At 39.4% G+C, this 72,089-nt stretch overlaps 6 protein-coding genes across 7 annotated transcripts; 1 reads left to right on the plus strand and 5 right to left on the minus strand.

Annotated features, from left to right (window-relative positions):
• The first annotated feature begins 3,714 nt into the window (after positions 1-3,714).
• On the plus strand, positions 3,715-4,883 carry LOC125381994. Its single transcript, XM_048399404.1, has 2 exons — positions 3,715-4,115; positions 4,796-4,883. The coding sequence occupies exons 1-2, from the start codon at positions 3,787-3,789 to the stop codon at positions 4,818-4,820; spliced, it is 354 nt and encodes a 117-aa protein (XP_048255361.1). The 5' UTR covers positions 3,715-3,786; the 3' UTR covers positions 4,821-4,883.
• Positions 4,884-18,532: 13,649 nt separating this feature from the next.
• Positions 18,533-21,430, minus strand: LOC124143734. 2 transcript variants are annotated; one of them, XM_048400271.1, is made up of 5 exons: positions 21,251-21,430; positions 20,367-20,823; positions 19,926-20,090; positions 19,574-19,813; positions 18,533-19,458 (listed from the first exon to the last, which is right to left on the minus strand). In XM_048400271.1, exons 2-5 carry the CDS (start codon positions 20,814-20,816, stop codon positions 18,925-18,927), a joined length of 1,389 nt encoding a protein of 462 aa, XP_048256228.1. In that variant the 5' UTR covers positions 20,817-20,823; positions 21,251-21,430; the 3' UTR covers positions 18,533-18,924. The 2 variants fall into 2 exon arrangements, with proteins under 2 accessions (XP_048256228.1, XP_048256227.1); XM_048400270.1 differs by lacking the exon at positions 21,251-21,430 and having other exon boundaries at positions 20,367-20,855.
• A 3,002-nt stretch (positions 21,431-24,432) lies between these two features.
• On the minus strand, positions 24,433-27,271 carry LOC124141906. Its single transcript, XM_046510123.2, has 5 exons — positions 27,101-27,271; positions 26,297-26,753; positions 25,858-26,022; positions 25,506-25,745; positions 24,433-25,390 (listed from the first exon to the last, which is right to left on the minus strand). Exons 2-5 carry the CDS (start codon positions 26,744-26,746, stop codon positions 24,857-24,859), a joined length of 1,389 nt encoding a protein of 462 aa, XP_046366079.2. The 5' UTR covers positions 26,747-26,753; positions 27,101-27,271; the 3' UTR covers positions 24,433-24,856.
• A 4,161-nt stretch (positions 27,272-31,432) lies between these two features.
• Positions 31,433-34,616, minus strand: LOC124141948. The gene is made up of 5 exons (XM_046510142.2): positions 34,511-34,616; positions 33,687-34,143; positions 32,679-32,843; positions 32,327-32,566; positions 31,433-32,210 (listed from the first exon to the last, which is right to left on the minus strand). The coding sequence occupies exons 2-5, from the start codon at positions 34,134-34,136 to the stop codon at positions 31,677-31,679; spliced, it is 1,389 nt and encodes a 462-aa protein (XP_046366098.2). The 5' UTR covers positions 34,137-34,143; positions 34,511-34,616; the 3' UTR covers positions 31,433-31,676.
• A 3,960-nt stretch (positions 34,617-38,576) lies between these two features.
• On the minus strand, positions 38,577-41,004 carry LOC124141935. The gene is made up of 5 exons (XM_046510133.2): positions 40,878-41,004; positions 40,264-40,720; positions 39,875-40,039; positions 39,519-39,761; positions 38,577-39,403 (listed from the first exon to the last, which is right to left on the minus strand). Exons 2-5 carry the CDS (start codon positions 40,711-40,713, stop codon positions 38,873-38,875), a joined length of 1,389 nt encoding a protein of 462 aa, XP_046366089.2. The 5' UTR covers positions 40,714-40,720; positions 40,878-41,004; the 3' UTR covers positions 38,577-38,872.
• Positions 41,005-54,418: 13,414 nt separating this feature from the next.
• On the minus strand, positions 54,419-60,064 carry LOC124143747 (angiopoietin-4-like). Its single transcript, XM_046512817.2, has 3 exons — positions 59,717-60,064; positions 57,841-57,952; positions 54,419-55,355 (listed from the first exon to the last, which is right to left on the minus strand). Exons 1-3 carry the CDS (start codon positions 60,032-60,034, stop codon positions 54,709-54,711), a joined length of 1,077 nt encoding a protein of 358 aa, XP_046368773.2. The 5' UTR covers positions 60,035-60,064; the 3' UTR covers positions 54,419-54,708.
• Between the last annotated feature and the right edge of the window lie 12,025 nt (positions 60,065-72,089).

Here is a 72,089-nt window from a genome sequence, read left to right on the forward strand (position 1 = left end):
TTATTCATGTAACGAGCAAAAGGCTTCTTGTTCTGAATATGTATCGGAAGGTGGGCAGGGATAAACACCAATTACAGAAATAAATATATTATATCCCCTTCATTATTTTTAACATTTTCGCACAACCTTCTCCCAACAATTGTGACGGAATGTTTGAAGAGGTCAAGTAAATGAAACGTAATAGTTAATTTTATATTTGATGTTCAGACAGACTCCGTCGCTACACTCATAAATAAAAGCGACAGCACCTTTTCCCTAATCAGAAGAAATATCTGCTGAAACATTTATACGATTCCGACAATGTCAATTGTTGTTATAGCAAAAGTTGTTTCATCAAGGTTAAAACATTCAAGGCCTCACCAAAAATTTAAAACAGTTTCATGGAAGACATTTCAGCAAACAAATGACGTCAAAACCACACCTTGAATTAAATTCGTCATTGTTGAAACACTCTGTGATGTTCAAGTGCTACAGCTGATTTGCTTGTCTCAACCTATGGTCTTTATGCAGCACTGTTTCTCCCTGTCGATGTGTCAAAGCATAATGGTTAACTCATCCGCTCGTGGTATAATGTTTAATTACAAGGTGATCTCATGACCATTTCAGTTCAGCGTTCCCTTATGGCGATTCCATTACATCGTATGTTGTTGTATACAAGTCTAGGTAGGGTGTATACCATCAGGGCTAGATGATGTTGTGTACAAGTCTAGGTAGGGTGTATGCCATCAGTGCTACATGTTGGTGTATACATGTCTAGGTAGGGTGTTTGCCATCAGGGCTACATGTTGTTGTATACAAGTCTAGGTAGGGTGTACATCATCAGTGTTACATGTTGTTGTGTACAGGTCTCGGTTGGGTGTATACCATCAGTGCTACATGTTGTTGTATACAAGTCTAGGTAGGGTGTACACCATCGGGGCTACATGATGTTGTGTACAAGTCTAGGTAGGGTGTATGCCATCAGTGCTACATGTTGGTGTATACATGTCTAGGTAGGGTGTACACCTTCAGTGTTACATGTTGTTGAATACAAGTCTAGGTAGGGTGTACACCATCAGTGTTACTGTTGTTGTATACAAGTCTAGGTAGTGTGTACACCATCAGTGTTACATGTTGTTGTATACAAGTCTAGGTAGGGTGTATGCCATCAGGGCTACATGTTGTTGTTTACAAGTCTAGGTAGGATGTATACCATCTGTGCTACATGTAGTTGTATATACGTCTAGGTAGGGTGTATACCATCAGTGCTACATGTTGTTGTAAACAGGCCTCGGTTGGGTGTACACCATCAGTGCTACAAGTTGTTGTATACAAGTCTAGGTAGGGTGTATGCCATCAGGACTACATGTTGTATACAAGTCCAGGTAGGGTGTATATCAGGGCTACATGTTGTTGTATACAAGTCTAGGTAGGGTGTATACCATCAGTGCGACATGTTGCTGTATATAAGTCTAGGTAGGGTGTATATCATCAGTGCTACATGTTGTTGTATAGAAGTCTAGGTAGGGTTTATGCCATCAGGGCTACATGTTGTTGTATACAAGTCTAGGTAGGGTGTTTGACATCAGGAGTGCATGTTGCTGTACACAAGTCTAGGTAAGGTGTATATCATAGCTACATGATGTTGTATACAAGTCTAGGTAGGGTGTATATCAGGGCTACATGTTGTTGTATACAAGTCTAGGTAGGGTGCATGCCTTCAGAGCTACATGTTGTTGTATACAGGTCTAGGTAGTGTGTATACCATCAGGGTTACACGATGTTGTATACAAGTCTTGGTTGGGTGTACACCATCAGTGCTACATGTTGTTGTATACAAGTCGAGGTAGGGTGTATGCCATCAGTGCTACATGTTGTTGTGTACAGGTCTCGGTTGGGTGTATACCATCAGTGCTACATGTTGTTGTATACAAATCTAGGTAGGGTGTACACCATCAGTGTTACATGTTGTTGTATACAAGTCTAGGTAGGGTGTACACCATCAATGTTACATGTTGTTGTATACAAGTCTAGGTAGGGTGTATGCCATCAGGGCTACATGTTGTTGTTTACAAGTCTAGGTAGGATGTATACCATATGTGCTACATGTAGTTGTATATAAGTCTAGGTAGGGTGTTTACCATCAGTGCTACATGTTGTTGTAAACAGGCCTCGGTTGGGTGTACACCATCAGTGCTACAAGTTGTTGTATACAAGTCTAGGTAGGGTGTATGCCATCAGGACTACATGTTGTATACAAGTCCAGGTAGGGTGTATATCAGGGCTACATGTTGTTTCATACAAGTCTAGGTAGGGTGTATACCATCAGGGCTTCATGTTGTTGTATACAAGTCTAGGTAGGGTGTATACCATCAGTGCGACATGTTGCTGTATATAAGTCTAGGTAGGGGGTATACCATCAGTGCTACATGTTGTTGTATAGAAGTCTTGGTAGGGTTTATGCCATCAGGGCTACATGTTGTATACAAGTCTAGGTAGGGTGTTTGCCATCAGGAGTGCATGTTGCTGTACACAAGTCTAGGTAAGGTGTATATCATAGCTACATGATGTTGTATACAAGTCTAGGTAGGGTGTATATCAGGGCTACATGTTGTTGTATACAAGTCTAGGTAGGGTGCATGCCTTCAGAGCTACATGTTGTTGTATACAGGTCTAGGTAGTGTGTATACCATCAGGGTTACACGATGCTGTATACAAGTCTGGGTAGGGAGTATACCATCAGTGGTACATGTTGTTGTATACAAGTCGAGGTAGGGTGTTTGCCATCAGAGCTACATGTAGTTGTATACAAGTCTAGGTAGGGTGTATACCATCAGTGCTACATGTCGTTGTATACAAGTCTAGGTAGGGTGTACACCATCAGTGCTACCTTTTGTTGTATACAAGTCTAGGAAGGGTGTACACCATCAGAGCTACATGTTGTTGTATATATATACGTTGTCTCCGCACGGTGTATCTCATCAAGGTAATACATTGTTTATGCGTATCTAGGTCATCAAGGTAACATGAAGTTGTCTTTGTCGACTCGTGTTGTGGAATGCAAGTTCTTGGGTCTTGAGACAATTCATATAAAACAAAATCGAACACATTATCGATCATAATACACTTAATGTTTATGTTGACGTCCATTTATGAACAAACATCGCCCTGGTCAAGAGCAAAAGTGCTTTTAGTTCTATACGTATTTTTTAACGAAAAGCCAAATCACTTGTATATAAATTCAATATTTTTCTTCTTATCAAAGTTTTGTCCATGTCACCGTTACAGTAGAACATATTCGTGAGCCTTCTGCGCAGGATCGGACCCTGCTTGTGCCTGACGTTTTTCGTCATTTTTGTTTTATCTGTAAATTATATGATAAAACAAATGTTCCATCAACACTCAGTCGGATTTAACTGACTTTTTAGAGGAATCATTGCACACCAACAGTGAGATGTACAATTTAAGACCAACATGGCTTTTGTTAATATTGAAGAATCACCGCGTTGACAATGGGCGTTTAAAGAAAATGAGAAGATATACACACATTGAGGAAAATATACTCGTTATAGTTATGCGCTGGGGTTTAATTTGGTTTCCAGTGTGTAGAAATGTGTCCAGTGGGGTTCCATATCAAGAGCATGGCGTGTTTCACGAGACGTCCGTGCTCGACATGTCCATCTACAGATTCCATTGTTTTAAGGGTTGTGATTTTTCAAAAGGATAGCCCATGTATTCTCTCTCAGTTGATTGATACTGAATACCCATAAGGCCGCGGGCACGGGCTTGTTGGCTTAATTGGTGTAAATGGGCCAGTGTATAACACGGATACTTCCCATGTTGCATCACGGTTGTCGTTCATCGCTTCGTTCTCATCGCTACATTTACTCGCTTTCCATCATGTTGAACGTTCTGCGGAGTTTTGTACAGCCTTCAGCCCAGGCGCCTCCGTCTCGACAGGCCACTCCAGAAGCAACTTCTCAGGTCCAACAGGACACTACTCCGGCATCCTCCAGGGTAACATCATCATCGTCGTCAACGCCTTTTGCCATCCGAATGGTGACCACGCCCTTCTTCACACCATCCAAGAGTAGGCAGGCAGCTGGGGCACGGCATCGGGGGCGACTCCAGTGGATGTAAGTAAACACATTAACTTCATAGAGTTCATCCTCTTCAACCAACGTCTCGATACCCGTTCTACTTGACATGCTTACTGCGTATGTCATTGATGCAGTCGTTCATGTCTGAATCTATGTATTTTTGTTACGCTTCTGAGTGAGCGGATTCCAGCAATATCACGGCGGGGAAGGATCTAACCTAAGTCGTTTTGCGTGTCCGGCGAACACTTTACTCGTTACGCTACCCCAGCGTTCCAAAGTCTGTGATTCAGTTTTCTTGTACCGTCATTGGTATGGTGTATGACATCAGGGCTACTGGGCAATATTTTGTTACGGTCACCATGTGTTATCCTATATATTGATTTGGTTTAACTCTTTGTTTTTGTAGCAATATACACATGACCATGTCCTATCCAGTTATTGTTTCATTTGCTTGTAAAATGTACCAACACATACACCAAAACGACGCGTTGAAAGTGAAATGAAAGTTTGATGTACTGTCATAGCACGGGTTTTTCTACAGTTCTGGTCATGAACACAACTATGACAGCTGTATCAACAACAACACCATGGCATAAACCGTCCCTTGATTGTTTCATTGTTAGCCACCACCACGCATGGTTGTCACTCTCCTTTCCCCGGCAGTATGTGTAAGTTCATTGTTTTGGCAATATTTGACATTTGTTTATGTTTGACAGGTTTCTGAATCCGCGGAATTGTTGAAACTCCGAGAGGAAAACCGGAAATTACAAGAGGATATCGGGGAACTAAAAGAAGAAAACCGGCCTCTGAAAGGAAATGTTAGTCAACCACAATGAATATGTTTAGGTTTAACGCCGCCTTCATCAGTCCTTTATGTTTGTGATTGCGTGGCACCACGATGTTGGAGGTGGACCCAAAGTGTCACAGGCCGTGGAGGCGTATCCTGCCTGCACCAGGATGGAACGGCGTCTTAAACTGCAAGACTATTACTGTAGCTATCAGATGTTCAAATGTATCCGTTCTCGGAACTTCAACACAGGACATTGATGAGATAACAAGATCGAATAGATCTATATTTAAAACGACTGATTTGTATATGCATAAAAAATTCCAATATAATACTACTCAAAAGAAGTAAAAGAACATCCGACTCATATGTCCACAGATAATCTGTCATGCCATGACTTTGGTGTTCTTGCACTTCTTATATGTAGTCAGGAGATGATCGTTTGAGAAAGTCGAAAGTGAGACGTTAGATGGTGTGACGTCGCATGCACGATTATTTCAGTCATTTGTTTTATATTCAGTTCATTACTACCTAGGCGTTGTGTTGTCTTCTGGAGCTATAGGTATGGATGTGTGTGGGAAGGGGGATATGCTGTTTTATAATATGGTAAAGATTAGTCTCCAGTTCATTACTACCTAGGCGTTGTGTAGTCTTCTAGAGCTATAGGTGTTGATACGTGTGGGAAAGGGGATATGCTGTTTTTATAATATGGTAAAGATCAATCTCCATGACAATAAAACATGTCCCATGGGTTCATAACAGCTGTGATTGCCGTCAATCTGATCCCTTGTGCATACATATATAACGCAATATAACACGCATGTCCTTTGTTTAGGTTGTCGCTGATGACATCGACGATGGCATCGTCATCCGCCTCGGCATCGCCATCCGCCTCAGCAACGTCTTCCGCATCGGCATCCGCATCCAAACCCACACCCACACCCACAACCGCACCTGCATCAACATCGGCAACAGCATGAACCACGGTTACATTGGCGACCCAGACGGTGCCATCAGTAAGTATGCTATTCAACTACTTAAACATTACTGGCAGTCATTAAAGATTCACTCATGTTGAACCTAAATCTCGCCATAAACCTGAATTGTTTGCTCTCAGCTCAAGTCAATGTTTTAAGGCTTCTTGACATAATACATTTTCTAAAATATTTCCCCTTGTGAGTAATCTGCTACCTCATGCTGGTTGCTCGTTTGTCACTGGTCCGGATGACAGGCAACCGGGATAGAGCTGGAATATTGCTGTCTGCGGCAACATTCACCCACTCACACAAGAACATTTATATATATGAATATATATAATAATGTAATAATAATAAAATAAAATAAGAAAGTTGCTTTTCCATTTTAAAATAGATAAAAAAAAATGTCTTTGCCAGAGAAAGTTGAATACAATATAATAATTTAAAGGTCAAGATAACTTCTTATAAATAATTAAGGGGAAAACGGATCTGACCGGTTTCACTTGAAACTGAAAATAGTTTTTTATTGCATAACTTGCCACACACTATCCCTTATCACAACTATTAAGTAATCTTATGCCATTAGCAGCTATTAATACAACATATAATTAAACGCAGTCATGAATGTTGTTCATTAATATATGACATGAATATTATGACTTTTCTCACTCAGAACCATACACGTGACGAGGCCAGGCAAAGAACAGAACGGAGAAACCAACGCCAGGTCAGGCGGAAAAGGCAACGACAACAGCGCCAAAAGCAAGGAGGGCAACAGTCATACGAGGAGTTGCTACGTCTTCTGGACGAAGCACAGAGGACTTCCGTGAGTTTCATATAGTCTTATCTTTTTTTCGAAACAAATGATATACCGAATTTGATTGAAACCCAGTACCCATTTATTGTGGGTCGTTGCTAATGTTGTAAGCCACAAGTAACATAGTTGACCTGAAGATGTAAGGTGCGTTTAACTGACACACGTCACAACTGCAACAGTCCAGCACTCACTTCAGGGAGAACATCACTATAGCTTGTGTCCTCTTTAGATTTGGTCTTGGACAGGAGAAGAGGGTCTATGCATTGTGTTTTCTTTCATTGTAGAGGGGCCGAGTGCCAAAACCAGCTGGAGTTCTCCAGATGGCGCTGGGAGGAGAGGAGAGTAAGTGGACCGTCATGTGTGTATGTCATCTTTGATCCAGTTCTCGCATTTAGAAAGGGAGGTAATCCATCACATCACCAACTCCCCCACCCAACATACTGCTGGAATATACTTAATACATATAAGTTACATTGTTCCCCGTTCAGTTTGCCCTAAATGTCAACTACTTCTACCAATAATATATTACCCCAGGAGATTCTCGGGGAAGGAAAGGCACTCCCAATACATCATGCTTTGAGTGCGGTTTAAAGCATAATATGAATTGGTACACAAGGCATGTGTGTTTATTCTAACAATTGAATGCTTTGAATAGCTTGTTAGCAGGACACGTGTTAATCTGCAGTCGTTTCACGTAGAATTGCGAAGTATTAACTAGACAGATGCTATTTTTTCTAAAATTAGTATTAATAAATAACTGCAACAGCTGTTATTTTATGAATGTTAACGAAACACTTTTCTGTTCACTCCAGGTGTCGTCACAAAGTATCAAGATGATTTCATCAGACAGGTGTTAGACAGTTGACAGTCATCCCCAGCCCTGTCCCCAGTTATGTTCAGCTTAAGGAATAATCCTCTGTCGCCCTTCTGTTGCCAGACATCCTCAGTCGTTCTACTCTGTTGACAGATATCCTTATTAGCCCTACTCTGCTACCAGCCACCCAACCAGCCTCGGTTACCCTACTGTTACCCTAGACAGCCTCAGTCGCAATACTCTGTTGCTATGCAGCCTCAGTTCCCCTAGGCCTACCGTTGCCAGCCAGCCTCAGACGCCCTACACTGTTGTCAGCCAACCAGCCCGAGTCGCCCTACTGTTGCCAGCCCGAGTCGCCCTACTCTGTTGCCAGCCAGCCTCAGACGCCCTACTGTTGCCAGCCCGAGTCGCCCTACTGTTGCCAGCCCGAGTCGCCCTACTGTTGTCAGCCAGCTAGCCTGAGTCGCCCTACCGTTGCCAGCCCGAGTCGCCCTACTGTTGTCAGCCAGAGTCGCCCTGCTGTTGTTTGCCAGCCCGAGTCGCCCTTCTCTGTTTCCAGCCCGAGTCGCCCTACTGTTGTCAGCCAGAGTCGCCCTGCTGTTGTCAGCCAGCTAGCCCGAGTCGCCCTACTGTTGCCAGCCCGAGTCGCCCTACTGTTGTCAGCCAGCTAGCCTGAGTCGCCCTACTGTTGTCAGCCAGCTAGCCTGAGTCGCCCTACTTTTGTCAGCCAGCTAGCCCGAGTCGCCATACTGTTGCCAGCCCGAGTCGCCCTACTGTTGCCAGCCAACCAGCCAGCCACAGCAACCACGTCAACTAGGCGTTTCTCGGCTGCATACGGTAAGTAGAACTTCATTTAATTTTAGTTCAAGATGTGAATGACGTTATTTCTATGTATATCTTTGTTGAACAAGTGTCAATAGTATCCGTTCGTCCATTATCGAAACTATTTTGCAACTCAAATGGAATTATGTACGTTTTAAAAGGCCACTGAATTATTCTGTTAATAAAAAAATACTCTTTCTTCTTCAGGTTTGGTACAGTCAATGTTACATTCCCTAACACCTGCCAATTACATCGCTTCATGTACAGGAATTATACTTCATTTCTATACCCATGTTCCGACTAAGGGCAGCCTACAGAGGTTATTTTTCTGTTGGAATGTTTGAACCAAGTGGACATGTACATGTTCATTGCTTCCTATAATGTACCAGATAACGAAGGTATCTCAGGACCGTATTTTGGCCGTGTGAACATACCTTCATGTTTAATTCAGTTTCACCTCAACATGTTGGTGCCTCAGTTTACAACGTAAACGTTCTACCTACACAGCAATACCTTGGAGTCAATAGTTTACTGTTAATAGCAGCCATTGTACTCGTGCTCGCCTTATGTCACTACTGCCCACTGGGGCAACGCAAATAGTGCTTATTTCGTATGTCACTATTGCTAACTGACCAGATACATCGCCCATAAGCGTTACGTAGTCATGGTTTTCTGGACAATCGTCCAATTACAACACCTGGGTGGTCATGTGTACTTCCTGATGACTCGGCGGCTTTAAGGTGTTGAGGGGTGTTTTATGTTTCATGGCTCATTCTCCTACCTGAAACACCCGCTAACACCTTCTAGTTGAACGGTTACTCGGTTGTATTCACAAACATCTTCTCGGGTAGTGGTATTTGGTTAGCGTCTAGACCGCCTCCGTGGTCTAATGGTAGAGCCTCCGCCCGGAGAGCGCAAGGTCCGGGGTTCGGTCCCCGGCCGCGTCATACCAAAAGACCGTAACAGATGGTACTTGTTGTTACCCTGTCTGGTGCTCAGCATTAAGGTGCTAAAACAAGGACTGGTCGGCTCGGAGTCAGTATACTGTGCCTGAGTGGGATATTCATGTTAAACTGCGCCATGGTATCTGTGTGCTAGCACTAAAAATCGGCATCAGTCCGGACAAGTACAAGCAGCCACACACACACATACACGTGCATGCACGTCGCTATATAAGTGCAATAATCTTGGACGCGACGTTAAACCCCATTTCACCTCACCTTACCTAGTTAGCGTCTTTAGACAGTGGCGTTTTCGAAAGGATTATAAAGCAGAAAGGTTTTACGTACTTTAACATGAGTAGCTCTTATCACACGAGTATTTCTTGTATAATATTATTTACCCTTGGCTATGGCATCAATTTATTTCAAATAGTTTTCTTGACACTTGAAATTAAAGACGGAGTATATTCCTAACCATGTTCGATGCCATTGGCATTATGAGGGGTAGCGTCGTTTGCCCGTCTGTGAATGACGTCATGATGTGCTATATGAGCAATACTACCGCAATGGACCTACTGCAATGGACCTACTGCAATGGACCTACTGCTGGATACATTGTATGCCTGAACTGGAGGATGGTCCTCGCCTGATGCCATCGCCCCTGATGTCACCACATACCACGTGATCTCACCACATACCACGTGATCTCAAGTCAACCACAGAGATGGATGCATCTTCAGCACAACAAATTCACAGGGTGAGTTTCAAACTATATACTTTATTTGATGTTTGAAAGGCATGTATCTTAATTAATATCTTAAATTTATTCGTAGAGACTGGGCATGCCATCTGTATTTTCTTTTCCAGAACATTCCTCTGGTCTACTCTATTCTAAATGAATATTCCTGGTGTATAGGAAATTAGATCTCATCACAATGTCTTCATGTACAGGTCGCATTACCACAGCCCGATGCCACTGCCATTTGACTGCATCAGAGACCACGTGATGGGTACACAGATTCAATGTCCATTTAGATGGATGTATTTTCAACACAATAAATTCATAAGGTGAGTTTCAAATTATATACTTTAGTTTCGTATATGAGATGTCAACATTATGAACAGCCTTTTGAAGGACGTTAATACGATGTACAAGCTTTACAAATATTTACCCGTATTTGAATAATGCCTCCCTGAATACAATCCGACCTCAGCCCCGTCGAACAAGTTTATTTATTTTTTTGTTTTTCTTGGATATTCTCACAATTCTCGATTATATCAACCTTTTCTCAGTGTCGATTGTCATATCTCGCCCACTCTTGGATGCGATCCTTCGGCCATCGCGCTTATCGACTTTGCCCAGTTATTGGAGACAACTGGATACTTCCCTATAAAAAAATAACTTCGTCCAATTTACGACGTCATCATGTTGCGAGGCCATGTTCGAATCTCCAGAAATGACTTCATGATAGAACAATAATTTATTGTGAAATAAATCACGCTTCGTTCTTCATTGTTCTTTGCGATATATCGTGTAGCTATCTTATTTTTGATGTTTGAAAATTATGCATCTTAGTTGTATCTCTGTCAGCTATTTTCGAAGAAAAAAGACATCTTACCTGTAGTTTCTATTCTATTCCATTCCATTCCATATGACTCAACATCTAATCACAATTTGTATGTGAACAGGTCCCATTACCGCAGCTGTAACCTACTCGTGACTCCCACACCTGACTCTCCTGTCAACTACACAAATGCTTATGGACAATGGTGAGTATCTGAATGCTGAGTTATGCAAACAATGAATCGATACAAACATCTGTAGAATATACAAGATTCTGTTGAAAATTGGAAAAGAACATCACTTTAATAACGTGAGACAACAGTTGTCAAAAACGTATATAGGCATAGCAGGATAGTATAACACACAAATTATTCTTCACCTTTATACTGTCTTGCTCAAATAATGAGCAAAATGTCCCCATGTATATAACAGAAACGTGACTGTATGTTCAAACATCCATCCTCTGAATTGATATCAAGCAAACTTTGTCCAACAGGCTTTTCCTCCAAGTCTCAAGGTCAAGCTCCCTACCTCCGTATATGTATACGAACCCTCAACGACCAGATTGGACTTGTCGTAATGGACTTCTTACTCCGCGATGTATCGGAACTCAAGGACTGGAGTGGACTAGTCTTCTTCCCCTTCCTTACTCCGCGTAATCTCAAGGACTGACCCGTGAAGATACGGAGTAAAATAGGTCTTCAGCAACCCATGCTTGCCTTATAAGGCGGCTATGCTTGCCATAAGAGGCGAGTAACGGGTGGTCAGGCTCGCTGACTTGGTTGCTCACTATGTCCATCACTGGATTGTCTGGTCCAGACTCGATTATTTTCAGACCGTCGTCATATAACTGGAATATTGCTGAGTGCGGCGTTAAACATCAAACAAAAATCTTAATCACTAGAGTTGGGCCTCTATGCTGACTGCATCAAGTCAGAATGTTGTACATATTGCATTGTATACATTCTCAAAGACTGGAGTGGACTAAGGACCAGGTTGCATCACACCTGTGTTGGGTTGTGTCCGTGAACACAGCACATCTATCAGTATTATCATTGTCAGTGCTGTTGTATAACTATGGTATATCACTGACACCCATCCTTGGTAACTGAATTTATTCTACAACCAGGTAGTGGGCCTTCTCTTTCGTCAATTCAAATCTAATGTTGGGTGGTATGGGTTGGATGGACAGTATTACATAACTTCATTACCACATCATAACTGCTAGGAAAATAATCAATGGATTCTGAAACATGTTTATATGACATTTTCTTTCGGTCTGTCAGGAGGGTGGCTATATACAGGTGTAGTTGAGCCATGCTACCCTGGATATGTTCAGCCAAGTGACATTCTAAATAAGCATATTTAAAAATTAAAGCAAACGTAAATATTTGAATTTAACTAATTGTTTTGAATTTCAATGCTTAGTTTTTTGTTGCTGTGGGTCAACGTTTGGTTCCGCCATGTTAGTGGTGTTTACAGTTCAGGAGAATGGATATATACAGATGTGGTTGAGCCATGCTGCTCTGGATGTATTCATTTGACAACCTTCCTAACAAGCCCAGGAGTTCTCCATAGTATCGGTACACACTGGGATACCCAGCCTAAGCCAACTTTGTAGACAAGCGAGCTTTTACAGGTCCGGGGCATATTCTACCGCTATCAGTGTAAATACCAAAACAAGTGATACTAATATTGATTATAGAGATGATTGTATTTCACATTAAAGCAATTCACATATGCTTTGTGTATTCCCAGTGTACTTTACAATATTACGTTTAGCCTCACAAAATCGTGAGGTTGTAGGGTTGCCTGGTGGTTAAAGTGTTTTCTCCTCCAAGCCTAATAGACCCGTAAAGATCCGATGTAGAATAGATCTTAAACCCATGCTTGTCGTAAGAGGCGACTAACGGGATCGGACGGTGAGGCTCGCTGACTTGATTGATGCATGTCATCCATCCCAATTGCGTGGATCGATGTTCAGGATGTCAATCACTGGATTGTCTGGTCCAGACTCGATTATTTACAGACCGCCGTCATATAGCTGGAGTATTGCTGATAGTGGCGTTAAACAACAAACCAACCAACCAAGCCTAAGACCACGGTTAAATCCCCACATCATGACGTCCTCCATGGTGTTCAGGTGGATTTATATACTGCTAAAAGCGGCCTTACCCACTCAGATGTATATTTTCTGTACAGTGCCTCCATCTCAACTTGATGATTGTATTCTCACCCTGTTAGTACAAATCTGATTGAGAGCAACGTTTAAGAAAACACGACTGTGTAAATATGTGTATTCATTGTCTTTGTTCATACTTATTGGAAATATTTTTAATAAAATCTTAAAATGAACAATATTGTGTTATGTTGTCACCGTAACAAGGGCAATTGGGAATATTAGTTTGAGGCAATGCAATTGGCTGATGCGTGTCAGGATGTGATCATGGGTTCGAATCCTTGATCGACCCTGATGACGATTTATGGTTTGTCGACACCATCGTAGCACTGCAAGGATACAATGCGGTACTATGTTCGACACAAGTCACGTTAACACGGTCCTCAGTCATATTTGCAGCAACTTATCAAGCTATCACTATATTTCATCAACAACCAGACCTGTTGGTCACGGGTGGAACGAGCATTCATTGTAACAGCCATCTGCATAATGCTTCCCCTGCGTCACAGGGCCATATGACACAGATGAATCAACTCAACTCGAAAGGTTGCATTGGAATCACGCACGCACGAATACGGTGTTAGCATTAGATTTCATGTCTCAGCGCAAACATCTTTCTGCTGATGCGAAAGGTTTCGTTGTTAAAATATTTGAATACTTTAGGTTGAAAGTGAAAGACGTTCGCCCTTCTTTGACATTTCAAAGTACAGGAAAAGAACAATTCATGCGTTACAGCTTTCCAAACAAACCGTAGTTAAGATTTTGAACTCTCATAAAAACACATGCTTCCCTGCACATCCCTTAAGTGGCATATCAAAACAGGATAGGAAATTAAAGTTAGATTCCTTTGATAAGAAAGTTGTCAGGGACGTGATCGGCGGTTAACACGAGAAAATGAATTTATTTCATCACGAAAACTAAAACAAATTCTCCTTACAGAGCATGGCTTAGATAGCTCAAAATGGACCATTTGTAAACTCCTTTCCAAATTTGGATATCAGTACAAAAAGACGAAAGGGTCGAAACTAGCAATGTGTGAACGACCAGATATCATTCGTTTGCGTATCAATTATTTGCGCACTATTAAAAAGAAACGAGAAGAAGGCTATGAGCCTGTCTATTTGGACGAATCCTGGGTTAACGCCTGTCACACAGCGGCTTACCAATGGTCTCACCCAGATACCAGAGAGCCACAGCGCAAGATCCCCCCTGGTAAAGGGGAGCGCCTGATTGTCCTCCATGCAGGCTCCCACAGAGGTTTCTTCCCTAGGTGTGATCTAGTGTTCAGATCCAGATCTACAGATGGCAGAGACTACCATACCGAGATGAATAGTCAGGTTTTCACTGCGTATGTTGAGGAGCAGCTCCTCTTAGCACTGCCTGATAAATCCTTGGTGGTTATGGTCAATGCTCCCTATTACAGTTGTCGAGATCCCATTAACAGTTGTCCAACCTCAAATTCCACCAAAGGTGAGATATGTCGGTGGTTGGACAACAACCGCATTGCTCGGCCCACAAAAGCAAAACAAACTGACTACTACCAACCGGTTCTTCAGAACAAACCCCCGCCCTCTTATTTGATAGGACAACATGTTGAGAGAACACGGTCACGAAGTGCTTAGACTTCCTCCTTACCTTTGTGACTTGAATCCAATCGAACTAATCTGGGGTGATTTGAAAAAATATTGTCGCACGGCAAAATAAGACCTTCAAGCTTGCCGACGTCAAGCAGATTGTCTTGAAAGGGATGGGAAAAATTCAGATGTACATGGGGCAAACTGTGTCCAACATGTTATCAAAGTTGAGGAAGAGTATTGGAAACAAGACTGTATCCGACCACATACTGTCCAGCCTGTTGTTGTTTATTTAGGTGACAGCAAAGACTCCGAATCTGATGACGAGGGCATTTCGTGGGACCAAGAATAATGCAATACATATACCCCTGTTTCACTGCGAGATGCAATAGCCCGAATTACCAAGGATATGAATTCTTACAGATTCGTACATATTCTTAATTACTTCTTAAGAATCTTAAATATATCTTATTTGAATCGATAACATTCTTGTAATACGTGGGATTCGTGAAAAAAATTGTTTATCAAAGAATTCCTAGGAATCGTCTACGAATTTCAGGTTCGTGCTTTGTAGTACATGTCGTTATCGGATCTTGTCCACTTTGTGCAATTCATGGCTCTGAATTTGATTCTCTTTCACCCGAAACAGCCCCGAAAGTCTCGAATCATCTACGAAAATATTAAAATATTTTCTTCGAAACCATAAAGCAATGATTTGACTAAATGAATAATTACGTATGATATGTTACACCTAATAACATGATGCATGAAATATAATAATGTGGCAAGGAGTGATACATTCAAGTCAATAACACTGACCTGAAAAAGAATGCAAAAATATTTGGATAAATATTATTAAATAACTGCTTGAGACGCCCAACGCTAACACCGTATTCGTGCGTGCGTGATTCCAATGCAACCTTTTGAGTTGAGTTGATTGGTTCAACTGTGTCATATGGCCCTGTGACGCAGGGGAAGCATAATGCAGATGGCTGTTACAATGAATGCTCGTTCCACCCGTGACGAACAGGTCTGGTTGATGAAATATAGTGATAGCTAAATAGTCTGGTTTATTATTCATGCACCGATTGTCATTAAATGAAATATCCAGTTATGTATGACTGTTTAATAATCTCATACCAACTTTGACTGGAGTAGGTCCAATAGTTTTTCAGATATTGTAGTAAACGTCGGTACCTTAAATTAACTTCCAGACTTATACGCTCGGTGACTGTTGATTGCATGTCATCGTACACCAACGGCCTGGATCGTTGCTCATTATAATTATCAATTTTTGGATTTTCCGGTCCATACTCGAGTATTTATTATTTATTCCCGCGCTACAAACTAAAAAAAGGCAATCACCTGGAAACAAACACTGCACAATGGACAGTAAACCCTCTTCATAATAAGGCGGGGCTTCTAAAAGAGTGAGTTAGTGAGTATGGTTTTACGCCGCTTTTAGCAATATTCCAGAAATATCACGGCGGGGGACACCAGAAATTGGCTTCACACTTTGTACCCATTCTAAAAGATATAAGCGATACCATTGATGTTTTTCGGCTTTTCAACTATGCTGAGAGTGAGTCACAGTGAATTACATGAAAGCCTGGATTATCAGTGTTGAAGGTACGTAATAACTCGGATTCCTCAAACCAATGATTTCGAGAATATATGTCGGCCCTAAATGACAACACACTATTTAGCAGAAACATATAATGGTATCACAACATTGAACACTTTCTCTATGATAGTTTTGTACTATGAGGCGTTTTTAATTACTTTGTGCGCGGATTCGCAAGCCATTTTTAACACATGTAAAAAAACCCATGATGTTTGTATCTTTGACAGTGTTTGTCAATGTATTTCAGGAATAGAAACAGTTGTTTTCATAATCATGACGTCAATGCTTCGCGGAACGCTTTACTCACACAGCAAACAATCGATAATCTTCTCAATAACAACACATAGGAATCTTGTAGATGTTTCTGTGGAATATATAATGTGAAATGATAGTGTGTATGTACTGTACTGGAATGCATCGTGCCTTCCTGTTGATTATCCTTTGATTTTGTAAACCATTATGATCAAACAAAGTGTGTGAATACACATTGCTGTGTTCCATCTGGGGAAATCTTTGTCGTATCAAACATTCCCTAAGAAGCGTTCCTGCATTGTATTTTCCAGAATATATGGCGGCCCTAAAGGAATTCGCTATTTTGCAAAAAAACATATATTGGTATCATAACAATGAACACTTTCACTGAGATATAATTCGATAAGAAGGCGTTTTTAACTACTTTGTTCACGGATTCGCAGACCATTTTTTAATACCCGTTAAACAACATGATGTTTGTGTCTTTGGCAATTTATTTCAGGAATAGAACAAGTTGTTTTAAAAATCAATATAGGAAGTGATGTAAATTTTTGTAAAATCAAGAGCCACTTTGCGTATTTTTTCTATTTCTACGAGACTGATAATACTTTTCAGAAAGCTCTTGTATAGAACAATTTTTCCTTACATCTAATATATATTTACGTTTATTTTCAGCAACGAGAAAATGTTTTAAAATATATCAATAAACCAAGTTATTTAAAATAACAACATTGATCAAGATTGGCCAGTTTCCTTGATATATACATCTGGAAAATAATTAAAGTATTACCTGTTTTATATTTTCATATATCCTTAACTTCCATTCATCTTTTGGAAATATCTACACATGACATTGATCTTATTTCATTTGAATGTTTAAGAAAACACCGATGCCTGCTATGCAGTGAGTTCACGAAAACGCCATATCGTAAGATGCAAAGAAGCTGATGCAGCTATTGAATGGGAAGTCAAATAGTTATTTTCACACAATCGTTACAAAACATGCAATTAGATTATCGATTTCAGTTTCTGTATTTCAGTATGGGTCTGTCGCGTTGTAGAAAATAAAGGGGTTGCGTACGAACTTTAATACCGGATGGGATTTTGAAACATGGCTCTTCTATATGGAAATATAGTAAGCAGTGTTTTCCATGATATATGTCAGAAACAAACTATTGCCCCGTTTCATAACATTAATCTAAGCATGAACATTTGCTGGTCTTTTAAAAGTTATAAAACGTATGATTAATAATAGTTATGTTGATTATACATCTTCCGACATGGAAAGGTGATTGTTAATTCAGGAAAAGCGTTCACCACTTGTGGAAAGTATCTCTCAAACACGTTGTTTACCTTCGTGTCTCCTCACACGCGAGTCTAGGACTCGGTTTCATTGAGTAGCGCAGTGTAGTGAAGCGAGTTTAGAAAGAATGTGTGACGTATTTACTTCGCGGATTGTTATGCTCAGTCAGAAGTTCCACTGTCAATGCAACAACATTACACGCCGATTTAATTTTCAAACCCAACATATTAGATGCAGAAAACGGTAATAGCAAATCACAGCAAATTTTGACTGAATTATGCGTGCTAAATGTGCGGTTACTTCACTGAACAAATTGAGATGAAACATGAATATATTTTAAGTATGTGAATTACGAACATACATATTTATGTCATAACGTTATTTCTTCACCTAATGCATGTATTCGGCCGCAGGTATTTACATTTGTAAGGTTATATAACTGCACATCATCTCAAGGTGAGAGGACAGCCCAGTGCATTTCAGTTCGTGGATGTTAGCATAAGTGTTTCATTATATCCGAGTTACAATATAGGAGTTTAAAATCATATGACGTGTGAATATGAATAAATTCACGTGAGTGCTCATAACTAGATCATATTATATATATGTGATTTTCTGTTTGTTTCTGGTTACTTTACATTCCAGCACGTCAGCTTAATGTGGAACTTCGTTGACTTTTAGTATTTGGTGAAACACACGAGCATGGTAACGGCACTGACAGATTCTAATTCACGACCAGACGATTTTCAAAGAAAATAAAGTATATGCAAGTCTTATTAGTTTGTTTTATTCATTCTTATTCAGTCTGATATGGAACATGTTAAAATGAGGTATGAATTGAAGGCCAATGAATTAGTTTTGTATACATTTTAATATAAACAATATATACAGCGTTTCACATAACAGGAAAATAACGTTTATCAGTCTCTGTCATTCGGTAGAAAACACACATTCTCAGTCACGCACTTTAATGACACATCATGCCCTCCCATTCACATAAAATATCTGGCAAGTTGTATGATATGAGATTCGATCTCGATGTTTTTCAAAGTTATATACTGATGAATTTGGCCTCTTATGTGCCAGTGTTTTCCAGAATGTCCTTTGATATATGGCATGTTAAACAAACCGTCCATATCTCCGTATCTGTTAGCATATATCACAGAATGTGCGTCAATGTTCAGAAACATTCTATACTTTGTCTGATGAAATTGTGCTGCCTTGTTTGAACACATGTCGAGCAGTAGATCGTGATCTCCTCAGACGTCTCCATGCGTAGTCATAGGACTTTATCATGGAGGCTGTTTTGACGTGGTATGATGCTCTTCTGTACACCACCCTCCGCATATAGACACTGCAGTCCTGAGACACAACATTGTTCACCTGAGCTCTGACAAGTTTGTTTCCAAGAAGCCGTGTTTCCCAATTAACATTTTCGGGAATATAGTGGCAGAACTTGCTGAAAACCACACACCTTCGTCCGTACCGGATGGACTGAACACCGATCTCATAGAGAGCTGGCTTATTGTTCTCAGACTTGAAGACTGTCTTCTTTCTGAATCCAGGGTTGGTACCCCGTCTTTTCTCCCATTGTGCATCCTGTTTGAGTGGGACGTCAGGGGAGATAACTTTGACCCACGGTGACCAGTCCATGTTTCTCAAGCTGAAGTTGTTCTCAAAGACTTCCTCTCTTCTCAGAAGAGGTGTCACAAACTTTGTTGATTTCTGGAATAATATAGTGTATTATGAGACTCCTTGACATGATCATAGCTTAACACAATGAAAACAAGAATTAAACAGTGTCATCGCGCATTTAAAAACAATTGAGAGAATATTTTACCTTGAACGATTTCTTTCTTGGCTTTCTGATGGATTTAGGTTTGGGCTTTCTGACTCTTTGAATGGATGTTATTTTCTTTAAGGTGGGAACCTTCACATCTTTCTTAGCGGCACTGATTGTAATCGTTGTCTTTGGTGGAGAAGGGGAGACAATTCCATCACGTAGGGATGTAAACATTCCTTCCATGTCTTTGCTGAGGGCACCATCAGCGCAACGGGCTCGAACCTCTTTCTCGTACACCTGATGAGGGCAAATAATCATTGATGAAAGGAGTTTTATAACAACGAATATCACACGATTAAAATGACAGGCTCTCTACGGATTTTAAAGTGGTGCAGTGATTTCAACTTACATGAAGAATCTCTGCCCCCTGTTCCCTGTAGCAGATGGCCATAAGGAAGTCAAAGATGTTTGTAAAGTTTTCCAATTTAAGATGCCGACCTCCTGTCTTGTTGGAAATGGTTTCGTAGAACGTCGTATTGTCCGTGTCGCACTGAACTCCATAGATTTTCACTCCCTGAAATTAATATTAATATATAGAATAAGTGAATAAACATCGTTGTGTCGAATTTACGATTGTTGTCGTGAAGTAAAAGCAAGGTCCCTGCACCTTTCTTATTTATTCATCATTTTCGGTTATGTCGAAGCCCAGATAACTTTACTCGGATAAATTTACGTAAGCCCCTTAAACGTCGACACAAAGGTGTTTGACCGTGGTGAGTGTTGTATTCTTATCATTTGATATATGTATGAAAATGACCACAACCTGGAAATTAATAGAAATTCAACATACCATTTCATCCAGAGTTTGTGTCTCCTTTCTCCAGTCTATTTTTAGTTTATTGGCTTTGAAATCTGGTTCGTGGGGCTTGTCGTCCCCGACGACGACGAGAACACGGTTAGATCCTGGTGTCCATGACAACTCCTCCCTAACTTGTCGGAGAACAAGCTCGTAACACTCGCCGTGGTCGTATGTGCCTCCTGTATCTTTAACGTTCATGACGAAGTCGCAGAGTTCTTTGACGTCAGTGGAGAAGTCGATCCACTTTGTGACATATGTGGATTTGGTACAGTAGTCACCGTGTGCGAAGACGGCGATTCTGACGGCGGGGATGTCAGCCTGGAGCCGCTGTATCATGTCCTGGAGTCGTCCTCTGACTTCAGCCAGACACTTGCTCATGGAGCCGGTTGTGTCAAAGGAGAAGACAATCTCCGGAAGTCCACCAGGAGGAAGCAAAGCCATATTGAATCTGTTGAAATATTCAAAACAACTGAAGTACATGTATACAAGAAGTTTCACTCTAAAAATTGATAGAAATTTAGAACAATTAACTCTAGCAGTGTAAATAATTAAAAAATGTTTTGAAAATCCGATTTTTTTCCTTTTTAATCTTAATTTTTATATTCTCAAAATTTCATAAAAGAATAGATTAACTTTTTAACAAGTCCATTAAGAAACAAGAATGTTTCTTAAAAATATTTGCACTGGTAATTTCCGTTATTATGCTATGATCATTTTTTATAGATATAAAAGAATGTGTTTCCATTATTAGTAAATATTTTTTCTTATCAAATAGATATAAATAGATAAGTTATTTGGCGACGATTTCCTCGATGTTATCAGAGGCGGTACTATATGTATATACACCATCACTGTTAACATGTTCCTCTAGTTACCCGTTTTGAATGGTGAGAGTAGTTATATAGTTCTTGTGCTATATTTCCACGCTGCTGTCAGACGTAGTTTATATCTATTCAAGTCTTTCAACTGTAGTGTATGCCAGTAGACTGATCTTACTCAGCAGCCCGCCAGCTTTTATACTGGCTGAGAGGCGACCAATGGGAGCTCGCTGAGACTTGTCTTGGCTGGCATGTTTGGACCTGTTCCGTGGTTGTGTTTAGACGAGCAGGCGATGTTCATGTCTATGCGTTTCAGTAGATGCCTCTGTTTGGAAAGAAACAAAATCAACTGCTTAATCAGTTGACGATAAATGTAATCGGGGAAATATTAAACATTTTAGACTTAGGGAAACGTGTTGTCATTGAATGTCTCATGTTCTGAATCGACGCGTGAAACATACATCCAGAAAAGCATGAACATACTCTCACAAATACATTGTTTATATCTATGCTCTTTACACTGTCTGTCGGAAGATATTTCGGTCGGAATCGGTATATACCCGCAATGTACAGAGTTTGTATATTGTAGATGACGTCATTGCTTCCTTGAATGCTTTACTCGCACAACAAACAATGGATTATATTCTCAGTAACTACACATAGGAATCTTGTTGATGTTTCTGAGGAATATACATTGTGAATTGACAGTGTGTATGTATGGTACTGGAAAATATCTCCCCTTCCAGTTGATTGTCCTTTGATTGTGTAAACCATTATGATCAAACAAAAGGTGTGAATATACATTGTTGTGTTCCATTTGGAGCATACTTTGTCGTATCAAACTTTCCCTCAGAAGCGTTCTTTTGTTTTATTTTTGAGAATATATGTCGGCCCTAAACGAATTCGCTATTTTGCAAAAAAACATATATTGGTATCATAACAATGAACACTTTCTCTGAGATATAATTCGATAAGAGTGAGTAAGTTGTATTTAACGCCGCTTTTAACAGTATTCCAGTTATATCACGGCGTGTCAGCTTAATGTGGGAGGAAAGCCCGAAGTGATTCAGGTCTCAATTCGATAAGAAGGCATTTTTAATTACTTTGTTCACGGATTCACGGACCATTTTTTAATACACGTGAAACAACATGATGTTGGTGTCTTTGGCAGTTTATTTCAGGAATAGAAAAAGTTGTTTTAAAATTCATTATAGGAAGTGATGTAAATTTTTGTAAAATCAAGAGCTACTTTCGTATTTTTTCTATTTCACGATACTTTTCAGAAAGCTCTTGTATACAATTTTTCCTTACATGTAATATATATTTACGTTTATTTTCAGCAACGAGAATACGTTTTAAAAATATATATCAATAAACCAATTTATTTAAAATAACAACATTGATCAGTTTTCATGACATACATAAATAATACTCTTGTGACCGGATTTGATATGAAGTATCAGCTGTACTACCGTGGCCAGTTTCCTTGATATATACATCTGGAAAATAATTTAAGTATTACCTGTTTTATATTTTCATATATCCTTAACTTCCATTCATCTTTTGGAAATATCTACACATGACATTGATCTTATTTTTTTTGAATGTTTAAGAAAACACCGATGCCTGCTATGCAGTGAGTTCACGAAAACGCCATATCGTAAGATGCAATGAAGCTGATGCAGCTATTGAATGGGAAGTCAAATAGTTATTTCCACACAACCGTTACAAAACATGCAATTAGATTATCGATTTCAGTTTCTGTATTTCAGTATGGGTCTGTCGCTTTGTAGAATATAAAGGGGTTGCGTACGAACATTAATACCGGATGCGATTTTGAAACATGGCTCTTCTATATGGAAATATAGTAAGCAGTGTTTTCCATGATATATGTCAGAAACAAACTATTGCCCCGTTTCATAACATTAATCTAAGCATGAACATTTTCTAGGCCTTTTAAAAGTTATAAAACGTATGATTAATAATAATTATGTTAATTATACATCTTCCGACATGGAAAGGTGATTGTTAATTCAGGAAAAGCGTTCACAACTTGAGGAACATATTTCTCAAACACGTTGTTTACCTTCGTTTCTCCTCACACGCGAGTCTAGGACTCGGTTCATTGAGTAGCGCAGTGTAGTGAAGCGAGTTTAGAAAGAATGTGTGACGTATTTACTTCGCGGATTGTTATGCTCAGTCAGCAGTTCTCCTGTCAATGCAACAACATTGTACACCGATTTAATTTTCAAATTCAATATATAAGTTGCGTAAAACAGGAATAGCAAATCACAGCAAATTTTGACTGAATTATGCGTGCTAAATGTGCGGTAAATATACTGTACGAATTGAGATGAATCATGAATATATTTTAAAGAATGTGAATTACGAACATACATAAGATGCAATTTGGTCCTATTATTTATGTCAAAGAGTTATTTTTCACCTAATGCATGTATTCGGGTATTTACATTTGTAAGGTTATATAACTGCACATCATCTCAAGGTGGGAGGACAGCCCAGTGCATTTCAGTTCGTGGATGTTAACATGAGTGTTTCATTATATGCTAGTTACAATGTAGGACTTTAAACTCATAAGACGTGTGAATATGAATAAATTCACGTGAATGTTCATAACTAGATCATATTATATATAATATATGATTTTCTGTTTGTTTCTGGTTACTTTACTTTCCAGCACGTCAGCTTAATGTAGAAAGTCGTTGACGTTTAGTATTTGGTGAAACACACGAGCATGGTTAATTCACGACCAGACGATGCTGACACGGACCTTAAATTAAAGCGAAAGAAACAGCCTATTTCAATATTCATAAGAAAACTGCTGAATAGTACTTGATCAATAATTTCATGGATCTATATTCTGTAGCCGAACATCACTGCACCTTTGAGCTAGAAATGGAGTAAGGTATTGACATGCGCTTCCAAGTCCCAATTATGTTGTCACTGAAATATCATGCTGGAAATCGTAACAAGAAGAACGGCTCTTCGTTTTGTTCCTTACGATGTCTTTACTCAAAGAGATATGGAAGTCGGGGATGGATAAGGGGTTGTGATATGAGTGAATGTTGCTATATGTCCATGTCAGGGCGCATTCAATGTAACTGAATCGAGACAAGGGAAAGTTGAGGTCTTCAGTGTGAAACAAACGCCACGTTTCGGGGGCAGGAGGACGCACTCTTGTAAGTAGACATTTTCAAAGAAAATAAAGTATATGCAAGTCTTATTAGTTTGTTTTATTCATTCCTATTTTGATATTGCACATGTTAACATGAAGTATATATTGTAGGTCAATGAATGATATAAATTTATATACATCGTAATATGAACAATCAAATATATACAGCGTTTCATATAACAGGAAAATAACGTTCATCTGTCCATCATTCGGTAGAACACACACATTCTAAGTCACGCACTTTAATGACACATCATGCCCTCTCATTCACATAAAATATCTGGCAAGTTGTATGATATGAGATTCGATCTCGATGTTTTTCAAAGTTATATACTGATGAATTTGGCCTCTTATGTGCCAGTATTTTCCAGAATGTCCTTTGATATATGGCATGTTAAGAAAAAACGTCCATATCTCCGTATCTGTAAGCATATATCACAGAATGTGCGTCAATGTTCAGAAACATTCTATACTTTGTCTGATGAAATTGTGCTGCCTTGTTTGAACACATGTCGAGCAGTAGATCGTGATCTCCTCAAACGCCTCCAAGCGTAGTCATAGGACTTTATCATGGAGGCTGTTTTGACGTGGTTTGATGCTCTTCTGTACACCACCCTCCGCACATAGACACTGCAGTCCTGAGACACAACGTTGTTCACCTGAGCTCTGACAAGTTTGTTTCCAAGAAGCCGTGTTTCCCAATTAACATTATCAGGAATATGGTGGCAGAACTTGCTGAATACCACACACCTTCGTCCGTACCGGATGGACTGAACACCGATCTCATAGAGAGCTGGCTTATTGTTCTCAGACTTGAAGATTGTCTTCTTTCTGAATCCAGGGTTGGCACCCCGTCTTTTCTCCCATTGTGCATCCTGTTTGAGTGGAACGTCAGGGGAGACAACTTTGACCCACGGTGACCAGTCCATGTTTCTCAAGCTGAAGTTGTTCTCAAAGACTTCCTCTCTTCTCAGAAGTGGTGTCACAAACTTTGTTGATTTCTGGAATAATATAATGTATTATGAGACTCCTTGACATGATCATAGCCTAACACAATGAAATCAAGAATTAAACACTGTGATCGCGCATTTAAAAACAATTGAGAGAATATTTTACCTTGAACGATTTCTTTCTTGGCTTTCTGATGGTTTTAGGTTTGGCCTTTCTGACTCTTTGGATGGATGTTATTTTCGTCAAGGTGGGAACCTTCACATCTTTCTTAGCGGCACTGATTGTAATCGCTGTCTTCGGTTGAGAAGGGGAGACAATTCCATCACGTAGGGATGTAAACATTCCTTCCATGTCTTTGCTGAGGGCACCATCAGCGCAACGGGCTCGAACCTCTTTCTCGTACACCTGATGAGGGCAAATAATCATTGATGAAAGGAGTTTTATTATGACGAATATCATAGAATTAAAATGACAGCCGCTCTACGGATTTTAAAGTGGTGCAGTTATTTCAACTTACATGAAGAATCTCTGCCCCCTGTTCCCTGTAGCAGATGGCCATAAGGAAGTCAAAGATGTTTGTAAAGTTTTCCAATTTAAGATGCCGACCTCCTGTCTTGTTGGAAATGGTTTCGTAGAACGTCGCATTGCCCAGGCCGCACTGAACTCCATAGATTTTCACTCCCTGAAATTAAAATTAATAAATAGAATAAGTGAACGAACATCGTTGTGTGGAATTTACGGTTGTTGTGGCGAAGCAAAAGCAAGGTCCCTGCGCATTCCTTCTTTATTCATCATTTTCGGTTGTGTCGAACCTCGGATAACGTTACTCGGATACATTTACGTGAGTCCCTTCAACGTCGACTCAAAGGTGGTTGACTGGTGAGTGTTGTATTCTTATCATTTGATTAATGTAGGAAAATGACCACAACCTGGAAATTAATAGGAATTCAACATACCATTTCATTCAGAGTTTGTGTCTCCTTTCTCCAGTCTATTTTTAGTTTATTGGCTTTGAAGTCTGGTTCGTGGGGCTTGTCGTCCCCGGCGACGACGAGAACACGGTTAGATCCTGGTGTCCATGACAACTCCTCCCCAACTTGTCGGAGAACAAGCTCGTAACACTCGCCGTTGTCGCCACAGCCTCCTGTATCTTCAACGTTCATGACGAAGTCGCAGAGTTCTTTGACGTCAGTGGAAAAGTCGATCCATTTTGTGACATATGTGGATTTAGTGCAGTAGTCACCGTGTGCGAAGACGGCGATTCTGACGGCGGGGATGTCAGCCTGGAGCCGCTGTATCATGTCCTGGAGTCGTCCTCTGACTTCAGCAAGACAGCTGCTCATGGAGCCGGTTGTGTCAAAGGAGAAGACAATCTCCGGAAGTCCACCAGGAGGAAGCAAAGCCATTTTTAACCTGTGGAAAATGAAAACACAACTATATGAAAACATACATACATGAAAGTATATTTGTAATATCGATTCAGTTTCATTATTAACCATTGCAGGGGAAAGTAATTTAATCAATTGTCTTGTTCATTGTAATGTTATCGTGAAATAAGACATTTGAAATTTTTCCTGTCAGTGTTTATTGAGAAATCACAATCTTGTTGTCTTTTCTAATTCAAAGTAATTTCCATTAGCATACATAACTATTTGTATTATATTTAGAAAACATGTCTTTACGTTACGTTACGTAAATTTATCAAATAATGGATCTTTTTCTTTAAAAATAGTTATTGTGGAATGTGTTCCACAAGTTACCTTTTTTGAATGATGACAGTAGATATTTAGTTGTTGTTTGTTATTTCCCCGGTGCTATTAAATGCCGTTTTAGATATACCAACGCTTTCCAACTGCTAGCGAGTGACTTGTGTGTAGACTGATCTTACTCAGCGAGCCGGTCAGCTTTTATAGTGGCCGAGGGGCGATCAACGGTATCTCGCCGAGACTTGTCGTGGTTGGCATGTTTCGACTTGCTCCGTGGTTGTGTTTTGGACATCAGACGATGTTCATGCCTCAGTGTTTCTTGTTCGTATTTCAAGCTAAACTGCTGTTTGAAAACGCGAACTAACTCAAATTATGAATGAGTTAAAGATAAAAGTGTTATCGGAGTTATTGACCATCTTTGATAGATGGCAAATTGGTCTAATTGATTAGGCGATATTCCGAACTAATACATGACACACACGTTCAGAAATACATTGTTTACGCCAAGCTCCTTACAGTGACTGCAGCTGCTATTTCGCCGTGCACAATGCGTGGAGTTTGTAAAATGAGTGGATGACGTCACTCCTTCGCGGAATAAACGTTTTATGCTCAGTGATAACGAATAGGAAAAGGTTTTATGTTGCTGTGAGATATAAATTGTTGTTGATGAATGTTTAGTATGCACGGGAAGGAATACATAATGCCTTCCTGTTTGGTCATCTTTAGACTTTATAAAGCATTAACTTGCTAATTGGAAGGAACGCATGTTTGATCCAACAAACTGTGTATAATTTTAAGCGTTGCTGTGTATACATATGCGATGCGTTGAAAAGTTCCTGTGTTACATTTTCGAGTCTATATGGCGGCTCATCAAGAATAGATCCTGTTTTGATGAGCTTCTTCGACGTAATTTAACAATACCACAAAAGAGAAAAAGTAATGCTGTAAGGCTTTTATTATTACTTTGTGTACTTATTCGACGACCAAACATTTTCTTCTGCGTACCTTATTTTAGTAATAAATAAACCTTAAAGACGGTGACTATAGGAAGAACTAACAATCACCTTTTCTTTGTTTTTTTCTTTATTTCATCATGGGCTCAATATCTTCCTGAAAACACTTAAAAGTATGATATTTTAATATTATTTCAACCACTGACCCTACGTTTTGAAAAAAATCCCTAAACCCAGTGACTCAAAGTAAGGGCGAAACGTGGTCTAGTTTTCATGAAATTAATGTTATTAGAAGTACTTTAGCTACATGCTTCCATATGAAATATCAGTTATTATTATGTAGTAAGTGTTGAAAAACTGTTTATTCCCATATACAAATTGATATTTCAGTCGAGTGACATATAACGCTTTATTCTGGAACTACTTCCTCAAAGACAATCATTACAGATTAAAATCATGAAATAAAATACATAATCACACACTCAGTGAAGTTTTAGTAAAATGTGACTCGGTTGAACCATAAACTACCCATTTTAGCTGTGTTGTATTACATTCAAAACGTGCTTAACGTCAGGTTAAATGTAATTAGGAGAACAGCCCGTCAATTAGCCCTGTTCGAGGATTTCCATTTTTCGGCACCTCTGATTACAGGTTTCTATCGAAACCCGTCTCTAATAAAATACACAAGGTAAGTCCTTAATTTGGCATCTTAGAAAAGTAATAAGGTTTGCTCTATCCCCATGTGTATTGTAATAATGAATAGTTTTGCCCTGAACTATTATAACGAAAGCGTCCTCGTGCTATAACTATGATTTCAGTCTGTCATGCAGACCCTCAAACAAATATATCCAATACAGCCAATGCAAGTCTTTAATGTTTGGTAAGTTTAGATTACTGAAATATCAATATCTGAAAATGAAGAAAGTCTGTTGGCTCTTTTTTATTATATATGTTTTTAATTTAACAACTGTTTCTTCTGCAAAATATGTTCATTTCAGAAACCAGATGTTAGATAATGGTTCAGAGCAAAACTTTAGTACACTACACATGGGGTGGAGAAAACTATAGTTCTTAAATGGAAAAGATTCAATTTGTTGTTACAAATATAATATTTTCTGGTTTAAAGATCATTTGAACGTATGATCAGTAGGTTTATATGAATCTTTCGACAGGATACCGTGTCTAGTGTCTAGTAAGGAACCGCCTCCGTGGTCTTGTGGTAGAGCGTCCGCCCGGAGAGTATACAAAAAGACGTTAAAAGATTGTACTTGTGGTTACCCTCTCTGGCGCTCGGCATTAAGGGGCTAAAGCAAGGACTGGTGGCTCGGAGTCAATATACTGTGTCTGAGTGGGGTATTCATGTTAAACTGCGGCATGGTATCTCAGTGAGCTAGCACTATAAATCGGCATCGGTCCGGACTAGTACAAGCAGCCACACACACATACACGTGCATGCACGTCGCTATATAAGTGCAATAATTTTGGACGTGACGTTAAACCCAATTTCACTTCACCTTTAGTAAGGAACCGCGTTCATGGCTTCAGGAGCAGTCTCTCAAACACATTGTTTACGTTTCTTTCTCCTCACACGTTCATCTAGGACTCGGTTTCATTGAGAAGCGTAGGGCAATGTAGCAAGTTGAAAAGGAATGTGTGACGTATTTACTTCGCGGATGGCTATGATCACCAAACATTTCTGCCTGATGGCGACATCTCTATTTTGGAGGTTCTTTGGTGAACTTTTCATGAATTAGTTATGAAATAATCATACACATTGATTTTAGTTTCAAAGTCGGAAATTTAGATGAAGAAAATTAGGAATACTATTATGAAGTAAATATTGACTGGATGAGAAACTCATTATATAAACTGTTTGAATTTATTCGCCATGATATATTAATGGTTATATGACAGCCGTCAACTTAAGGTGGTAATATACATATATCGCTATGGTGGATCAGTGGAGCACGGGTATGGTGCTGACGGTCTCTTTCCATTATGACGTATATACTGTTTCAATAAACATACTTCATGAATATGACTGCTAATTACTACCTAACGTTCCTATATTTGTTTTCAAGGTGAAGTTGGAAACGGAGTTGCAGTAGTCAAAATGGGAAAAAGACGAAAACGAATTCCTTGTACTGTCCATGTACAAGTCATCCGTGTCAAGTAACAAGTGTCATTCAATGTCATTCAATGTCATTAAGCAAGTGAAGGTCATGTTGTGCGCCTCACACTGCACTTGAAAAATATTGAGAGTAGCTCACACTATATGCTTAAACGTCACATAGACCATGGAATTGGTGTTGTGTAAGGAAGACCAGGTTCAGTTTTATGAAATGTTAATTTTTTTTTTTCAATAAGGTTTGAATTATCAAATATTTCCGAACCATATATTAAAATTGGGACAATCTTTGTGCCAAAATGCTTATCACATGCATGTATAACAAAGAGGTAAATTTATGTTTCGTGTCATCAATGATTTTCAGTGGTCCATTCATATAATTATTCCACAGCTATTTGCCCTTGATGCCAAGTGGAATTTATTTCGGCAGAACATATAGGCTGGTTATTCTCTTGCATTGACAATTTATATGTTTTAATAATGCAAACATAGCTTTGGTTGCATTTTTCACGATCATGTTTATTGTTATTGTGAGCTCTTTAACGTGTTTCTCGGTTAGGTATTCTCCGAGATTCTTGTGAAACATCAAAAATAATACCTGTCATTAGATATTGTTTATGCATAAATGGGCAGAGTACAGGTGCATGACCACTGGTAGGCTCATTTTACGGATCGGGTGATCAGGCTCGCTGACTTGGTTGATGCATGGATCTGCGTGGATCGATGCTAATGATATCAATCACTGGATTGTCTGGTCCAGATTCGATTATTTACAGACCGCCGCCATATAGCTGGAATATTGCCGAGTGCGGCGTTAAACAACAAATAAAACAAAACAAATATTATACGATGCGGTATGAGATAAGACATATGCGTGTTTTCTAGTCATGGGTTTTAACGTGGCTGACTTGAGTATTGCAGGATCTGAAGATGTTTCTCATATACACGCCTTTGTATCATATCATTGTTTATTCTTTGTGAAAGCATATGCAAGTTTCGGTAGTTTGTTTTATTTATTCCTGTTCTTACACAGAGGAAAGTGTTTTATGTACAGGTGAACGTGTACAATATTTCACACATAACCGGTCACTGACGTTTATCAGTCATTCGGGAGAACACACTTCTTCAGTCACGCAGGGGCGGTCGGGTAGCCTAGTGGTTAAAGCGTTCGCTCGTCACGCCGAAGACCCGGGTTCGATTCCCGACATGGGTGCAATGTGTGAAGCCCATTTCTGGTGTCCCCCGCCGTGATATTGCTGGAATATTGCTAAAAGCGGCGTAAAACCTCACTCACTCACTCACTCACTCAGTCACGCACTGTACATGTAATGACACATCATGCCCTCTCATTCACATAAATGTTCTGGCAAGTTCGTACAATATGAGATTCGACTTCGATGTCTTTCAAAGTCAAATGTACAATACTATTATTAATAATTACGAACATAGCACACTTTATCTCAGCAAATTCCGGAATGTCCTTTAATATATGGCATCTGTAGAAAACGTCCATAATTTCCGTTTCGCTTTTGATATGTTCAGAAACATTCTATACTTTGTCTGATGAAATTGTAGTGCCTTGTTTGACTACATGTCTAGCAGTAGAACGTGATCTCCTCAGACGCCTCCAAGCGTAGTCATAGGACTTTATCATGGAAGCTGTTTTGACGTGGTATGATGCTCTTCTGTACACCACCCTCCGCACATAGACACTGCAGTCCTGAGACACAACGTTGTTCACCTGAGCTCTGACAAGTTTGTTTCCAAGAAGCCGTGTTTCCCAATTAACATTATTGGGAATATAGTGGGAGAACTTGCTGAATACCACACACCTTCGTCCGTACCGGATGGTCTGAACTCCGATCTCATAGAGAGCTGGCTTATTGTTCTGAGACTTGAAGATTGTCTTCTTTCTGAATCCAGGGTTGGTACCCCGTCTTTTCTCCCATTGTGCATCCTGTTTGAGTGGGACGTCAGGGGAGATAACTTTGACCCACGGTGACCAGTCCATGTTTCTCAAGCTGAAGTTGTTCTCAAAGACTTCCTCTCTTCTCAGAAGTGGTGTCACAAACTTTGTTGGTTTCTGGAATAATTAAAGTGTATTATGAGACTCCTTGTACTGGTCATAGACTAACACAATGTAAACAAGAATTAAACAGTGTCATCGCGCATTTAAAAACAATTGAGAGAATATTTTACCTTGAACGATTTCTTTCTTGGATTTCTGATGGATTTAGGTTTGGGCTTTCTGACTCTTTGGATGGATGTTATTTTCTTTAAGGTGGGAACCTTCACATCTTTCTTAGCGGCACTGATTGTAATCGTTGTCTTTGGTGGAGAAGGGGAGACAATTCCATCACGTAGGGATGTAAACATTCCTTCCATGTCTTTGCTGAGGGCACCATCAGCGCAACGGGCTCGAACCTCTTTCTCGTATACCTGATGAGGGCAAATAATCATTGATGAAAGGAATCTTATAACAACGAATATCACAGAATCAAAATGACAGCCGCTCTACGGATTTTAAAGTGGTGCAGTTATTTCAACTTACATGAAGAATCTCTGCCCCCTGTTCCCTGTAGCAGATGGCCATAAGGAAGTCAAAGATGTTTGTAAAGTTTTCCAATTTAAGATGCCGACCTCCTGTCTTGTAGGAAATGGTTTCGTAGAACGTCGTATTTTCCGTGTCGCACTGAACTCCGTAGATTTTTACTCCCTGAAATTAATATTAACATTTATCATTTAACTTAAGCATTTATCCATGACATAAGCTTATGACATAAAAACATGTATGACATACCCCATTGACATAAGTATGCAAATTAGATATGCAAATTAGATAACCGGAAGAGTGAGCGGTTTGATTTGAAACTATATATTATAAGTGAAGTTACACCAGAGATATAATCAGATTACACAGAATCGTTGTTGTTACCGTTATTAAAGTTTCAATTATTCTGCAAAAGTCTGTTCAATTATTTTGTTTAAAATAATCCGAGGAACTTTTTTTCTCAGGGAATTGTTTATTTTGGTTTACATGGCTATGGAAAACATGTATCACTACGCACGATCTATACGTAAGATTTCGACAAGTTGCTGATGTTAATGTTTAATGCAATTATTCCTTAATTTGGAAGCAAAAATGATAAATAGAATTCATCACTCGTGTTTTTTAATATGGGAAATATCAACCTCGTCCCGTTAATCGGTATTTGCCTCGCCAAAGGCTCGGCAAATACCGATTAACTAAGACTCGGTGTGATATTTCCCATATTAAAAAACACTCGTGATGAATGCTCTATATAGAATAAGTGAATAAACATCATTGTGTCGAAGTTACGGTTGTTGTCGCGAAGTAAAAGCAAAGTCCCTGCACATTTCTTCTTTTTTCATTATTTTCGGTTGTGTCGAACCCCGGATAACTTTACTCGGATAAATTAACGTAAGCCCCTTCAACGTCGACACAAAGGTGTTTGACCGTGGTGAGTGTTGTGTTCTTATTATTTGATTTATGTCTGAAAATGACCACAACCTGGAAATTAATAGAAATCGAACAAACCATTTCATTCAGAGTTTGTGTCTCCGTTTTCCAGTCTATTTTTAGTTTATTGGCTTTGAAGTATGGTTCGTGGGGCTTGTCGTCTCCGACGACGACGAGAACACGGTTAGATCCTGGGGTCCATGACAACTCTTCCCTAACTTGTCGGAGAACAAGCTCGTAACACTCGCCGTGGTCGTATGTGCCTCCTGTATCTTCAACGTTCATGACGAAGTCGCAGAGCCCTTTGACGTCAGTGGAGAAGTCGATCCATTTTGTGACATATGTGGATTTAGTGCAGTAGTCACCGTGTGCGAAGACGGCGATTCTGACGGCAGGGATGTCAGCCTGGAGCCGCTGTATCATGTCCTGGAGTCGACCTCTGACTTCGGCGAGACAGTCGCACATGGAGGCAGTAGTGTCAAAGGAGAAGACAATCTCCGGAAGTCCACCAGGAGGAAGCAAAGCCATGTTGAATCTGTTTTAAAATTGTTCATTTTAATTAACATGTTTCTTTATGTTATTTTTCGTAAAGTAATTTCTTTATCTTTAATACATTTCCTTCACAAATTTGAAAGTTGTTTTCTTTGCAAAGCCCATTTTAATTTATATAGACATACGCCCCGTGAAGATCCGGGGCGTAAAAGGCACGTTTGCTTGTCGTAAGAGGCGACTAACGGGATCGGGTGGTCAGGCTCGGTGACTTGGTTGATGAATCGCAGTGTTTCATGGTTATGACTCGATTATTTACAGACCGCCCTCATATAGCTGGAATATTGCTGAGTGCGGCGTTAAACAAAAAAAAAAAGGAACATTAGACAAACAAGTACTGTTAATGTGATTACCTGTTTTTCTTTGATTAGTGACGGTAGTTCGTGAACTATGGTCATTCGCTGCTGTGAGATATGGTTTATGCAATAAAGTCTCTCAACTGCAGCTGCGTATGCTATGTGTGCTGAATGATCTTACTGGGCGAGCCCGCTAGCTTTTATACTGGCTGAAAGACGATCGATGCCGCCTCGCTCAGACTCGTTTAGACAAGTTTAGACATGCTCTGCGGTTGTGAAAATGTTCATGCCTCTGTGTTTCTCGACAGTGTTTCAACTTAGGCTTTGCTTATGAAAACAAAACGAACTAAAATTCGTGGATGAAAAAAATGTTGTCTTGTCTGTATCGAACATATTTGATTTGGGGAAAAGCGGGTCATACAGAACTGATATATGAAACATATGTTCAGAAACAGTTGAACGTACTCTCTCAAATACGCTGTTTATACCAGTGCTCCTTACACTGTCCGTCGGTAGATATTTTCGCCATGAGCGGTAGATATCTGCAGTGTACAAAGTTTGTATTTTGTGCATGACGTCATGCTTCGCGGAATGTTTTACTTGCTCAGCGAAATATGTGTCTGACTCAATGTTAGTATCAGGGCATAATTTATATATTTCTGATACATTTGTAGTCAGTTAGTTGTTCATTAATACATGTGTTGGACTAGAATAAATGGAACATTACATTATACATGACTGACGTACATGTAGTGTATCATTTGGTTATCTAAAACATTAACAAAATAACAAGGTACGTCTATATTTCGTTCATCTCTATTGTACCTATAGGTTATTGCTGTGGTTAGTTTAGTGAATAAGCCATCTTGTTACATATACGAGACAATACCTGAAAAATATATAACCACTTTCCACGAGATATATTGGTAAAAGACAATGGACAGTTCCCTTGTGTAATAATAATATTCGTAGTTTGATTAACGTGGGGCTCTTCATGATAGAATTGTATTGTGCACTTTAAAGTTCTTTGATAGGCATTTCGAAGTTTGAGTACCTTTACCAAGTAAGTATAAGAATTTATGGATGAACAACTTCTTTATTACAATTAAGAGCGACGTTTCGGTGTAGGTTCTAACACCGTTATCAAGCAAATGATATACCGAGTGTGGTTAGCAAGTATATATACAAGTAAAATTTTAGGAGGCAATGTTTATACAGTAGAGTAGATATTGTTATAGTGAAGTAGAGAAGCCTGTTATGTACACACAAGGGTAGTGACGACAATCATCGGTGAAGTCAAAAATAGGAATAACACATACATTAAAGCAGATATATTGACTGGATAAGAGAAATATGGTGATAAAATGATCGTACAAATTACAGGTATTCAAAGTGATTCATTTAGGTGTTTAAAAACGTAAAAACACATACATTAAAGCAGATATTGACTGGATAAGAGAAATATGGTGATAAAATGATCGTACAAATTACAGGTATTCAAAGTGATTCATTTAGGTGTTTAAGAACGCAATAACACATACATTAAAGCAGATATTGACTGGATAAGAGAAATATGGTGATAAAATGATCGTACAAATTACAGGTATTCAAAGTGATTCATTTAGGTGTTTAAAAACGTAATAACACATACATTAAAGCAGATATTGACTGGATAAGATAAAATATGGTGATAAAATGATCGTGCAAATTAAAGGTGTCAAAAGTGATTAATGTAGGTTTTTAAAATAGTAATAACACATACATTGAAGCAGATATTGACTGGATATGAGAAATATGCTGATAAAATGATCGTGCAAATTAAATGTATCCAAAGTGATTAATTTAGGTGTTTAAAGGTGAGGTGAGGTGAAATTGGGTTTAACGTCGCGTCCAAGATTATTGCACTTATATAGCGACGTGCGTGCACGTGTATTTGTGTGTGTGGCTGCTTGTACTAGTCCGGACTGATGCCGATTTATAGTGCTAGCTCACTGAGATACCATGCCGCAGTTTAACATGAATACCCCACTCAGACACAGTATACTGACTCCGAGCCGACCAGTCCTTGTTTTAGCCCCTTAATGCCGAGCGCCAGACAGGGTAACAACAAGTACAATCTTTTAACGTCTTTTTGTATGACGCGGCCGGGATCGAACCCTGGACCTTCCGCTCTCCGGGCGGACGCTCTACCACAAGACCACGGAGGCGGTCTAGGTGTTTAAAATAGTAATAACACAAACATTAAAGCATATATTGACTGGGTAAAAGAAATATCGTGATAAAATGATCGTGCATAAATAAGAGGAAGATACATAACTTACAAGAAGTGCGAATGCAGGTAATGCTTCTAATTACGAAGCATTAATAGATTCTCAGCCGATGACTGTTATTCAAATCGTTCAAACAGACTACATGTCTGTAAGTCTGTTTGTCTGTCAAATTGTTTCATGTATTTATAGTTACATGTGTGTGTGCAGCTATGTCATAAGCATGTGTTTATGAACCATTATCAATCATTTACGATACCAGGACTGGTGCTCGTGAAAAGGGTGAGCTCATCCTCTCCCACCGATGGCACCTGTCAAAAACACATGCACATGCACATGCAAGTCAAGTGTTCACCTGAACAAACACGGAAACATATGATACAAGTCAAAATATGAAAGTGCATCGGACATAATTTTGGTCAGTGGTGCGACAAATTTGAAAATGACCTCCACATACCTACCAGCATTTAGGAAGCCTCATTAAGGCATGAAACATGATCTGGTATCGTCCACATTAGTACTTTCGTATTTTAGTTTTACGATTAGTGTAAATATGTCAGATTCCTATCGTTGGTTTCACCTTGTTATATACACTTTTGAGTATGCTAATTGACCTTCCTAGCCTTGTCTGGTGATTACTTCAGAACTATATATCCGAGACGTATGGCTGTTTCAGAGAGGATAGTGAGTGAGAGCTGCTTTGAAGAGAAACTTACATCGACACTAGATCACGGAAGCGGTCCGAATACATGTAGGAACCTAAAAATAGTCGTTATGTTATTGTGTTGAGACATATCTAATACGCGAAGAATGATCAGTCGAATGTTAGACTATGTGATTGGTCTTTGTTTATGTTGTTGGACGTTATCGATTTTAACCCGATTCTTGTTGATTTCAGAAGTATCTTCAGCTACCCATATTATCGTTCCCTGTCAGGTGTTCCAACTCTAGCTCACGTGTCAAAATAATAATTTGTGTTACATTGATATTTGTAAAAGAAATGCTACATCGTATAAAAGTAGTAAATACTGTATAAGACTATCATCATGTGATGTTTCAGTTAAATAGGGTTCGAACTATATAAATAACATGAGGTAACATGTGCACATTACTTAATGTGCTAAAGTAATCACTGAATATGAGAAGCAAGCACTCCCTTAGTCTCTTTGCAAACAAACTGATAATTCTAAATCAGAATATCAGTTTTAAACAATCTCGGCCCTTGTGTGGCTTTTTCGAGTAAGACAACACGTAGGCACTGCAGTTGACAAATTATGATGGATTCGCATATTTGTTTTAATCATCAGGAAGTCTATATACCACATTATAACCGTTTACCTAACATAGCGAAAATAACAGTGAACAACTTGCCGGATATAAATGCACAGTTCACACAGTTCGCAGCGCATGTAAAGGGAGATAACTCGTAAACGACTATCCTGAGTGGCAATGTGAACCAAACTGCTACGGGCATGGACAGTAACACAAAGTGTTTGTATATCAGTATATATCTTTTTTTCCAACTACAACTATGCTCTCTTTCCGTCGTTCACCCGTCAGGTCACTGTTATTGTACAAAAGTTTCGATCGAGTTCAGGACTTATAAGGATTTAAGTTGTATCACTTGTATATCGCATATTTTTTGTTCCAAACTGTATTCTTTACAATTCGTTACTGTGTGTCAGCACGCACACACACACACACACACACACACACACACACACACACACACACACACACACACACACACACATTATATATATATATCGCTAAACATATTCTTTCACGTTGCATCATAAAGCTTCCCATTTCGTACACCTCAAAGTGTCTGCAAAAAAACCCCATTAACTAGCACATTTAAGTAAAAACGTTTATTCATATTTTCATAGTGAATCTCACTTAACCATTAACTGTAAACAATAAAAGAAATACAATCTTTCACTAATATTTAACATGCTCACAGTCAATCGGACGCGCTGTTTATCACTCACGCACTGTAAGACATGCAATGTTCTATCCTTCACATTAAGGAGCAGTATGACATGAGACGAGGTCATATGTCGATTAAGCCATATGAAGTCAAACTAAAAGCTCGCATATTATCTGTCACTTCTTAAACAGTGAAATAGTCAATGTGAGGGATCAGTGACTATTACATCTTGTCAGATGAAATCGTGCAAGTTTGTTTGTTAACATGTCGAGCACCTGAGCGTGATCTCAGACGCATCCAAGCGAAGTCATAGGACTTTATTAAAGCGGCTGTTTTAACGTGACTTGAGGCTCTTCTGTACACCACCCTCCGCACATGGACACTGCAGTCCTGCGACACAACATTGTTCACCTGAGCTCTGACAATTTTGTTTCCGAGAAGCCGCGTTTCCCAGTTGACATTATGAGGAATATGGCGACAGAACTTGCTGAATACTACAAACTTTCGTCCGTATCGGGTGGTCTGAACACCGATCTCATAGAGAGCTGGCTTATTGTTCTCAGACTTGAAGATTGTCTTCTTTCTGAATCCAGGGTTGGCACTCCGTCGCTTCTCCCATTGTGCATCATGTTTGAGTGGAACGTCAGAGGAGATAACCTTGACCCACGGTGACCAGTCCATGTTTCGTAAGCTGAAGTTGTTCTCAAAGACTTCCTCTCTTCTCAGAAGTGGTGTCACAAACTTTGTTGGTTTCTGGAATAATGTAAGTGTATTATGAGACTCCTTGTACTTGTCATATCCTAACACAATGTAAACAAGAACTAAACAGTGTCATCGCGATTTAAAAATATATAAGAGAATATTTTACCTTCACTGATTTCTTTCTTGGCTTCCTGGTCGATTTAGGTTTGGCCTTTCTGACTCTTTGGGTGGATGCAGGAGGTTTCTTTAACTTTGGACCCTTCACATCTTTTTTGGCGGCACCGATTGTAATTGTCGTCGTTGGTGGAGAAGGGGAGACAATTCCATCACGTAGGGATGTAAACATTCCTTCCATGTCTTTACTGATGGCACCATTACTGCAACGGGCTCGAACCTCTTTCTCGTACACCTGATAAGGGCAAAATTCATTGATGAAACGAATCTTATAACAACGAAATTCACACAACTAAAATGACAGCCGCTCTACAGAAGTTATAATGAGGTTAATTTATTTCAACCTACATGAAGGATATCTTCTCCATGTTCCCTGTAGCAGATGGCCATGAGGAAGTCAAAGATGTTTGTAAAGTTGTCCAATTTAAGATGCCGACCTCCTGTCTCGTTGGAAATGGTTTCGTAGAACGTCGTATTGTCCGTACCGCACTGAACTCCGTAGATTTTTATTCCCTGAAATTAACGTTAATAAATAGAAAAAGTGAATAAACACCGTTGTGTCGAATTTACAGCTGTTGTCTCGAAGTAAAATTCTCGGTCCCTGTACACTCCTTCTCGGGTGTGTCGAACCTCGGATAACTCGAAGCAATTATGTTGGTCTCCTCAACTTCGACACAACAGAGTTGGACTGTAATGGGAAAGGACACAACACAGAAATTAATAGGAATTCAACATACCATTTTATTCAGAGTTTGCGTCTCCATTCTCCAGTCTATTTTTAGTTTATTGGCTTTGAAGTTTGGTTCGTGGGGCTTGTCGTCCCCGACGACGACGAGAACACGGTTAGATCCTGGTGTCCATGACAATTCCTCCCCAACTTGTCGGAGAACAAGCTCGTAACACTCGCCGCTGTCGTAATCACCTCCTGTATCTTCAACGTTCATGACGAAGTCGCAGAGCTCTTTGACGTCAGTGGAAAAGTCGATCCACTTTGTGACATATGTGGATTTGGTACAGTAGTCACCGTGTGCGAAGACGGCGATTCTGATGGCGGGGATGTCAGCCTGCAGCCGCTGTATCATGTCCTGGAGCCGTCCTCTGACTTCGGCGAGACAGTCGCTCATGGAGCCGGTTGTGTCAAAGGAGAAGACAATCTCCGGAAGTCCACCAGGGGGAAGTAAAGCCATGTTGAATCTGCTTAACAGGCCGAAAGCTTGCATATTATTATTTCAATAATCAAGTATTTCGAGTACATTTATCTTAGGCAACGCTGTTTTCGGAATGCATTGTACAGTTATGTTATAAATTATCCCGTTTAATTGATCCTATGATTTGTATAATAACGAATTACCTTTTATATTGATATGTTGTACACACAGGGTAGTTTATGTCAGCTGACTGATCTTACTCAGCGAGTACCTTAGCTTTTATACTGACTGAGAGGCGATAGCGACGAGCCCGCGTTGGCTTGTTTCGGTCTGCAGGTTCAGACTCGCTCTGCGGTGGACTTTTGGATATTTGACGACATGTTCATGTCTCTGTGTTTTTGCCCGTGTTTCAATGGAGGCTTCTGTTAAAAACAAAGGAGCTCAAAGTGATTAATCAGTTTACGTATAACGTAGTCGGGGAGTTACTGCACCTATTTTATTTCAGGAAAAGTGGTCTTTTTGATTCGTGCTTGTTCAGAACTGAGGTATGAAACACATTCAGAAACGTTTGAGCATACACCTCAATACGTTGTTGATAGCAATGCTCCTTTCACTGTACTTTGGTAGATATTTAAGCCGTATATAGTTTGAGTCTGCAATGTGAGGAGTTTGAATAACTGGGCATGAGGTCATTTCTTCGCGGAATATCTTATCAAGCAAAATATTAATGTGACCCCAAATGAAAATAAAAAATATATTTTGAAGCCTCTGTTACATTTTTATGTTTCTTCATTCATATTTCGTCTGTGTTGAGGGAATTTCATCATACGTTACAATTATATTGTTATCATTAAATACAGCATTCGCGTTATGATTATTTCAAGTCCGTCTATCTGTCGGTGTTTCACCTCAGGCCCCTGTTTGAAGTTCCTGTGTGGCATGAGTCCGTGTTCCATGAAGGCATGAACATACTTCAACTTTGGCCTCTGTTTCAGAGATGATGGTTCAAACATGCTTTCAAATATATTGTCATCAATCAATCAATCAAGTTTATGTCGTAATTCAGGCCACATAGTACAGTTGTAAGATAAATAACATTTTAGGTCACATGTCCAGATCATATGCCATCTCAATATGATATATCAGCACTACTACACTGACCAGTTCCATGTGATATATTTGTTCAAAGGTTATTATTCCACATTGATCATTTCACTTTTGAAATAAATTGAAGCCCGCATCAAACACATCACCACCGAAATTTCTATTTCTTCCATTTGTAGCCACCACCAAAAATGGGTGAATACTCAGTTTATTTTCCCCCCGAGAGTGTCTCAGTAACATTATCTGACCAGTGGTCTAACCATGTATAAGCAGTATATTTCTGTTTATCTTACGCATATGGGTCTAAGCTACAAGAGGAAGACAGTTCATAAAAAGGTATTTTGCAATAGGTGTATACATTTTGCAGAAACACGCAGAGCATAAGAAATAAAGCAGGATCAATATTAATCATGATACCGTGTATACTGTACCGTGATTTATATACATGTGAATGAGACTGTTCAGTTAGGATAAGCGTTCTTGGCTTCTGAGACGTATCTCTCAAACACTCTTTGTTTACATTAAGTTCCCCACGCGTGTGTATAGGACTCGGTATCGCAGTGCAGTGTGACAAGTTTGGCAAGAATGTGTGACGTAATTACTTCGCGGAATGTGATCCAGTAATCAGTTGTGCCCGGTTGGTCACATGTCCACAGATAACGGGTGAAAGTCCACTTACTACATACCGATATGGTCTCTGGCTTACTTCCAAAGCCATTCTTATATCAATAGAAATAACAGATCTTACAGCAAATATTGACCTGAATAGATAAATGAGATTAATGGTGGCGACTTGTGTCCGAATATCATTTGCCTTTTTCACATACAAATAATTTTATGTTTAAATCAGTGGTGTTGAAATTTAAATACCAATCATCAGATAATACCCCCAAATACATTTCATCACCATTTGTGCATAATACAAAATACTTACATAAGAATATGTAGGATTAGTATTGTAGCATTTCGTATGAAATTCATATAATTAACCTGAGAATATCCTTCAATGCACACCACTCCCTACAGTCATGATAATATCCCGGCTAGAATAGGTCTTCAGCAACCCATGCTTGCCGTAAAAGGCGACTATGCTTGTCGTAAGAGACGACTAACGGGATCAGGTGGTAATTAAGACTCGCTGACTTGGTTGATGCATGTCATGGTATCCCAATTGCGAGGAACGATGCTCATGATGTCAATCACTGGATTGGCTGGTCCAGACTCGATTATTTACAGCCCGCCGTCATATAGCTGGAATATTGCTGAATGCGGCGTTAAACAACAAACAAACAATGAAATCAATCATGGTTTTAAAGATACACCGTGGGCCCCGTTCCTCAAAGCGATTTTAGCGCTGAGTTGATCGTAAGTCCCATACTTTAACATAGGGTTACGATCATCGTAGCGCTAAGATCGCTTTGAGGAACGGGGCCCTGGACATTAGTAGGCGTAATATGCTTGATGAACGTGTTAATTTTATTATGCGTGTTCATTTTCACAAATACACATGGATAATATTGCCAACGTGGATGTGAATATTGTGGAAAGGCTGATAATAAGAAAGCTTCCTCGATATCATTTATTCAGTATGTTTGTTCATTTTCAAGTAGTAAATGTACTGTGATATAGCAGTTTGACACTTGCGCCCGTGCAACAAGCGGGGCTGCTTTTACATGAAGATGCCATCTCCGTGTGGAAATACACGATCGCTAAGAGGGTTTATTGTTTACAAGTTCTCCGGTCTATATACAAGAATTGTTATACATGCATATCTACAACTGTATGCACACATGTGTCAATTCGGGGTCAATTTTTCTCTCTCAATGTAATTAATCACACACAAAGTATATACGTAAATGTATGTGACAATGAAGAAATAGATGTGTGGACACACACAGCAAATATCACAAACGTGAAGATAGATGACAATGAAGATTTAGGTGTCTGGACACACACAGCAAATACCACACACGTGAAGATAGATGACAATGAAGATTTAGGTGTCTGGACACACACAGCAAATATCATACACGTGAAGATAGATGACAATGAAGATTTAGATGTGTGGACACACACAGCAAATATCACAAACGTGAAGATAGATGACAATGAAGAAATAAATGTGTGGACACACACAGCAAATATCACAAACGTGAAGATAGATGACAATGAAGATTTAGATGTCTGGACACACACAGCAAATATCACAAACGTGAAGATAGATGACAATGAAGATTTAGGTGTCTGGACACACACAGCAAATATCATACACGTGAAGATAGATGACAATGAAGAAATAGATGTGTGGACACACACAGCAAATATCACAAACGTGAAGATAGATGACAATGAAGATTTAGATGTCTGGACACACACAGCAAATATCACAAACGTGAAGATAGATGACAATGAAGATTTAGGTGTCTGGACACACACAGCAAATATCATACACGTGAAGATAGATGACAATGAAGAAATAGATGTGTGGACACACACAGCAAATATCACAAACGTGAAGATAGATGACAATGAAGATTTAGATGTCTGGACACACACAGCAAATAGCATACACGTGAAGATAGGTGACAATGAAGATTTAGATGTCTGGACACACACAGCAAAGTTTTTGAAGAAGATTTACTGTTTATATCAAAAAGGGCTTTTACGATTCATTTCTATATTCTGTAAAGAGAATCTTTTTGTGGCATTGGGGGCCCAGTCGTCTAAGACGCCACGATTCGCTGTGCAGAGTTCCGTCCCAGGGCACACCAGACACCTATGATTACTGGTTCGAATCCCGGTTCGCCCCTGTTATGTTTCTAGGTATGTATCTTAAATTAGCGATATTATAGCCAAAAAATGAACGGTTAAAGCGCTTAGTCAGCGCTCAATGAATACTTCTACATGGTTTAAAGCTTTAAAAGATTACTTTTTTTGCGCCTAATACACAACTGGTGATAGGTTTCTTGGACATTTATTTACAATATTTCACTTGACCCAAGTTTGATTCAAGTCATCACCGGTTTGTTAGTCTGCTAACTTAACTTTAATGATATATGTATTCATGACATTAGTTTTATTTAAGCTATATCCGTATGCGTTTATCAATATAGTACCAACGGAGTTGTGATGGATCTGTGTGTATGCGGGAGTGTGTGAGTAATTGGTCAGTATATTTGTATCAATTTTGTTTAGGCATATGGTAGGGTGTTTCAGCGTCGTGTTGTTTTTATATCTATATCAGGCCTGCCTATGAAAAAAAGTCGAATTAGGGATTCCGACTAAATTATGAGCATGTATTTATTAATCATGTTCATTTGTTGTTTAACGCCGCACTCAGCTATATTCCAGCTATATGACGGCGGTCTAAATATTAGAGTCTGAACCAGACAATCCAGTGATTGATATCATGAACATCGATCTACACAATTGTGATACGATGACACGCATCAACTAAGTCAACAAGTCTGACATCCATTCCTGTTAGTCACCTCTTACGACAAGCATAGTCGCCTTTTAAGGCAAGCATGGGTTGCTGAAGATCTATTCGGCCCGGATCTTCACGGGTCTATTTATGAATCACCATCAAATAGTGATGATACCAGGTGTTCATGGAAAGGTGAACTTATCCTGCCCCAAGGCTGATACACATCACAAACACATGCAAAGGAAAGTCAAGTGTTCACTTGTAAACCTAGCGACCAGGCTAAATAGAGAGTGAAAGCATGAACAGAAAACGATGTACACTGCAACGCAGCGAAATTATAGGGCCTAGTCACCCGATGCTTCACGCCATGAGATCACAAACATCTTGATGTTGAGCTGTGACATGATCATGGTCAATATTCAAATCATGTATCGCTATGTATTGTTATACAATGATTGGAACTGTATTTTTATTTTTATACTGATTCTGTTGAGATTCAGTAGACGTTCCTTGTATTGTATTTGGACATTCTATTAATGTACTTAATGGTGAGTAAGTTATTATATTTAGATGCTCGAATTATCTATAAACTTCCGGAATAGCGTGGATGGATGTCAAGCGTTATAGAAACGTGTGGAATATTCTGTGATTTTTCTAGTGACACTGGACTGGTAAAGCACTGTTGGGAAAGTGTGGGAAGCTGGTTGGACTATATGAGTGGATCGGGCGCGGCCCTGTCTCATCTCACATTACATCAAGACCAGCTTTTGTGTGAAGATTCCATTTCACCCTGGAATTCTAGCCTGGTCTATCTCGGGAGCTTGACCACTGTTGCAGCGAGGTGATTATTATTCTTGTCATTGTCCTTTCCACTGCTCTCGCATATTATACTGACTACTATTGTACTACTACTCTCTTGTGTACTGCCATTTTAATTGCTGTGCAGTAATTTGCAGTTATTTGTAAACCTAGTAAATTTTGTGATTTTGTTGATTGTATACCAGATTTCTGAGTTAACATATTGTTTCAATTTGGGAATCGCCACGTAATAATATCAATTCTACATTATGATAAGGTAAATACTTTCCATTAGACACTTTTTTGTTTTTTTTACATTTTCTTTTTAATAATTCTCACACGATCTGTACAGTTCTTATATTTCCTCTGACGACATTATGCTGCCTTGTCTGTACACATATCGGGCGCGAGGGCGTGATCTCAGACGCTCCCAAGCATAGTCAAAGGACTTCATCATAGAAAGAGACTTATTGTGACTTGAAGCTCTTCTGTACACCACCCTCCACACAAAGACACTTTCCCAAGTAACATTCCCGGGGATATGGTGTCAAACGTGTTGAATACTACGACCCTTCGTCTGTATCGTTTGGCTTGAACAGCTATTTCATAGAGAGCTAGTTTATTGTTCTCAGAAATGAACATCCGTGTTTCTTTAGCAAAAGATGTTCTCAAAGACTTGCTGGAGTATCATGCAGGAAGACGAGGCACCATAGGTCTCCATGATCCCCAGCAGGCTTGAACAGGTTTTTCATAGAGAGCTAGTTTATTGTTCTCAGAAATGACATCCGTGTTTCTTTAGCAAAAGATGTTCTGAAAGACTTGCTGGGGTATCATGCAGGAAGACGAGGTACCATAGGTTTCTATGATCCCCAGCAGGCTTGAACAGCTATTTCATAGAGAGCTGTTTTATTGTTCTCAGAAATGAACATCCGTGTTTCTTTAGCAAAAGATGTTCTGAAAGACTTGCTGGGGTATCATGCAGGAAGACGAGGTACCATAGGTTTCTATGATCCCCAGCAGGCTTGAACAGCTATTTCATAGAGAGCTGTTTTATTGTTCTCAGAAATGAACATCCGTGTTTCTTTAGCAAAAGATGTTCTGAAAGACTTGCTGGAGTATCATGCAGGAAGACGAAGTACTGTAGGTCCCCATGATCCCCAGCAGGTGGCCTAGCTTTGGTTACTTGTGGCCTACAACCCGTGTTTTAAACTGTATTAATGTTATTGTTATGTTAGTTTGATCAAATGTGTTTTAAAACAAAATATACATTTGCATTCATAACTCAATTGTGAATACGTATATTAACTTGGTCTCGTCGCTATATGGCTGAAATAATGCCGATGCGACGAAAATTTAAACTCACTCACTCAAAGACTTCCGCTCTTCTCAGAAGAGGTGCCACAAACCTTTCTGGTTTCAGGAATTACAAACATATAACGAGAGTACAGATCTCCCAATGAACACCACACGTGACATTGCGAAAAGATAGCTATTTAATTTATGATTTATGAAACTTCCCTTCAATGATTTGGTTCTGGGCATCCTGTTTGATCTACGTTTAGACTTTTGGACTCCTCGGTTGGATGCTGTCTTCTTTAAGGTGGGAACCTTCACCCTCATCTTGGCAGGCTTAGCAACAGCAACATTCTTCCCATCCTTCCCGACTCCAGGAATGGATGTCGTCTTCTTAAAGATAGGTGGCTTATCACCTTTCTCAGCCGCACTTGCTGGCGTCTTCTTCTTTGGCGAGGAAGGGGAGGCTACTCCATCCAGTAGAGACGTAAACATGACTCGAACCGCTTTTTCGTAATCCTGATAAATAAAACAAATCTTACAGACAAGATAAACAAAATATTATTTTTGAAATCAAACATTGGAAATGACAATCCATGGATCAATTAACCCTGGACACATGTATTGAGATAACAATATAGTGGGTAATCGATAACTCAAATACGACAGGGGAGGCCAGATATGTCAAATTACACGAAGGGTATCTGCCCCGTGTTCCCTGTAGCAGATGGCCATGATGAAGTCAAAGATATTTGTATAGTTGTCCAATTTAAGATGTCGTCCTCCTGTCTCGATGCAAATTGTCTGGTAGAACGTCGTAGCCCAGTCGTCACACTCAACTCCATAAATTGTTATTCCCTGGATATAAAATCAGTGAATATCATGAGTACCTATATCTCTTCATATGATTTATGAAGAGGATTATAAAATGTTGCAGCCTTCTAAGTTGATCGAAATTACAGGGTAAAATTCAACTAACCATTTTATGGAGAGTTTTTGTCTCCTCTCCAGTCTATATTTCGTTTATTGGCTCTGAAGTTTCGTTCGTGGGGGTAGTCGTCTTCGACGACGACAAGACCTCGGTTGGATCTCTGTGTCAAAGACAACTCCTAACAAACCTTGTCTGAAAACAAGCTCGTAACATTCGGCCCCGTCATCAGTGCCCCCCTGTACCTTTCACGTTCATGACGAAGTCCCAGAGCTTTTTGACGTCAGTGGAGAAGTCGATTTTGTGACATATGTGGATTTGGTACAGTATTCACCGTGTGCGAAGACGGCGATTCTGATGGCGGGGATGTCAGCCTGGAGCCGCTGTATCATGTCCTGGAGCCGACCTCTGACTTCGGTCAGACAGTCGTTCATTGTCCCGGCTGTGTCAAAGGAAAACACAATCTCCATAAGTCCACTAGGAGGGACTAAGGCCATGTTGAATCTGAGGAACAATTTATTCCCACTAGGTTTAAAAATATTTAAATATGTTTAAGAAAACTGAAATTAGTTCCACCAACTTACAAAAAGTAAACATTCTTTCAATGATCCTAATATTGTTTATTAACGACGCATCTTATGTTAGAAAGAATACCGTTCATTAATATTTATCTCCAAAGTATACTAGATGCCCCTGTTGTATTGTACTACAGTCTCTCAACTGCTCTAGACCTTAGAGATCTTATAAATATACCCAGCGAGAGGGTAAGCGTTCATACTGGCTGAGAGGCGATCAGGCGAGCTCGCTGAGATTTGTCCTGGTCGACTTGCGTTGCGTTTAACTTTGGACATCTGTCGATGTTCATATAGCCTAATATCTCCATCTTCGTGTCCGTATTTCAAATAAGGCTTCTGTTCGATCTCCGTTCATGACATTGATCAGTGTTTACTGAACGACAAGAAGCGCGGTTAGATCCCTAGGGCCTCTGTCCATGACCAGCGATCTCCAGCTCGTCAGGAAACAAGTTCGTAACATTTGCCCTCATCATGACAGCAATATTTTATCAACAATAACGTGACGTATTTCACATTTCGACATAACACTAGTACTTGCAGTTCGTTATTGTCAGTCGGGTGGACAGCTTACCTTGATATCGCCAGATAGTCAGTCGGTGAAGAGGTCACCTACATTATCTCGACTTGCAAGTATTGAGTGAGTGAGTGAGTATGGTTTTACGCCGCTTTTAGCAATATTCCAGCAATATCACGGCGGGGGAAACCAGAAATGGCCTTCACACATTGTACCCATGTCGGGAATGGAACCCGGGTCTTCGGCGTGACGAGCGAACGCTTTAACCACTAGGCTACCCGACCGACCCTGCAGGTATTGAACTGTTTGTGGTTGCGTTTGGGCTCAGTCTCATGTCATTAAAGATATGTCTTGAGCTATTTAAAATTGATTTAAATCAGACACAAAACAAAATAAAATCAATATCTTGAGCAGATATATTTCTAAAAGTAGGTGTTCAGGAACAGTCTACTCTCTCAAAAACTCAGGCCAACCAACATAAGACAATACTCGTATCCCACTATGAACCAAATATATATATATGGGGTGAAATTAGTGAGGCCGAGATTGGGGAAGGGGGTAAAACTTTAGGTTCGTTTGGGTAGCATTTTTAACATATGAGTTCAAATTTTGGAGAGGCATTCACATATAGTTGTACACTTATGACGTTATTTGATACAAGTGTTCTGGTGGTCTCATTATATCCCAGCAACATCCTCAATACACTTTCAACATACGTGATTAATGTTATCCAAATGCACACGCACGCACATGAGCCCGCACGCACACATTACACTCGCCCCCCCGCCACACACACACACGCGCGCACGAACACACACACGCGCGCGAACGCAAGCACGCACGCACGCACGCACGCACGCAAGCACGCAAGCACGCACTCACAGGTCCACACTCGAAGTGTTTTGCACAGACGTATATATGCTTATTCCCACCATAACGTTTAGAGAATAAATTCTCTTATAAAGTTCTAGTTCTAGTGCGGTCTTTCTGCTTTGTAATCGACTTTGTATTCATCTCAACTTGTAATGAATCGTTTCTTTGATAAATCAAGAACATCATGATCTAAAGATACCAATATATAACATGATTAAGTAATACTGGGTGTATATTTGTAGTTGGCCAATCGGCTGCAGGTGACGGAGATGGTTGAAACACAACGAAATCCGTTCATGACTTCTTCAGATAGATCCCTCGAACGTGTCATGGTGTCCTCACACGGTTCTAGGACTCGGTTTGTTGGTGTAGTGCGGTCGCGAGTTTACCAAGAATGATTAACTTTCTCTCATGTGAGCGGCATTGTCTACCGGTAAACTGTCTTATTCTGAACTCACTGCCGTCATTGAACGTAAACGAACTACTTTCATTACCAATGATTCAAGTAGCACCTAATAATAAAAACTAAGAATAACACATTTCACGGAATATTGTCCGGATAAAAGATCGGAAATCGACTAATTATCAAATACTAAAAAGAATGAAATTACCGGTCTTCGGCGCGACGAGCGAACGCTTTAACCAATAGGCTACCCGACCGCCCCTTTTTTAATGAAGGCTACGGACCAAAAGAGAACCCATTAAAACAATTTACAACAGTCGGAAGCATAATTATTTTCTTCAAGCATTTCCTGGAACAACTTTTTTTAAAAACATCCCAGCATCCCTACCCACCCCAAATGGTCGGTACCAGAGAACCCCTTTTAACCCTCGCCTGCATTATAGTTTATTTTACCATCTCTACCTCCATGTGCAAACAGTAACACTGCAACCACAGCATCTTTTGTTTTCACTATCACTATAACTAATGAGGATCAACTGTTTACAATGCATGAGAGAGTATGTTTAATTTAACGTCGCTTTGAACAGCATATCTTGGTTCCATGGGAAAAGTATACTTCGGTAGACAATATCAATATTGTTCTCCTGTTCGACCTAGACTATGGTCTGTTCGAACATGGCGTGGTTCACATCGGGTAATAGTGACTTGATTTTATTCTAGTTCACGTGGGTACATCAGTGGAAGAAGCGAATTGTCTATTTGACAAGTATTGAACGATAATCGATACACCTGAAGTTTAAGTTAAACTGTTTTCCCCAAATTCCCGTGTTTTCATTTTGCCAATCCGAGCAGAAATTCTCGCTTCATATTTCAAATTTCACATAAATGTTCCCTTTTATTAAGTAATCTTGCGAGAATTATCTAGCGATTTGGCCTACATCATAGTGAGTGAGTATTGTTTTACGCCGCTTTTAGCAATATTCCAGCAATATCACGGCAGGGGACACAAGAAATTGGCTTCACACATTGTACCCATGTCGGGAAGCGAACCCGGGTCTTCGGCGTGACGAGCAAACGCAAACCGCCCCCATATTCCAATTAAACAAAACATATTGGTCTAGTTTCTTTTTCTATCTGTATATGTCTGTCTTTATTAATCGCTAATTCTACCCGCGTTTCAAGTGTGATAACCCAATATTACACGGTAACCCCCTGCTTCTGACTGTACTGAACTTGATCGCAAATTCTTCTGGCGGCGTTAGGGAGATAATGTTTTACTGTCTTGACTCAAATTTATAATGAATTCTACATGAGCTTCAAGCGACTAACGGGATCGGGTGGTCAGGCTCACTGACTTGGTTGAAGCATGTCATCGATCCCAATTGCGTGGATCGATGCACATGATATCAATCACATGACTGTCTGGTCCAGACTCGATTATTTACAGACCGCCGTCATATAGCTGGAATATTGCTGAGTGCGGCGTAAAACAACAAACCAACCAACCAACCAATATGTGGTTAATGGAGATAACTCAACACTGAATTGTAACTCATTGCTTGTTGACTTCACTCAAATAGATTGCCAGTTGTTTGAAGGAGAATACTTATTAAAGAAGGGTACCTCACTTGAGAATAGATTTCTAGCAGACATTTATACTAACAGCCATATAAAATGTCCCCGTTACATTGCCCTGATATGATCCACAAAGTTAGGGTTAAACAGCATAATATTACGCACTGCCATTCGAGGACACCTGATTTTCAGTGATACAATTATATACTTTTCACCACTATCTTGCCTTCTTCGTCCAATAGTATCAATTTCGGAAGATAATGGAGACACATGTGAAGATCCGGGTTAGAATTGGTCACCTGCTTGTCGTAAAAGGCGACTAACAGAAACGGGTGGTCAGGCTCGATGACTTGTTGATGCATGTCATCGTATCCCAATTGCGTGGATCGATGCTCATGATGTCAATCATTGGAGTGTCGGGTCTAGACTCCCTTAGTTACAGACATCCGTCCTAAAGCTGCAATATTGCGGCGTTGAAAACAACAACAGACAAAAGAAAGATTGTTCTCTGGCGTTGACGTTTTATATTTATTTGACTGAAGTCCCCGAGTTTCATCATAAGCTCAGTAGCATTTATTTATTATACTGATTCAACTACGAACGAAATGTCAAAACTGCCTCCCAAAAGTGCTGTTGCAAACGATAACGTTTCTTAAACGTGTTTTCTTTATTTATAAGCAGCTGAATCTCTGCACTTGTACACAGCAGACACAATTCGCAACTAACATTAACGTTTGTGTATGTGACAGGTGCTACCGAAAGGGCGAACACCTGGTATCATCACTTTTTGACAGTGATTCATAAACACATGCTAATCGCAATCCAACAACGAATTATCGGGTGGTCAGGCTCGATGACTTTGTTGATGCATGTGATCGTCCCAATTGCGTGGATCGATGCTCATGGTATTAATCACTGGATTGTCTGGTCCAGACTCGATTATTTACAAAAGATGTCAGTCCAACTAAGTTAAAGCTTTTGTTCATGTATTTAAAAAAAGTGAACCGTTACCGGATGTTTTTTTTTTATATTAAAGTGACATTGGCCTTTCATGTATCTTTACCACAAAGAGCAGACAAGGAGGATGCGCAATATCATTGTGTTGCCTTAAATCTGATATCTATCCATTTCTTTGTCTTCAAGGGAGGTGGCTGGAAGGTGATACGTCCACATCCTGACTGTACATTGATTCCTTGTCGAGGTCTAGAAAAGCAAATTACTACACCACATTTAAGACTACTATTATACTATAACCTTATCTATTAAATGTAAAGTTACGTAAGTTTAAAATAGCCCTTATTCGATTTCGTTGTGGCTCATATGATCTTTTTTATTGAAACAGGCAGATATGTAAGTATTGCAAGAGAACATTGACTTTGTAGGATTTGTAGCACTGAAGATGAACATCACTTTTAATGTGTATGTCCAGTGTATAATGATTTAAGAGTAAAATATCTAAATAACTATTTCAACCACAAGCCACTTGGTAACACGTCTTGCAAATTAATGACACGTGATTTTACAGAAACTATGAGAAATTTATCAATGTTCATTTATCATGCTATGAAAAATATATGAATTTGTAACACGCCCCAGACAATGTACTATAGGTCTTTGGCCTCATCTGTGCCATGAATCAAGATTGATTGACTGACAGGTATATTTTATAGGGCAAAAGCTTGTATATCTTGTCCGGAAGTCTAATGATGAAAGCATAGGTAATAGTCACTCATGCTTGTGATGTTATGACGTCACCTCTTGCACTAATCCGGCTATTTAACGTGTCTATAACTTCGGGTCATTTGAGAAATCCACACATTTATATGAATACTTGCCAAAATGTCTTGTCGGCGAAAAGACCACGACACATTTAAGAATATTTCCTCTTGCGAATTTATCCTTTATTTTCATTAGTTGTACACTTAAACATGCAGACAACGACGTATGTCATTCTGTAAAATTAACATAATTAAACGACTGCTCAGATTTGAGAACATACACATTAAACTTTATTTTCCACAGGTGGGACAGGATGCGCTCTTCGTGAACACTTGGTTCAAAAACACATGCTTAAGAGGATGTCGACCCGTGACGATCCGGGGTAGAATAGGTCTTCAGCAACCCATGCCTGCCGTAACAGGCGACTATGCCTGTCGTAAAAGGCGAAGGGATCGGGTGATCAGGCTCGCTGAGTTGTTTCATGCATGTCATCGTATCCCAATCGCGTGGGTCTATGCTCATGATATCAATCACTGTATTGTCTGATCCAGGCTCGATTATTTACAGACCGCAGTCAAATAGCTGGAATATTCCTGAGTGTTTGAAGTATTAAAGTATTAAATCCATTTTCGAAATCTCTTACTTTAAAGCAAAACCCAGTTGATTTATGTCCAATAACTGAACACAGTTCTGGTACACATAAGGACACGTCACTACGACTGCGTAACACATATGTCATTCAGTAAAATTAACATAATTAAAGTCTTTACAGATATGTGGGATTCATCAGGTAGTCTGCGTGACGTCGATTATTTCTATCCGGTGTCATATGCAGTGTAACGCCATGGACGACCCGGTCACCCCTCGTTCATCTCCCACCCAGAACAGCTCTTCGGGGTCTCCACTGACATTGACTGGAACTGGCTTCAGTCGGCCATTTGGGTTGCAACGTGTGCAGTCCTTGAACCACCATCCAGAGCCGTGAATTTGAGGACAGCTACCTGTTGGATTATCATCATTGTCTCTGTCATAAGTGCTGAATTTAGCCCCCTTCAGTTCTGTCATTGTGTCATTCAGCTTGTTTTTTGGGGATGTCGTGCTTGCATTATACTCGCTAAATGTCATTCTATAGCCATCAGTTTCATCAGTTAGTTTGAAGTTTTTAAAGTTGATTTGTCTCCATTTCGGACAGCATGGATAGGTGAGATGAACTATCAACTGACATATTACCCTGTCACTGATTGCTTTTATTTTTTCAAGGCCAAGCCAGTGGTCACGTGTGACCTCCCCAAAGCCTTCTCGATAGTCCCGCCATTTCCTGTTGAAGTTGATACCATAGTGCTGCTTCTGAAAGTAGGTTCTTCCTCCAAAAGTCATGTGGCAGAAGACTTCGAATGGTGGGGAAGAGGTATTAGGTTCGATGGTAAAGACACCCGTGCCTGTTGCTCCATTCCTGAACCCCTCGCTACAATCTGATAATGAAATAGTATTAGTAACACAATGACCATGTAGTTTAAGCATACAGTGAAACACCCTGACGAATTCTAGAGAAACGACTAACTGGTCATGTCACTTAATCTCAATTAATCATCATTTTAAAAATATAATGTTGAGCTTTACAAAGATTCAAAGAGAGTTGACAAACTGTAAGAATATTACAAATACAATAACTGCATATGTGTTTGCTTGCCATACTTTACTGCTCCGACGGTCAAATATCAGATAAGTGCATCCACAGTGTACAATGATTAATAGAGTGTCGGGTTGTGATTTCACATATGGAAGGACCGTTCAGTGTTTGTCTTTCCTTTATTTTCGTCGTAAAATTAACTTATTGAACCATACCATTAAACTTATACATACAGACGTTCACACATTGACATATATTCTCAAAACAAAGTAGGGGATCATGAAATATAATTGTTTTAATCGGTCGTCAGAAGAATATAAGTTTTGAAAAAAAGACGGCCCGAGATCGTTTTCGGAACCACAATCTAACGGCCCAACACACAAGAAATATTGCACGTGGACAGTACATTGGTAGTGGAGCTTTATTGATTTTGACACTTCAGTATCGCAATGAACCATTTGTATTGTAGATCTTTCAGATACCAAGAAATCGAACCCAAATAGCCAATCAAATCGCAGTTCACTTGCGCCAGGCCACCGGAGTGCAAGTTAATGACCAGACGATAAGAAATCGTGTTGTTCTACGTAAACAAATCGACACATTCAAGCTAGACACCGATAGGTACGGTGGGAATCGCCGATGGCCTGGTGTAATGTTTTCAGATGAGTTCAAATTTCCTCTGGACTTTCTAGATAGGTATTGACGTGTCTGGAGGCGCCCTAACGAACGTCATGAGAACGGCAACGTAAGTCAACATGACAGGTTTGGGGCTGGGGCTGTAATGATATGGGCCGGGATCTCCCTGGCTGCCAGAACGCCACTACATATTGTCCATGCAAGGGTCACTGGACAATACTACCGAAGCAGCATACTGACGCCAATAACCACCTTATCTGTTTTCGTATTAAATCTGTCCAAGATTGTCAGAAAATGTCCATAGTAGATTGAATGACAAGGGGGATGACTTCAACTTTCAATACACATACAGTCGGAATCGTACAATGGAGCAGATAGCTCCTGGTTATCGAAAGAGTTTGGTCGCTTTTATTTGCGATACATCTAACGCCTTATGTAAAGGGCTATGATGAAGGCAGGAGATATCCAATGTACAAATATAGTTCATGTTGATACAAAAAATATGTTATACAATTGCTGAAGGGGGATGACTTCAACTTTCAATACACATACAGTCGGAATCGTACAATGGAGCAGATAGCTCCTGGTTATCGAAAGAGTTTGGTCGCTTTTATTTGCGATACATCTAACGCCTTATGTAAAGGGCTATGATGAAGGCAGGAGATATCCAATGTACAAATATAGTTCATGTTGATACAAAAAATATGTTATACAATTGCTGAACATGATATTTTCAAGATATTTCACTTGGCATCACTTGTGACACAACAGCTTCAAATGTGAAGATATGGTTATGCCAGGATTGAACAAAACATTTATCCATTTTTGCATGTTTTATACTTAACATTGTTCATTCAATGATCCCTACCACTCTCTTTCTTGATAAAATAAGCAAACTTATCAGTTTGCAATCAAGTGTAATAAAAACGTCCACTTAATTCTGTGAACCCATTTCTGTCCAAAAACTATCCATACTGTGGCAGGTCTTGGTCAAAGGTATTTACCAAGTTCCACATGCTTTGTACGTAAGTATATACTAAGGAATGAAAAATGAAAACAATCCTTCACAAAACTCAGCTTTAAGTCACATGGACTATAGTCAAGCAAACTTTCGGTTTGCTCAAAACTTTTTTCTGTATATTGCAAAAGCACAAAGATGTAACTACAAGTATCAAGGCACATAATGCAAATTATTTTTAACAATTCAATCAAGTTTACCGTTATAAGGCCAGTAAAGTTTCCTTTGCTCAAAACCCATTTTTGTGTTTTGAAATCACAAACGTGGAGCATAAAAGTATCATGACATACAATTTAACTACTTGTAAAAATACATTTTACTGTCAATAAAACAGCAAAGTCTGCCATGTTAAAAAAAACAGAAATTGATGCTGTCTATGGGTGTGGCTTGATGGTACCTTGGTAATTAGTTATTATTGGTCTTTGAACTGACTGACTGACTGACTGTCTGATAATCCCCCTTTGCAACTATATATAAAATAATATCCTTTATTCTGAAACTCAAAACAAGTTAGTGCATCGTTGTTTAACACAAGTAACGTCCAAAGGGGTGGTAAACCTAACTCAATCCCCCCTATTAGTTTTGCATTTCTTTTCTCGATCCCTTGGGGGTATATATCTTGTCTTTGGAAAGCAAACATCAAGCGCTTATCTGCCTTTACATGAATACTTACCATACCAATACCGTTGGCAGTATCTTCCAGCAAAGCTGTAGGGACAAATACAAGAAACCTTTCTTGAATCGGACCAGTAGCCGCCGTTTTCACATGGTGGAGGTGGGTATGTCTGAAATATTGGAACTTGTCTCAGAACTACATTGGAGTCAAATGCAATCATGTTGGATAAGGAAGCGCTCATTTGGTAAATCAAACCATAGGTGCTATGGCAAGATATTTTCCCTTTAAACGTTTTTATTCTGAATATATGCGCCGAAAAACGCAATGCCTTCTTTGATAAACATCTAAGATACCACCGAGATGCCATACCTTCTCTGATAAATGCAAACAAAGTTACCAACGCTGAACGTCCGTTTCACATGCCTGGGGAGGGAATGTCAGACACAAGAGGAGTGTAGAATCTACTACACAGGTGAGCGTTATATGTTGTTATTGATGAAAAGTGTTACCAACGATAAACGGCCGTTTCACATGGTTGGGATAGGGGTATGTGTGTGGTGTTAGACACATGATGAATGCTGAGTATACTTCTCCGAAACACATATAATAACAGAGAATCTACTAAACAGGGGTATGTTATATGTTGTTATTGATGAAAATGTGCTTTATTCATATTATCATACCTTATTTCGTCCGTCTTACTTTTCATTTTGAAGACGACAACTTCAAAGAAAAATAATTTTCAGAATTCCAGGCCATTCACCAGGTCCAGCGAATTATCTGTTTTAGTAAAACAGAGTGCCACGTTATTTTGTGCATCTTCTGGACCACATTGACTTAAAACATAAACAGTCCCTCTCACTGAATTTCAAATGGTCATCTCAGTTTCCAATACCATAAATGTAGTTGACGTAGCTTGCTTTGGGACCGTTTTGGCTTGTTTGGGCGAGGTCCCGTTTCCTTCGCCACAATGGCCAAGATAGTTGGGGAATTAACTTGATAGAGCTGATTACTATGACCTTCAAGAGAGAGAAGGCTGCTGAGTCCCTTGGTGTTCTTATTCTAGGCAGAGTAAAGCATCTGCCACTGGACTCAGGCCTTCTGCAGCATGTGTTAGTTACCAAATCTTGAAACTGTAATCCAAATATGTCAAATGCCTGGTGTATTAATTGCGATTATTACTTAGTTAGGTAGTGCACTGACCACTTAATATTCTATATATTCCTACCTAGATAAAATCTACCAATTAGATGTTACAGCCTGGGGGAACTTATTATTGAAATATGGCCACTATAATTATGGATTAGTTGTAGTGATTTTAGAACTAATGACATATTCATTTAAGAGTCGATACCTTATTTTATAAATGACGAGTCGGAATTGTTTATCGTACAATAAACACTGCACGGAGAATAAACCGTTTTTTTCACTGCAGTGTTTTATTGTGCGATAAACCACGAGTCGTTTATTTCTTATGTGAGATGTCAAGACTCTTTATGATGATGAGGAATGTACAAAGTTTAGAAATATTTACCCTATTTTAATAATGATAACTCCCAACAGAATCCAACCTCGGCAATGTCCATTGTATGCACAGGTTGGTATTTTCCGCATATTTTCACATCAGTCACGTCGATTACCTGTACCTTTTTTACCAATGACGATTGTCATATCTCTCCCGCTTTTGAATGCGATCGTTCGTCCATCGCGTTTATCTGCACTGCCCCACTACATCTATGGGGAACAATTTACTAGACACTCCCCCCTCAAAAATAACGTCGTCCAATATATGACTTCATCAAGTTGCGAGCGCATGTTCGAATCTCCAGAAATGTCGCCATGATAGAGCAATTTTTTATCGTAAAAAAAACACACTTCGCTTTTGCGATTTCTCGCGTAGCTATCTTATATAATCAAATATAGCGTGACTTACCTTTCTGAAGGAGACATCTTTGATGACCATGTCCTGTAATCCGGACATCGTTATGAGGCTACAAGTACCGTTCTCCACTGACATGATGGTGGCCGCACAAGTATCAGACGAAGCACATTGTTTCAAACAGTCAAGAATAAAATCCCGATCCGCTGGAGATAATTTAACAGAAGGGGTGAACACTTTGGCGGTTGTCCCAGACGAGAGATGTGCGTTTAACATTAAGATACCAACAATTAACGTGAACGCAGTAGCGAGAGACATATTGCTGGCACAGTCACTCCACTCCAGTCTACATCTGATACTCATCAATCCCATCAATCCATCAAGACATCACATCATACCAACAGTGCATCGTCGTCCTTTGTCTGGGAATCTGAGAATATCCATCACAACAATTGTCAATTGTAAAGGGACGTCTTTAATGTTCAAGATGTTCATGAAATTTTAATGGAGAGACTTTATTGGTAACGATTATAATTTTTGATGTACTGATTGGAATGGCATAGAGAAGAATTCACAGTCAATGTGTAAATCAATTAATAATGTATTTCTAATCAAGGAAAGAAATCCAATTGTAAGACTTAAAGGTTACAAACTCGTATTTCATGATCGGTATTGCAAGCACACAAAGCTAGTCACGATAATGTGTAAATAGAAAGAGAATTGGAATTAATATAACTCATTTACTTGAATAAGGACAAATAATAGCGTCTATACACCTTTGGTTACGGGTGCTATACAAAACGCCCACGGCATGATGTTAGAGTTAACACACTGCGTCTTTGGAAATAAAAAGTTCTGCAGTGAACAAGTCCGACAACAAGATGAGGTAGATCTAAACGGTTTAACTTCCTGATGCAATTTTACGGTGACGAAACCTTCAAATGAGGTTATTCCAATGTAGAAAAAGTCCGTTCATTTGTGAATTAGGTATTGTGTACACCAATTTCCAGTCATCATCATTTGAAGAAGGTAGCTTGACTAGTATCCAGGTAAAGACCTACATGCAGTCGAAGCAAATGTTAAAGTGTGGGAATGAAAGTACAACGTATGCTTATTTCTAAGATGCTCAAAAGATCAAATGCGGCGATTGTACTTTACCATTCGATAAAGCAAACTTTTTGAGTTACGTCATACAAGGCTGACGTCATGCCGCTGTTCCCCGTATCCTTGATGTCATCGTTCTGTCCTTACAGTCAAGCAAGATGGCGTATCCACATCACTTACCGGTGATATAGTTTCTTTAACTTGTCGAATATTTGAATAATATTGACCTGAGATGAAATAAGGCAAAGCATATGAAAAGCCACCTTGTTACAAAAATGAATGACGACAATGCTAAATCACTAGATCAAAACATGCAGACAACTGGTAACAAGAACAACATTTCTGCAAATTAATTACTGCCACATAAATCCTGACCAGCACAAACAGACATCCAAACTAACATGCGTAATGTTCATGTGGACAGAAGACAGTATCCAACAATATCAATGTCTGCATATTTCTGGTGGCTTCAGCACTCTCTTTGCTGCTTATGTAACTGCCTAAAACATAACGATTAATCTTGTTATACCTGCATGGCCAGTTCTAGTGAAAACATCGGATTTGCATCGAAAGTAACCTTTCCGCCTGTGTGACGTTTCACAAGTGATCGAGTGGCTTGGCTTCATTGAGCAAAGCTGTGACATTACGCCTCAGATATTGTCAAATACCAGAGATGAATCATTATTGTTGTTATTAAGATCATACAGTTTCAAATATGCTCAATACATCAATTAATCATTTTGTTAATTGAATGCAATGTAGTTGCAGGAATTAATTTCTCGGCGAATGTATTTTCCCAAAAGAAGTTATAGGGTTATTTGGTTTGCTTCACATTGCAAGGACAATATGTATCTCTACGCATAATGTACTGTAAGATTTCAACAATGTTGTGTATTTGTTTCTAAATAGGGAATAGTTTAAGGTGAAAATTATAAATAGATTTCATCACTCGTGTTTTTTAATATGAAAAATATCAACCTCATCCCGTTACTCTGTATCCATCGCCAGAGTTTCGATTGATGTATCCCATATAAAACACTCGGGATGAATATCTGTGTTACTTTGCATATGCATGAATCATGTGACGGAGTGCCTTTAGGTAGTTTTGGGTTTGCAGAATCTATCACAATCAAAAAATAATGGTTTGAATTTTTTCGTTTGCCGGATAGCCTTTTCTTGGATGGATAAGTAACATAACAAGATAAAATAATTGCAACTGCTATACTATCACGCAGAATTACACCTTTAACAGTTTAAATGATAACTAATGTTGTCTCTGGAAACTGAGAACAAAACCTTCTTTGAAGTTCCACCCCAATTTTGCCTTTCACGCCAAAGGAATGTTTTGGCCGATAATCGAGACTGGTTATTTTCTTACGTTTTATATTAATATGTTAGTATAGACTTACGTCACATGCTCCACTTTAAAGAGTATTACCATTTTATGTCTCCCATTAACCGACACTAAACTACAATATTGAGCTACACAGTGTTTCGATCACGCGCTTAGCAAAAATCTGTAATCAATGAAACAACAAAAATATGGCCAAAGGCAGGACATGATAACATTGGTTCGTGCTTGTAGGTTTTGTTTGGACATGAAGACCAACACGATTAATACCCCTGAGACTATGGTGCTTTTCGTTTCTTAAACCAACATTTTACCTGAGTGGAACAATAATGACATACATGGAATATGTGTTTGCAGAAAATAAAGAAAGCACTGGGATGAATTAAGGACTGGCAAATTACACGAAGCACAGAGCTTGCTTTCCTCGCTGCCGATTTATTGATCCAACGTGGCGAGTGGCAGGTTCTACTATAGAATTGCGTGAGAGCACATCATGTGTATTTGCTGATGTAACTCGTCATGGTAAGTAAATAACTGTTAAACCCAGAAAAAAGTTAATCGACAGGACGACAATTAGTGTTCAGTATGAATGGCTCACTGAAAATCAGTTTCTCTATTGATACCCTTTTAACAATATAACAGTTTTTCACGTATTTATCTTAGTGTTGGGATTGTTTGCTTGTTTGTTTGTTGTTTAACGCCGCACTCAGCAAGATTCCAGCTGTATGACGGTGGTCCGTAAATACTTGAAATCTGGACCAGGTAGCCCAGTGATTGACATCGTGAGCATCGATCTAGGAAATGGGGATAAGATGACATGCGTCAACCACGTCAGTGAGCCTGACCACCCGATCCCGTTAGTCGCTAGTCGATAAGCAGAGTCGCCTCTTACGTCAAGCATGGCTTGCGGAATACCTATCCTAACCCGGATCATCACGGATCGCTTAGTGTATGGTAAATACTTGAAGAAACTTGTGATTGCCGGTCTGGATGTATGAAATCATACATACTAACGGGTATAAATAAGGTGATGGTGAGGTGAAATTTGGTTTAACGTCACGTCCAAGATTATTGCACCTATATAGCGACGTGCATGCACGTGTGTGTGTGTGTGTGTGTGTGTGTGTGTGTGTGTGTGTGTGTCTGCTGCCGATTTATAGTGCTAGCTCACTGAGATACCATGCCGCAGTTTAACATGAATACCCCACTCAGACAAAGTATACTCCGAGCCGACCAGCCCTTTTATGCCAAGCGCCAGACAGGGTAACAACAAGTACCATCTTTTACGGTCTTTTGGTTGACGCGGCCGGGGATCGAACCCCGGACCTTGCGCTCTCCGGGCGGACGCTCTACCAATAGACCACGCAGGCGGTCCTGCTCCATATAAAGTGGTGTAAATGTTATGTTGTTGAAAATAACAACACAATCTTTGGTTATTCTTCTGATCAATGTTTGACCACGACAAAATTATTGAAAAACCCCAACCTGGTAACAGGAGACAGAGAGACACACCCTAAAAGAGGGATGGTGTAACAACCACCAGTGTCATTATCGGGTCTAACCACCATTTGCGTTGATACTGACGAGGTAGCGGTGGCACATTGAAGGCAGCAAGGTAATTGAAAACAGACTGGGGATGTTGTTCCAAGTGTCAAGCAAAAATTGGACTAACTGAGTTAGAGTTACCGGCTGGCTCTGGTCCTGTCGTAGGTGTCCTGCGCCCTCATCCTATGTTCCATAGGCGAGAGGTATGGAGAAACAGCCGGCCATGGCAGTACAGCAATGTTATGCTGCCTCAAAATGTCTGTTGCAACACATGCAACATGTGGACGGGCATTATCCTGCTGCGCCGTGACGTTACGTCCCTGCATTTGCATAGAACATGATCAGGAACGATACCGTCCCGGTAGCGTACACCATTCAAATTGCCATTAACAAAGATGAGTTGTGTTCTTACATGAGTTGTGATACCACCCCATACCATTACTCTTCCACCCCAAAACTGACGACGTTGAGTAACGCAAGCGTTGTTTAATCGTTCTTCTGGACGCCTGTAGTGCCTTGCACGGCCACCAAATGCTCTCTTCACCAAGTTACATGTGTCTGGCATTGACGTGGAAGGAAATGGCCGACGTCGAGGCCGGATGTTGTGTTCCCTCAACCGGATGTGAACAGTTCTGCTACTAATTTGATTCGACAAATGAATTGAGAAGTTAATGTGGCAGTTTGGTATCGATTCCGTAGAAGGGAAGTCAAACATGGACGGCTTTCTCGTAACAAATCATGAGTGTTGCACTGCTGAAGATGACATATTCAAAGAGATGATATTGTGTTTGGATGAACATTAAGCTGTCTGTCAACTTTGTTTTGCGCCATTCCTGTTTGCAGCATTACCATGTCGCGTAGACGTTGATTTCAGCAAACCTTGACAAAGCGTTTGCGATAAGTATTATAACAGACATTTAATTGACAGTCCGTGTTGCACCTGTGGATATCAGAGTGAAAACGCCCTACATTATTTTTTTACTTGCTGTAACTTTACTCAGATAAGACTTAATATGCACTTTTACACTACCGGTTATAACCTGGATACTATTATGAACGGAAACAATGAACTTGCTCACTCTGAAAACCAGAAATTAGTTGAATCCGTCCACGATTTCATTTCCAAGACAAAACGTTTCAGCTCTTCACAAGTTAATAATTAAATTAACCGGACAATAACCTCATGATTGACTATTACTTTTGTTACAAACGACTTGTTAGACACACACAAGCTGTAACTTTCTATTTATGTTCACTTTGTATTTGTATTTGATGTAATATGTACAGACATATTATTTAAATAATGTCTATATCGATGACGTCACATCCTTCATTTCAATATGTAATATATGTTGTATTGGAGCGGTGTTAACATAAGCTGTTAAGCTTGTTCACCAATCCCAACTCATTTCAATGAATAAAAATATGTTTATACCAAGCGTTTGCAATATTGACGCTTAAACAAATGAGCATCATAATCCCTACAAACATCATGATCCCTTCAAACACACAAACATCCAAATTGGGCCCCGCGCATGAATATGCACACGAAAATTCTGAATAACGAACTTAAGGTCAAGGAAATGTCTTCATGAATATGTTTTGAGAAATGCACCTTTTCATTTCAGAATAAATATATTTCTATAAAATTTTATATGAAGCACAGTTTTTTCCGTTATTGGAATTCAAAAACCCAAATTACCTGACAATCACAATCACAATCGAAGCTAACAGTGTTTGGAAACGAATAATTGTTAAAAATGGAAATGAATTATTGTTAACGATTATGTGCACGTGCTCTCATAAGTTTCAGTTTGCTTTCGATTCGTAATCAAACAATCTAGAGAGCTCGACAATATGAAATCAAACAAATAGAAAGGGTTGTCATTGATGTTTCGCCTGTGACGGTCATGCACAAAAAATACCGCCATGTTGACAGACGGAATTGTAAACTGCCTGGAACATAGTCTATACCCGTATGACTGACGATGGCTACAATTAAAACAGATATGAAATGGTTATTCGATGGTTATGTATTTGATACGGGTATCACAGGCGACATTGCACCAATGAGTGTCTCACAGCAGATGAAATGCAGTTAGGTTGTGTGTATTGATTAGGCCTATGTAATATGAGATTCATGGACAATTTGACATCACAGTTATTGCGATAATCACTATATTTACAAAGAAAATCCAATTATTTTTCTTCAACTGTTAATGTTAAATTAATACTATCTGTCTATCACCTATGTGAAATAAGTTCACATGTTTACTAATAAAACTAGAGGGGACAATAGCCTTTGTATTTAGTTGCGCTAACGAGTTTCATTGTACGCGAGTTGCAAGGAATCGATCAAGCCTTGAACACTATATAGTGTCATGCCTTGCTGAATAGTCCTCACATATTCTTAAGAGTACCTCATGATCTGACTTGTCCTCACATGATCTGACTTTTCCTCATATGATCTGAAGAGTCCTCACATGATCTGAAGAGTCCTCACATGTTCTTAAGAGTCCTCACATGGTCTGAAGAGTCTCTCATGTTCTGAATAGTCCTCACACGGTCCGAAGAGTCAGCACATATTCTGGATAGTCCTCACATGATTTGAAGAGTCACCACATAGTCTGAAGAGTCTCTCATGGTCCGAAGAGTCCTTAGATGTTCTGAAGAGTCTTCACATAGCTGAAGATTCCTCACATGGTCGGAAAGTCCTCTCATGTTCTTCGTACCATAGAAACAATAGCAATGTCATCAACGGTCTCACTTCACGGATATGCATTGTTTTGGTGCATCCTTTTCCTTACATTGAAATGTTCAACGCCTCGAGTAACAATATTTCGTCAGGACACTTCGACGGATCAAGCATCAGGTCGTTCAGTGATGAGATTTCGAGCTCTATTTAGATGCAGTCGACGCTGTTCTAAGTCTGACTCCTGCACACACCTCACCTATTCAACACAGCTATCACAGTGTCGGATCCACAGTCGTCGTGGGCAAACTGGATCCGATACATTTAACATTAAGTACGAAAAGGTGAGCTTATTGGTCCTGTCTAAGGGTGCTTAATTTAACTGGTATAGTTGAATTTTAATTTATATATTTCTGAATGGTGAGATTAAGTATATGAGCTGTCAAAATCGACGTGTTATTTCTAACCGCTTTTACCTGCTTGTATCTCTGGCCATGATAATTGTAAACAATGTGTATAAGTTTATTTAAAGTATGGAACGTGTGTGGCGAAAAGATGTTTTCCGACCAGTACTCTAGGAACGATCAATTTATTTAAAATAGGGAACGTCTGTGGCGAAAAGATTTCTGACCTGTACTTTTCGAACGTTTTTTAACCATTTATTATTTTCATACACGAATCCTTAGCTGACAGGAATACGACATTTCTTGATTATGAAATATGTATTACGCCACAGCAAATAACAAATACGCCAATACTTTGGCGCCATAGGATGGCGTATGGGTGTCGCGATTCAATGTTGTTGTCCAAGAAGATTAAAGCTGTTATATTGTGTATTTGGATGTGAATCATCACAACTTACTGATCATTACTTCTTGTCATATACAACATGTTTTTCACCATGTCGCACTCAATGTTATGTTTTTATTAGATTCAGTTTGACGGGCTCCGCCCACCCACGTTACGTTCACTAAACATAAATAGTTATATATTTGCTGGCAAGTGGGGAACGAGTGACTTTTTCTATGAAGGATTTTCAGAATAATTGTTTGCCTTTGCCTTTCCCCAAAAGTGTCTGGTATTTGAGGACATTGAGGTGGAGGACATTCCTAAATTTGACGCATCAGTGACAAAAATAATGTCCGATGCGATTCTCTTATTTTATTTTAAAAGATCTGATGCGATCTTCCTTTTGTTTTATCGTTGCCAATGAAATACAAGCTTCGACACAGATTTTGCAAAATGACAACAGTGCTGAAAAAGATCAACTGACTCTTACAGATCCTTTAGCAAAATAAATGTGGATACGTATCGATCTGCTCTGACTACAATACGTGAACTGTTTGACTGCTCTCTCATCCATCTAGTATAAACTTCTCAACTATTATGGAATATAGCCTATGTTCATCACCAATTGCAAGTATAGCGAGCATCTGTTGTTAAAACAGCTAGCATGAAGATCTTTGACAGACAGTGAGCCATATGTGACAAATATTTACAAAACTTTACCAAACATGTACTACTAAACTGTGAACACTCATCAAGACAGAAATAGTATCTACGAGGCATTTCCGTCAATCCCAACAACACAGGATGTCGGAAGCTCCGACGTTCATCGGTTTGGCCCTCAATCTATTATGGTTCATACTCCAATGAACTCACACAAAATGAAAGGCAATTCTTTACTGTACGCAATCTCTTGCAAGAAAAGTACATTTGTGAGTGTTCGCTGGTTGGACTTTGCGTTCAACTCTAATGACTTTTACGAATGTATATTTTTCACATTATCAATCTACACAGCAAAACACATCTGATATTGATCAAATCCTTCACGAAATAATGTCTGTGCTCTAATGACAATGAATTTCATATTGACTGCGGTGTTTATGAATTCAATCGGGCGCTTCAAGTTAATTACATCTAAGAAAAACAGTTATCCTGGAAGGATACACATAATGCTTAAAACATGTTTGACGAAGATCATTAAAGGTATTTTTAGTTTTAGAGAACCTTATCGCCCGACAGACAGACAGTAGCTTTCGATCGGAAATACAATAATTATTTCTTTTTACATTTCCACTGACTCTCACAAAGCGTGTGGGAATTACTTTCACCCTTGCAAGTAAAGCATTCTGGAAGCCATGGTCTGGGTTTTGGCAGTCAGATGCTGAGCTTCAACGTAAAACCATACAGAGCATCTCTTATTGACATCACAACCATCAAGGAGAGAACATTCATTTTGTAATGGTAGAAACAGGATACACGAAGACATCATTTGAAGAACGTTATTAGCAGTTTGATTTTATTGTTAGGATACACGAGTCAGGTTATTGAGAACATGCAATCGCCTCGAAATTGAAAACACTGTAAATATAAGCGATAAAACCCTGTTCATATCCACAAGCAATCTCTGCAAAAAGCAGTGTCCATTGTACGATCCCGAGTACATCATAAACAGAAATGGTGGCATTATTACAAAACATGAAACATGGTTTCTTGGTTCGTCTGCTTTGAGGGGGCAAGGGTGGCCCAGTCGTCTAAGGCGCCGCGATTCGCTGTGCAGAGTTGCGTTCCTTGGGCATGCCAGAAACCTATGATTGTGGGTTCGAATCCCAGTTCGCCCCGATTATGTTTCTAGGTTTGTCAGCACCATACCCGTGCTCGTGGGTTTCACCAAAGTTGTAAACGTCTGAGACCTGCATCACTTCGGGCTTTCCTCCCACATTAAGCTGACTCGCCGTGATATAACTGGATTAATGTTAAAAGCGGCGTTAAACCCAACACACTCACTCACTCGTCTGCTTTGATTGTAGTAACTCACTATAAATATTTAAGTCTTATGTTTTCCTCTAGATTGCCATTTATTCAGGAAAATTAGTTGTGTGTCTTCTTTCAAAGTATTGTGCAGAAATTGAAAAAGTTCACATTTCATATTTGAAATGTTTTCTAGGTGTTGGTAAGTTTGCCTCAAACAAGGCCATCCTTGGTGAAACAGGCCGTATTAACATTTTTGTAGCAAGCCAATTAAGGGTTAGGCTGCTAAATTCAACTGGTATTGATTAATTTTAATTTATATATTTCTGAATGGTGATTAAAGTTTGAGATTAAGTATATGAGCTGTCAAAATCGAGGTGTTATTTCTAACCGCTTTAATCTGCTTGTATCTCTGGCCATGATAATTGTAAACAATGTGTATAAGTTTATTTAAAGTAGGGAACGTCTGTGGCGAAAAGATTTCTGACCTGTACTTTGGGAACGTTTTTTAACCATTTATTATTTTCATACACGAATCCTTAGCTGACAGGAATACGACATTTCTTGATTATGAAATATATATTAAGCCACAGTAAATAACAAATACGCCGATAGTTTGGCGCCATGGGATGGCGTATCGGTGTCGCGATTCAATGTTGTTGTCCAAGAAGATTAAAGCTGTTATATTGTGTATTTGGATGTGAATCACCACAATTTATTATCATTACTTCTTGTCATATACAACATGTTTTTCCCCATGTCGCACTCAATGTTATGTTTTTATTAGATTCAGTTTGACGGGATCCGCCCACCCACGTTACGTTCACTAAACATAAATTGTTTTATATTCTCTTGTGAAACTTTGTATGCTTTTAGGCAATTGGGGAACAAGTGACTTTTTCTATGAAGAGTTTTTAGAATAATTGTTTGCCTTTGCCTTTCCCCAAAAGTGTCTGGTATTTGAAAAAGGAGCCTTGCCTGTATTTATGTCCGAGGGTAGTTGTATTCATGTCTTGACATCCAGTGACAAATACTTCAAGGGGACAATATTCAAGTGAAGCATATAAGAAGTTTTAAGGTAGACATGTGGAGGACATTTCCAAATTTGACGCATCAGTGACAAAAATGATGTCCGATGCGATTCTCTATTTTGATTTGTACCATATGTCCCCGTGTGTTTTCAGGTGAACAATTGATTTGCCTTTGCATGTGTTTCTTACGCTGCCACCGATGGCTCAGGATACGCTCGACATTTCGCGAACACCTGGTAGCATGACTATTAGATAGTGATTCATAAACACATCCTCATGCTTTTAGCAGAGATTTCTATTTGATATGGAAAGGGTTTTGTTGCTTTTATTTTAAAAGATCTGATGCGATCTTCCTTTTGTTTTGTCCTTGTCAATGAAATACAAGCTTCGACACAGATTTTGCAAAATGACAACAGTGCTGAAAAAGATCAACTGACTCTAGCAGATCCTTTAGCAAAATAAATGTGGATACGTATCGATTTGCTCTGACTACAAATTATACGTGAACTGTTTGACTGCTCTCTTATCCATCTAGTATAAACTTCTCAAATATTATGGAATATAGCCTATATTCATCACCAATTCCAAGTATAGCGTGCATCTGTTGTTAAAATACCATCATAATTATGTTTCTAGGTTTGTCAGCACCATATCCGTGCTCGTGGGTTTCACCGAAGTGGTAAACGTCTGAATCCTGCATCACTTCGGGCTTTCCTCCCACATTAAGCTGTCTCGCCGTGATATAACTGTAATAATGTTAAAAGCGGCGTTAAACCCAACTCACTCACTCACTCGTCTGCGTTGATTGTAGTATCTTACTATAAATATTTAAGTCTTATGTTTTCCTCTAGATTGCCATTATTTCAGGAAAATTAGTTGTGTGTCTCGTTTCAAAATATTGTGCAGTAAATGAAAAACTTCACACTTCATATTTGAAATGTTTTCTAGGTGTTGGTAAGTTTGCCTCAAACAAGGTCATCCTTGGTGAAACAGACCGTATTAACATTTTTGTAGCAAGCCAATTAAAGGTAATTAAGTATTAAGTTCTTTGGAATGATGCCTGATAGATACCCATATCAGCGTTACAAATGTTAAAGGTAATTGATGATGATGGTTATTTGATGATGATGATTTCAGATGTGAGAAATCTATTAGAGAATTTGGAAATATGAACTCAGACAAATAGAAAGTTTTAAATGCGATTGTCATTGATGTTTCGTCTATGACGGTCATGCGCAATAAATGCCGTCACCTGATACCAAGGTGAGCCTGTCCGGTCCCCTCGGTGGCATACATCACAAACACATTCAAAGGAAACTCAGTTGTTCATAAAAATAGACGGGAACATATTATATTAACTATTTATGTCAAAATAGGGAATTGCATCGGACATCATTTTCGTCACTGATGCGTCAGATTGGAAACCTTGCTGGAATATTGCTCAATATACGGGGAAAGTTGACCATTGAAGATCACCCTCTTGTCATACAGTCTAGAGGATAGTATTTTGTCGCTCTTATGCATAGATCTAAACATAAAACAGATGAGGCTGGTCTCTTTTGTTTCTAGTTCAGACAATTATTAAGCAATATATAACGTTAATCTACGGATATGCCTTACCCTATTAACGTAAACTATATATATTATTAGCCGAGTATTTTAGTCGCTCTTATGCATAGATCTAAACATAAAACAGATGAGGTTGGTCTCTTTTGTTTCTAGTTCAGACAATTATTAAGCAATATATAACGTTAATCTACGGATATGCCTTACCCTATTAACGTAAACTATATATATTATTAGCCGAGTGTGTTTCCGCATTGTAAATATCTTATTTTAGGAATTTAAAAAATGTAGGTACAAGGGTAATAAGTTCTTTATCACATAATGTCATTCTTGAAATAATGGATATTTAAGAACTGTATCGTGAACCTCCCAAATGACTTGTTG

The sequence above is a fragment of the Haliotis rufescens genome, unplaced genomic scaffold, assembly GCF_023055435.1.
Source record: "Haliotis rufescens isolate VD_foot unplaced genomic scaffold, xgHalRufe1.0.p SCAF_2, whole genome shotgun sequence".
Classification (NCBI taxonomy): Eukaryota; Metazoa; Mollusca; class Gastropoda; order Lepetellida; family Haliotidae; genus Haliotis; species Haliotis rufescens.

What these genes read in the sequence shown, in the direction of transcription:
- LOC125381994 (XM_048399404.1), top strand. Translation starts at nt 3,787, where the DNA reads ATGGGCCAGTGTATAACACGGATACTTCCCATGTTGCATCACGGTTGT. An exon ending in CGGGGGCGACTCCAGTGGAT is followed by an intron (nt 4,116 to 4,795) that starts GTAAGTAAACAC and finishes TATGTTTGACAG; the next exon opens with GTTTCTGAATCCGCGGAATT.
- LOC124143734 (XM_048400270.1), bottom strand. Translation starts at nt 20,855, where the DNA reads ATGTACTTCAGTTGTTTTGAATATTTCAACAGATTCAATATGGCTTTG. An exon ending in AGGGGGCAGAGATTCTTCAT is followed by an intron (nt 19,814 to 19,925) that starts GTAAGTTGAAAT and finishes TGCCCTCATCAG; the next exon opens with GTGTACGAGAAAGAGGTTCG. An exon ending in CAAGAAAGAAATCGTTCAAG is followed by an intron (nt 19,459 to 19,573) that starts GTAAAATATTCT and finishes ATATTATTCCAG; the next exon opens with AAATCAACAAAGTTTGTGAC.
- LOC124141906 (XM_046510123.2), bottom strand. Translation starts at nt 26,746, where the DNA reads ATGGCTTTGCTTCCTCCTGGTGGACTTCCGGAGATTGTCTTCTCCTTT. An exon ending in CACAAACTCTGAATGAAATG is followed by an intron (nt 26,023 to 26,296) that starts GTATGTTGAATT and finishes TTTTAATTTCAG; the next exon opens with GGAGTGAAAATCTATGGAGT. An exon ending in CAAGAAAGAAATCGTTCAAG is followed by an intron (nt 25,391 to 25,505) that starts GTAAAATATTCT and finishes ATATTATTCCAG; the next exon opens with AAATCAACAAAGTTTGTGAC.
- LOC124141948 (XM_046510142.2), bottom strand. Translation starts at nt 34,136, where the DNA reads ATGGCTTTGCTTCCTCCTGGTGGACTTCCGGAGATTGTCTTCTCCTTT. An exon ending in AGGGGGCAGAGATTCTTCAT is followed by an intron (nt 32,567 to 32,678) that starts GTAAGTTGAAAT and finishes TGCCCTCATCAG; the next exon opens with GTATACGAGAAAGAGGTTCG. An exon ending in CAAGAAAGAAATCGTTCAAG is followed by an intron (nt 32,211 to 32,326) that starts GTAAAATATTCT and finishes TAATTATTCCAG; the next exon opens with AAACCAACAAAGTTTGTGAC.
- LOC124141935 (XM_046510133.2), bottom strand. Translation starts at nt 40,713, where the DNA reads ATGGCTTTACTTCCCCCTGGTGGACTTCCGGAGATTGTCTTCTCCTTT. An exon ending in ATGGAGAAGATATCCTTCAT is followed by an intron (nt 39,762 to 39,874) that starts GTAGGTTGAAAT and finishes TGCCCTTATCAG; the next exon opens with GTGTACGAGAAAGAGGTTCG. An exon ending in CAAGAAAGAAATCAGTGAAG is followed by an intron (nt 39,404 to 39,518) that starts GTAAAATATTCT and finishes ACATTATTCCAG; the next exon opens with AAACCAACAAAGTTTGTGAC.
- LOC124143747 (XM_046512817.2), bottom strand. Translation starts at nt 60,034, where the DNA reads ATGGGATTGATGAGTATCAGATGTAGACTGGAGTGGAGTGACTGTGCC. An exon ending in AAGATGTCTCCTTCAGAAAG is followed by an intron (nt 57,953 to 59,716) that starts GTAAGTCACGCT and finishes CCAATATTTCAG; the next exon opens with ACATACCCACCTCCACCATG. An exon ending in CTGCCAACGGTATTGGTATG is followed by an intron (nt 55,356 to 57,840) that starts GTAAGTATTCAT and finishes TTTCATTATCAG; the next exon opens with ATTGTAGCGAGGGGTTCAGG.